We start from the raw sequence: 72,089 nt of genomic DNA, 5'->3' as shown, positions 1-72,089 counted from the left end.
AACAACAACAAACAACTTGGCAGTTTAATTTCCCCAAAACACGTATTTGGTCAGCCTGAGTCGGTTATATCACCAGTCCAGGGTTGAATGGGAGGTTGCTGTGGCAGTCAAGCAGACCTTCCAGATGGCATCCACAGCATATGTAGCATGACCTTCTGCAGCACGGGTACACGGGGGCACCGAGTCACTGTGCAAACAGCAGGCAGGGTCCTCAGATGTGTGTGGCCCCCCGGGACACAGCAGCAGAATGAGATGCCCATCACTCTGTGGCTCTGCAGATGCTCTTCACAACTGCCAGGCTTTCAGCTTCATTAGTCCTAGATCAGATACATACAGAGGAGTGTAGCCTGAGGCTATCACTGCAGCCTCCCTGCGATGCGGGAACACACACACACACAGACACACACACACACACACACACACATACACTGACACACACGCAGACACAGCCACATTTGGAATCGTTTCTAAAAGGAGCCAATTTCATCAGTGGAAAGACGTGATGGCGAGGGATTTCTTTTTTTTTTTTGGTGTTTTGAACATGTGCAGAGGAGGGGAGATAAAATCCTTGTGACATGAAGGAGTCAGTGGATGAGTATGAATAAAGAAATCTTTTAACAAACTCAGGGAGGAAATTTGTTTCGAATATGACCAAATTATGATGGAAACCGGAGATTTGGGGATGTCACTCATGCTGTTAGGGGGAGCTCCTCAAAACAAAATCTTAGGAAGGCTTTTTTTTTCCCCAATAAAACGACTGACAAGAAGCTTCTGGAGACAGTGGCAAATAAACAGAAACGACTGGGATCAAGAGGTCCTACTCCGATTCATTATCCTCTTTACTGTGAAGCCAACTTGATTGATAAAGAGCAGCATTCCCCCTCGGTGAAATAAGAACACTTCCCCGAGAGTGGTAGGACTTTTATTCATCACCAGCGCAGACATTCCCCACCATGCAATATGTAATTAGTGTGTAATCCCCTGCCTTTTTAAAATGAGACCAAAAAATGATGATGCGGAACCATAATGAGATATTAATTCAGAAACACTGCAGATAGGCATTTATTTTCTTTTTTTCCCTTCCCCACCTTAATAAAGCAATGCTGTATAAGTTATTACAAAGCTTTAATGTAGATGTGGTTATTACAGCAATTTGTATGGGCGACCAGTGTTTCATTTCCGCTTCTGTCTGTCTTTTTCTCATTAAAACCTCAATCCCTATCTGTCAGTTGTCTGTTTGTTTGGAATAACTTGTTGGTGTGAGAGACATGAAGACGATAGTCCAGGAGGGAGCAGATATTGCACGCATTTCTTGCCAAAAATGCACATTCGCATCCAGTCGAGCGCCCTGAATGTTGTCATGTGTGTCCAATCTCGAGCACTTGGCTCAATCATGTAAAATATGTCCCAGGTGCCAGAAGCAGGTGGTCCACAATTTTACCCCCCCAATGGCCGCCCCCCAGCTACCAATGCTGTCCCACCCCTCCGAGGTTGTGAATGTATGTGCCCTTTCAGTGTGTGCATCTGTCTGCTGCTTTTCAGGCTGAATATCTGAACGATAAAGAAATTACTGCAGTGAGTTCCCTCTTTAGATTGAAGGGGTTTGGGCAGTTACAAATGAAAAATGGGTGCAGAGCACAGAAGAGCAAATGTGATTAATATGAAGAACTGTATTTGAATAATTGTATTTAAATATTTGGCCAATCTATCAAAAAGCCAGAGACGATTTATCTTAGCTGGAATTCTGCTCAGGAATTGAGCTTGACAGTCATCACTTTTAATGTGAAACGCAATATTTAACCAAATGGCCTCAAGCACGGCATTCATGCTATTAAATTATTACACACACTACATTGTTTCTTATTGAAAAGCTCATATTATTTTCATCGTTTGTCAAAATGCCAACTCAAAATTAGGAGACTGTGCATATTTGGCTATTTTAATCCCACTGCTCAAGTTTTTCTGGTGATGTTTTCTTTTTAACAGACATCTAAAAGAAAAGGGTTTAGTTAGTTCAACAAAAGCACAGCTTTGCCTTACTACATTGTTTTGGTGTTTGCGTGTGCTGAAACGTATTTGTCACCAGCACCGTTTCATATCTCACATTAGAAGGGGGAAAGGTACTCTCAGATTGCATTTTTGGCACTATGTCAAGAGTGTAATTGAGCATGTGTGTTTGTGTGCACGCGTGTTGGAGTGCATGTGTGTGTGTGCTTTGAGGTTGTGTGTGTATGGACAGAAGGGGGGGGGGGGGTCATCCTGTTGCCTGGTAACAAGCCTCAGATTGACAAAGGAAGAGCAATTTAGGACTACTTTCCCCAGAAATCAATACAACAGGCCTGATGTGATGATGTGAGATTAGCCAAGGGAGAAAAGCCAATGTATTTGGCCGGGGTTACTTCATAACCAAGAGAAGAGGGTATGGAGGAGATTGCATCTGAAACATTGAATATAAAGATATAAGGTCTGGGTACCTAGCTTCTGAAATCTCGCTAAAATGAGACTTCTTGAGCCCTTGTCTCCCTCAGGTAATGAGAACTTTAGCAAAGTGAACACTCATGGGGAGAGAAAAATCTGATTTTAGCTTTCTTGTTTAATACCGTCTGTCAGACTGTCGCTAATATTGCCCTGGGCGAGGGGATACAGTGCAAGGCTGTAATATTGGAAAAGATTGGAGTAAGAAAGGAATGGAAGTTGAATGAAACTTCAGGACAGCTGTAGACATGTAGACTCTCTCTATGCATAAAACATATTCACTGCCTCCTGCGGAAGCTGGGAGGTTCAAAATCACTTAACTTGGGGAAAAAAAGTTATGCTGAAAATACAACACTGTCCTGTTGGATAAAGACACTTTAACTTCATTGTTTTTTAACTGAAATTAGCTGACATAACACTGACATATCATCAGCTACTATAGTTGTTGTGTTGAACACGTTAGCAAGCAGTGAGCTTAGTTTCCCTTTGGATTTGTGCTTCAGGCCACCAGCGGAACGGAAAGTCCAACTTTCACTCTTCTTTTAGCTCTGTTTTGGTCTCAACCAAGTCCTGAGGGACATATACGGGTTTTTAGCTGCGAAATGCTGCACTATGTTGACCAGTAGGCTGCTACCTTTGTCTGCAGGTCGTACGGTGCTGGGCAGTGAGCTCATCACAGCATTTTAGACTAAAGCTGCATGCTGTGGCTGCAAACAAGGCTGTTGAGACAGAACCAAAACTGTGAAGTTCCCAAGTTTTACACCTAGCCCTTGACCCAGTACTAATAGAAAAACAATATACATATAAAAACAATGAGCAGTTTGAGTCATGTCTGTTCTGTTGATTTGTAAGTGATATTAAATTAATAGATATTCAGACAGTGGAAGAAACAGGAAGCCTTATTTGCAGAGGTTTAGGGACTATGCCTATCTGTAGAGCCAGCAAAGCAGGAGGCCAATCGACAGCCTGAGAATGAGCCAGGCAGAGAGTGGAGTAACCCAAAGATAGCGCCCTTTTGTTGACCACCCTAGAAGTTAGCTCCACGCAGGGTTTCACAGATATACAGTGGAAGCTGTGCAAACAGCTTGTCCAAAGACATCCAGGTTAGGTGAACTAGAAACTCTAAATGGCCTGAAGGTGTGAATTTGTTTGCCCATCTATGTCTGAGATGTGAGAGACTAGCAGTTCTGGGACAGTCTCAGTGAGGCAGCTGTGACCCTGAACAGAATATGTGGTCATGGATGGAAGGACAAATCATGCACATTTTTTGTAAAAAGTATTGAAAAATCTTGTGATGGAACCAGTGATTTGAATTCTGTTAGACCCACAAACTGTAATGCTGTAATACATGCAGGTCAGGAGGGGCACATTTTGCTAACAGGCAAAGAACAAGGGGCCAATGCCACCAAAGGCATAAAAGTGCTATTGTGTGAAAAAGTTATTTGTGTGAAGTGATCTTTATTGATTTATCCTCAGAAGACAAATATTACTGCTAATTGGCCCCTAGCAGGTGCTAATTTTGAACCCTGGCTACACTTCACCTGTCGAGTAGATATGTGGAGGACTAAGCCGGGCCTGGAAAGTAAAGAGACTGTGAAGAAGGGCACGAACAGAGGCACACACACTGACCAGAAAGGGAGAACAGATAAGCGGGTAGAGGGAAGAAGAGAGTTACACACAATGACTAATCTGGACGACGGGAAAAAGGGATGAAGGATTAGAAACATTCACACAGGCTGCTCTGCCACTATAGTCCAATGTAACCGGACCCCTGTAAGGCTGGACAGTGGAAGCTCTTGATGGGCAGGAATGTGGATCCGGAGCACAGAGAGCAGATTGATGGAGACCGAGAACGGGGAGGAATGTATCGACTCCCGGGCCGGTGGGAACAGAACGGCAGGAGAGGATCACCGTGACCTGTGCTGACACCTCTGTCATCACACCTTCTCCGTCTCAGGCCAGGGAAGAGAGGGGGTAATAGGGAGAAGGAGGGACTGGAGGATGGGGAGAAGGAGAGAGAGGGGGTGAAGGTGAAGGGGGGTGGGTCTCCTCAGCCTGACAGCAGGAGGCAGAATGTGTCCAGATCCCAGAGGCGAAGCATGTTGTGTGTGCAGACTAACCCTGCAGGGAATCTATACTAACCTGAGATAGAGAAGGAGGGATAGGAGCAGCCAATAAACACACACAAACAAACACTATTTGCCTTCACGGAGCGTGATGCAAAATCTAATTTCTTTCAGATTAAAAACATGACCAGATGTGTTAAAAACTGACCTTCAAAGACCTCAGTCTCAGGCTACATTTTATCTGTGCAGTGCAAACAGAATGTGAATAATGGGCAAGGTGAGCCATTACTTCAAAAGACTGTCACATCAGCTAGTCAGCAGCAGCGTTCGGTATCCGCCAGATTCACAATCAGCACCCATATCAAGCCCATAATCAATTCATTGATCAGCACCTGGAATGAAGTCGGGCAGAAACAGAGTCACCCTGGAGAGATGAACTCCATAGTCTTTCTGCTTGTCTTCCCTACACAATGATGAGGCAATCAGCCCTAATAAGCTCTTCTCTCTCTCCCTCTCCCTGTCTGTCTCTGTCTCTCTCCAACATTGCCCGTCATTTACCAATGTCTGCATCATTAGTCTGCCTGGACCGGCCCTTCTGGACTGATGTCTCTGTGTCAGGACCTGCCGCATTAGACCGCCGCTCAGGTGCCATAATTCACCTCAGTATGGGCAAAGGGTCAATGGAGAGATGAGGCCTGCTGGCCATTAGCTACTCAGGGAAAGACAGTGAGGTTGTGTCAGGGTCAGCGAGGGTCATCGTTGTTAAGCAGAGTACTGCAAGAGGGAAGGAAGGTGGGAAACAGTGTTGGTATTAAAATGAAAGGAATGGAACAAGGAATAAAAGTGTGAATAGGTTCATTATGAGGCTTGAACTGGTTGTGTGGAAGGATGAGAGGGGGTTGAGCTCAGTTGACTTTGGTGCTATGAGTTGTGGAAATAGTGAAGTATTGTTACCATTGTGCAAGGCAATTATATGGCATGAGCTGGTAGCATTTTAACTGTTGTTGAATAAAATGCAACTGAATGAAATGAGTTAATCCAATAGTTTGATTATTTTTATCAAATCCAAAACTGTTAACCTGCTGGTGGCATGAAAGAGGATTCAACCTCTGGGAACCAAAAAGTGATAGTAATCCACAATCTGGATCACAGTGGTGGATTGACTGACCAGCCAACAGTCTGTGGTTGGTCATTGCCAAATTAAATGTCCAGTGTGTAGAATTTAGTGGCATCTAGTGGCAAGGTTCAGATTGCAACCAACTGAACACCCCTCGCCTCACGATCCCCAACAGCGGCCGCTACAAAGTGAAAAAAACAAAAGGTCCTCTCTAGAGCCAGTGTTTGGTTTGTCCGTTCTGGGCTACTGTAGAAACGTGGCGGTGCAACAACATACATATTTGCTGCTCAACTCTAGTGAGCATTAGGGGCCAATCATGGAGCCTCCTAAACAGTTCTGTTAAGTATGTGGGGGCAATGTGACGCATGAGTCCCATTTACATCTCCTATCAACATGTGATTTGGATCTAGATACATTATCTCACCTATGAGTCTTTGGATATTAAAATACACTCTTGTTATCTCACTTGTGTCAGAATCTTGATCTGATCTGAGACGGGGCTGGCGGACTTATACGATACACATGGCGTGTCCCAGGTCAAGGCAAGCAACGTCACAAACAGACATCATTCATTTCCTCTGTAAATCCCTTCTGTGAGGGAGGACTTGTAGCCCATGCCACTACTTTTGCCGGGCTTGTTTAAGCTGGCTGAGATCACTGAATGACCACTTACAATAACAGTCCAATCACAGTGCATTAACATGTATTTTCATTACTCAGATAGCATAGCCAGCTACAGCTCACATGTTAATGCCAGGTATAAATGGGCTCATGCGTTAGACAGGTACTATAATTCTTATAATGGTGTCTCAGAGACGGTTTTGTTGCAAACCGCAGCTGCTCTGTTATCGCTCATTAAATCTGGAAAAACTCATGTAAGACTCATGTACGTATGAGATAAATAACACAAAACATGCTCTTCTACTGTACTCTGTTTACTGTCAGTGACATCATTCATTAGCTGCTGTCTGGAAATTTTATCTATCTTCATACGGTAGATCTTTCATGCTAAAAAAAAACTTGCCCATTGAAGAATCGAGTGACTCAGTCTTGGCTGGCAATTGCTGCGACTCAAATATCTGTTAACAGACTGCTTCCTGGCAGAGTTACATCAGCTCTGGCACCAGCCAGGCACACAGAGAGAGACATTAGTCAGCACTATTCTCTCTCTGGCTACAGCTACTGCAGTGCATCCGGTGGTGGGTTCACAGATCAGCTGATAACTCATAGTTAGTGTCATTTATTGTAATCTGGGTCACTTACAGAATCATATTTGAGGCTGAGGCAGCCATGTTATCTATTGCCAAGTTTGGATATAGAATCTATGCTCCTTCGTCTGTTACTGTAGAAAGTGGATGTAATAGCAGGGCTGTGTGTGGATGCACGTTCAGTGAGGCATGCTTTGTTTTATCAGCCCCGGTGCATGCATGCGTGTGCTTTTGTACATTTGTGTTTACAAACCTAACACATGCGAACCTCATTGAACGTCATTCCTGTGACATGACGGCTGCACAGACACACAGTCTTATGCAGGCAGGGCCTCTTTCTTGATAGAGCCCATTATTCTGTGGCAAATTACTTAATGCCGGCATTGAAGGCGAGGTGACAAGGAGAATGCAAGGAATGAATCCTCTGCTTGTAATCTGAGGCGGGATGTGTCACGCTCTGGAGTGTTATCACCGACACAGCATGGGATGAATTCCGCCATTTTCTCTCCACAGGGCCATGACAGAGCTCTCCTTTCTGGCGGGCCCCGAGGGGGAGGAAGAAGGAAAGAGAGCCCGGAGAAGAGAGCACAAAGAGGGAGGAACGGATTGACTAGGAGCTGTTGATAAACTTTGAGAATAGTTCTCTGTTGGAAATGGCTCAGCGGCCCCTCCGTGAAAGAAAGAAGAAGAAAAAGTAAGAAGAAAGAAAGAGCAGGCTGAGGGAGAGGAACTGAAGGGTTTCCTTTGCTTAATCAGAAGCAGCTGAGTGAAGGGCGACAGTTTGGGAACAAGTGCTGTTTCACTCTTTGGGCTGCGTTTCAAATTACGCTCAAAATCTATACGACCAAAGCAAAAGCCTGTATGGATCGACAAGGCTCAATACTGTTTGCCTGCATAAACATAATGCCTGCACATTCTTGCATACAGCAGCGTTTCGTTTTGCCTGCAGTAACACGGGCAATCATTTTCGTGAGGTCCACTCAAACATTCAGAAACCTGTCAGGGCCGCACCTCCTGAAATGAGTCATCAAAAAGGTTGCCTTCAATCACACACAATTTGCTGTTCTGATCCTTCACAAGAACCTGACAGGCCCTAATAACTCAACTTCACAAAGTAATGCTTAAATAATTACTTATCCTAATTATGATGGCTGAGGAGTGTTATGCATTCTTTCTCGATAGCAATTCTCTAATTAGCATATTTTCATTATCTTGGCAAATTAATAATTTAGAGGGTCTGTAATAGACATGAATTATTAGACTATGGTACAGTGATGGATTTAAAGGGGCACTACACTCAATTTGTGCCTCAATCCCTCCCAGGGTGACATGAATAATTAGTACAAAAGTGCCCCTCCTGTGAGTCTTCTCGAGTGTGCGGAAGTTAATATTGCTGCACTGAATGACCAACATCTTGATGAGTACTTGCCTCTTCACATTATATTCTCTTTATCTTTTTATTTTCTTTAACACAGGTTAGCCTACTCGCACTCATGCGTTTCCATTTATTCATAGATTTGAGGTAGGAAGGCAAAGAATCATTAAAAGCACTGAATGGTAGATCTATATCTGTATGTCTGCATTATTTAATCTATCTTAAAACAATCTAATTTGTCTTGTTGTTTTCTTATATTTCTTAAACTATCATAATAATCATAGTTTTTCAGGGGCTGCAGAAGATAAATCTGAAAACATGTCGTGATCTCTTCTCCCCCTCTCTCTCTCTCTGTCCCTCCAGGTGTCACTTTAGATCTCTCTTTCTCTTTTTCTGATTGTCACTTTCACTCTCCGACTCTACTTTCGCAGCCATTTCTTTCTGGTCCAGTTCTAAACAGACTCTGTCAGGGTAAGATGAAAATAAAATGATTTATGTTGTCCCCCTCCCCACTTGTTCAAAGTAATGAGATTCCATATTTCAACTGGCTTGACAGATGGATTGAAAATTAAAAGCCTTAGATAAGTAATGCCTTTTTGATGTTGGACTGTGAATAACTCACACGCGCTGATTGATTTCAAAACTCTTGTGACAAAGTGCACATGCTGTACAGGGGACAACATGCCCATACCACTATATGTCACACATTAGTTAATGTGGAGGGTCCGTCTCAGAGACGGCGCTTTCGAGGAAGCCTTATTCTCATTCGCTGCAGTACATTAGAATAGCATGGGGTCGATATTTACAGGAGCAACTGTTGCCAAACCAAGAGGAGAAGCAATGCATTATGTAGGAGTAGGCGTTCCATCTTGAAAAAGACAGTAGTGCAGCATTAGTTGGAAATCCATGGTCGGTACTGTATTTCCCATCCTTAAAGTGCATGCAGTTGGATTTAAGAGCTTTTACTGCAGTGTGACAGCTTTACAAATGAAGTACAAAACATCAGCAACATCTTCCCGAGTTCAACAATTCAATTTTCCTGAACTTTCATTCCTCTGTGAGTCCCTTTCTCTCTTTACATCTCCTCTGCTGTCATTGGTACAGATTCAATAACGGAAATCAATGGGAGATAATGGCTTTAACTCACTTACTTTACATTTACCTCAATGGCGTTCTTCATGAAAGGAGTTAGAGCCCCTATCATTTCATGCATTTAGTGCGCAATATTCATCTGAGCTGTGGGCATTATATCATTCCTGCATATGACCTTTGCTTGGGCGTAATTCCTCTGTTGTTCTCCACAGAAGCCGCCGCTGCTACGCTTTCATCACATCAGCACCTGCAGTCAATTTGTGAGAACAGACAGCTGTCTATTGCCCTGGAGGAGACGGAGTGAGAATATCGAACCGGCTCATTCCACCAAGAGACAACACCACCAACATAACAGTGATTCATCAGAAAAAGTGCTGGACGAGCAGAGTCTTCACTCCACTTTGTATTTTTCATCAAACGTTTCAGCCGCAAAAAGTAATGCCCTATATGAGGCGGAGGTGCGCACGTATCTGAATGAATGGTATTAATGGTAATCCATGCTGTCACCTGCTGCTGAAAGACAGAATTTTAAAGCATGTGACCGAGTGATTGATTATGCCAATGTGTTTTCTGGAGGTCATATTGATTTGGGCTGTAAGAGGTAAACTCCTATTTTTACTGTCTGACCAAACTGACACTCTACTGACACGGCGCCTCACATTTAAACCGACAGAGAACAAATGCAAACTTTTGCCAGAAAAGACAATTTCTACAGAGCTGCGCATTCCTTTGACAAGTCAGGTTACAGGTCGGAGAGGTACTTCCCACTTATGAATTCAAGTTTAGCCATTTTTTCCTACTTTACTTTCCTACTTGAAAGAAATGGCGAGCTGAAAAAGCCAGTTAGCGGGTATGACTGATGTCAGAGCAGCCAGCCTCATTAGGACCACAGGTGTGTAATGCCATCACCCTCCTCTCTTGTTCCCCCCTGATGTTCCCTGGCTTATTTTCTGTTGTGAGAGAGGCATCTTGGCTGCAGCGGAGAGCTAAGAAACATTCTCCAAAAAGAAAAAGGCACACAAAAAAGGATTTACAGAGTCAACAAGGCTGGATAAGTTCTGTGTGTGCCTCCCCCCAAAATGAGACAGTTTCACAAATAATCCATCGCACAAACAAATACATACAAATGAATAAATAAAGACGGATTCCAGGAGCTGCCTGCCATGCTTATCTCTTCCTTGTGTCTCTGAGAAGCAGTGGGCACTCTCATTAGGCACAGGGACGACATCTAGTTATTCATTACCCGCTCCATACAAAACCCTGCTATTAAAACTCTAAAAGCCATTAGAGAAATCCATAATGAACCCCACCAGCAGCAGGTGCACGGGGGGGCTGGCTCTCGAAGATGACACAAACAGCACTGCTACATGACAGTTTGGGACTCTGTTGCCCATTAGCATCAGCACCGCCGCCGCCGCTCCCTGCCGCCGCCACTACCATTCTGGTGTATTTTCATGCGGGGTGGTTTTAAGTAGCTGTTTGCTGGCTTTTCGAGGCAAGTTTCAGTCCAGCTCGCTTCATTTGACGTGCAGCGCGAGTCCGTGAGGTGCTGGTTGCTGGCTTGGCATGGACGTGTTAGTCAAACATGGTGTGACAGTATTGACTGCGGCCTGTTTACTGAAAGGAGTTCAGAACAGGATCAGCTAAACATACATTATGGTAGATCGATACTGGCTGAAGAACTGAGCAACGAGCTTGATATTAGTCTGGCTTCACTACCAGCCGGCACTTGGCCACTTAAGACTTCCCTTGCTACAGCTTTTTCCCATCTCTGCACGGACCAATAACTGCTGGAGGGGAGTTATTCTTCTGCGGTACCACAGATTGATCTGGTGTGAATCTGGTCTGAGGCTAAATAAGCAAACATATCGAGACTAGCCAGTAAAAAGGAAAAAAAAGAAAGAAGGAAAGCAGGAAAGAGGGAAAGAAATCAGCAAATGCAAAACAGAGCAGGAGGGAGAGAGAGAGAGAGAAATGTGTATTTGGTCTCCTGGGTCCCGGCTCCCCATCATTATAACCTTAGTCATACTTCATACTTCCTTCCCTTTTATCTTTGACACACTCCATCTGTTTCTCATCATGTGAAACCCCAATATAAATACAGTACCAGGCCTGTGCAGTGCACAGGCCACTTTGTGTTGAAGATACAGCCCTAGCACATGTTTTTTCCAAGGTGCACTTCTAATAATATATTATTTTAGAAGGTTTCAATCTTAAAATACATTTTAAAGCAAGTAATCCCCAACGATTATAGTACAAATCAGAAAAAAATGAGAAAGCTGTCACAGTAGAGGTGCATTTAGTTCATGCAATCCACACTACCTGTAAACAAACTGAGTGACAGACAGACACCACAGGTAACTCCCTAGCCTGCAACCCTTCCATGTCAGAACACAATGGTCATATTGACCTCCAGGGAGAGCATGGTTCAAGACCGGCTGACCCCTAAATTCCCCATCAAACACAAAAGCAAAACAAGTGCGTTCACGCGGGGGTCACAGTTTACACTGAGAAGCGCCCTGCCTTTAGCCCGCTCAACCTGCAAGGTGTGTGGGTGGATGGAGGACCGATCCGTGGGGAGAGGGGTCTAGAAATGAAGTATGTCCTGGGTGGCTGTGATTGCCCCACCACAGTGAACCTCATCTGTACCTCATCCCTTCTTGCAGGGTATGCAACCATGAAGTCAATCAGCACGACACCAGGGCATCAATCACTCAAGCTCCCTTTGGGGTGACCTGCTTGCTCCCAGAAAGAATACAGAGTTAAAAAAAACAAAAAAAAAACACATATTTCAGAAAAAGGGCATTGGAGGTTTGTTCTAGCCCATTTCTAGCATAGCCTGCACGATGCAAGTAATCACGGCATTACATTTATCACTTTAGTGAACATTTTTAATCCCCGCATTGCAGCGTATTCTTTGATTTAAATGATTTTGAAGAAAGAGTAACAACGAATACGTTCTGTTCAGATCCTCATATCTTGCAATTTCACATTGTGCTGAAGGAAAGAAAATCAGTTTTTCCCCTCTCGATTATCTCGCATGCAGTTTTGCATCCTCCTCCAAACAAATCTCCTGCTCCAAAGGGCCCTGGCCCCATTAATAATTCCCTCTCTAATCTCCCCCTTCCATCTGATCAGGTCTTTTCTTCACAGCCCCTCTCCATTTCTCACCTGCCCAGAAACTCCATCAACACCTCCTCCTCTCCCTCTGTGCAGGGTTCACCGCTTTTGATGTCCCGTTGTTAGCTTAAAATGAGCTTTAACAACTGTATAATCTGAAATAACATTGCCTTAGCCAATTCCTGGAAGGAGAGGAAGAGAAGAAGAGGAGACGAAGGAGAAGAAAGAGCATGTTCCGAGCTAATGGATGTTCCCTGGATGTGTAATGTAATAATTTTTGGTGAAAAGGAGCAGGAGAGCATATGAGGAAGAAAAAAAAGATGAAATGGATGGATGAGTAGGGGAATAGATGAATAGAGGTTAGGGTGAGAGGCGGCGAGTGAAAGAGTGAGAAAGGAGAGAGTGGAAAGCAGATGGAGCCAGAGAGAGGTTGGGCTGATTCAATCTATTCGCTGGGCCTGCGGTCGCTCCTCTCAGACCACTCTAACAGGCGATTTGGCAGACTGATCAAAATTATAATCTCATACCCCTCTCACATCGCATTGGCAGATGGCACGCATGTGGTCGCTCTCCCGAGCTCTCCCTGCCAATGATGCCGCTGAATATGCGATACAAACAGAGGATCTCTTGACGGGAACTTGACTCCGAGGCCGCGGCACAACTTCATTTTCGCCCTGCATGTATCACTCGCGCAGTCTTCGCGGCATGAAAGCGCCGGCGTTGAAATATTCTATATCTGAATTGTTGATGTACCAAGAGTTTAAACGTATCTCTGTGAGCTTGCATGCTTGGCTGGAAGTTCCTCTGATGTTTAATTCATAATCATTATGCAACTCAGCGCTGGCCTAGCCTTTGCTCGACCTCAGTAATCTTTGAGGATTTCATTATTAGAGTTAGCAATCTCCGATACTGCAGAGCAAAAAGGACCATGCTCTAATTCACTCTACCATGACTCATCATTACACGCTGGAGCTTCAGCAAGTAGCTGCACCACCTCCTCGCTGTCCTCATCGCAACTAATTCCCATTTCCTTCTTCCCTTTACCTAGCATTAAGTAGCTGCCCCCCCCTCCCTCTCCCCCTTCAAACCCCTGGTGTTGGATGTCACTAACAGCACTTACTGGTCCTGCAATATAGCGAAGAAGCCTGCAGCTGCCTGGCCGCCAGTCCCTGGTGTGGTCAGAGTAGGAGGCCTATTGTGGCCAAGCCATTGATCGAGAGGAGTAATGGATCTGGCTTAGGCTGATAATGCATGATGTAATTGTCAGAGGAGTTTAATTATATGCTTATTACATGAGGCACTGAGTATTCACGCTCCCTCCCCATTTACTGCACACTCTCCGTGAAGGCCATATGGAAAAAAAAAATTCACATGTGTCATTAAAGAGGAAGATTGAAGGTCTTAAGTGGTGCTGTTGCTATCTTCCATAGCCTCCATTTGAGGCGTTTGCCAAAGATTGCATTGTTAACCTTTAATAATAATAATAGTAGTAATAAAAACACTGCTTTATAGCCATTATAACCCAGGATGTTTGTGGTTTCGAGAGTCCTGATGCCATATACACAGGTATTTCCAGTTTAACCACTGACATTGAGAGGAGTGTGAGGGTCCCAGTTAATCTAAAATTTCTATCATGGCACGCAGCCCTTCTATCCCTCCATCCCCTCATCCCTCCAGGCCACGCTGAACCGTAATGGTGGCCTCATCGCATGTCTGAGTGCATACGCTACACTGAGCAATGCTTTTCAATTACCTGCGCTGCAGCCCTAGATGAAAATACATAGCACATATTTCTGAGGCAAAATGCTTAGGTCAGACGCACTGAGAAATAAAATATACCTTATGTCATTTAATTTGACAGTTGTCCTTTCCCAGCTATTGAATAGAGGTCGTCACATGTACAGCTGTGGGAGGCTGGCTGTGTACAGTGTGGATGTCTGCAGTCGGTGTGTTTATGAATCAAGCTGTTCATGCTGGGATTTAGCTTTGAAAAAGAATAACAGTATGCATCCATACACAACCTCCCCAGCTCCATTATTCACCTCAGCGGGGAAAAAAAACAACACAGCCCTTATCACCTCATCATCACCTGTGCGAGAAAACCACAGGGTTTAGGTTTCTGTATCCTCCGCAAGTAACACATGAAGATTGTAACCTAATCATTAGCGGCAAGAACCTGAATGTTTACAACTTCCTAACCCTGTCAGTGCATATGGTGGATGGCGTAGAGCACACAGAGGAGTTGAATGCACTTAGTTGTTAATAGGTGACATGACTTTTGAGGCTAGTGAGACACACAAGAGGCGCTAACTAGCTTGGCAGGCAGAAATGAATTCAAAACTGTGAACAGTGGATACAGATTCATGCAGCAGCAGGGAGGAGAAAGAGAGCGCGTTGAAAGAGAAACAAAATTAATCAGATTTAAAAGACCGAACTACAATGTTAATTGTCCACGCAGTCTCTGAGCGATTGTGCAACATGCTAGATCAACAGCAATCCCCACAGGCCATATTTATTTGAAATCCCTCATCGGACAACAGCTTACTTCACTGTTTACAGCCTCATCTGATATTACCCCCACTAATTCATAATGTGTGAGACACAAATGTGTCAGCATGAGTTGCGCCCGGCAACGATCAGGCCAGTTTTACGTGGGGTTCAAACCGCCAAATCCCCATATTAATCATGTTTTTTTTGGGGAGAGGGGAGGAGGGGAGGGGAGGGGTTGGAAATCTCCTGGTGTCCGCCCATGTCGGAGGCTGCATTAATGAGCTTCAAGTAGGGAACAGAGGCTAAGGCTGGGTCTGTAATGGTGTCCGCCTGGAATAGACGGGGTTGTGTTTGTGTATATGTGTGTGTGTGTGTGCAAGTGAGAGAGGTGGGGGGGGGGGGGGGAGTTAGAATGCATGGGGTTGTTTGTTAGGGGTGAAAAAGGACACCTCTGATCTCTCACACACAAATCATAGAGAAGATCACTGGCTCTGACTGCTGCAGTCCGCTCTATGCATGTGCCTCCCCACACAACATCCAGCTGGGCTGGCACCGCTGTTTATAAAGCTGGCAGATAACCAGCCAGGCAGATATGCATTTTCTGTGTTTCTGATATGGAATCACATAAACTCTGAAAAAAATACACATTCGCCTGATTGCACATACAAACTTTGGAAAACACAGATGGGAAACACAGCGAGGTATCTGGACCGAAACATAACATCCAGTCGCCTTGTGAACATTAGTTTGGAGGTTACACTCCAGCCCTATTTGCAGCATTTAGCAATTAGGTGGAAATGCTCAGATCAAATATGGAACAACAAACACTAGCAGTTATCTTTTTATAATCTCATGTATGGAAATGAGTGTTTGATTTTCTCCTCATGCAAATGAGATTTTCAATTAACTAAAAAAAAAATCTGGGGCTTGGCAGAGCGTTGCACGCTTGTCTATTGTGTCCTCCCCACACAGAAATAAATTATGAATACCTAAATAGCATTTCACATTTGAGATAATTATGGTGCTGGGAGAGAGAGAGAGGGAGAGAAAGGGAGCATCTTTTAACATGCAAATAAAATACACCACTTTGTTTTCTCTTGCTAAGATCAATCATAATTGGGCAGGTACACACAATCACAGGGGTAATTTGATGACCCATTTCGTTTTTGGATCACGCACCCCAAATCTCTCTGCTCCTCTCCCATGTGTGCTGCTCTGTGTGTACTCCGCATTCACCGACTTCAGTAGAAGAATAAAAAGTCTGATTATCAAAGGCTCTCCATGCTGACGGCACGGCACAAAGCCGCATTTCATTTTATTTTCCTGTTCACTACTTCAATAAGATATCCCCAACTTTTTTTTCCTCTTCTTTTGAAAACAATGGTATGCCAATTCACATTTCAGGCTTGCTGGCTCCATTTGGAAGTCTGTCTCCTTTTCAAATGGCAGAGAAGTAATTGAATGGAGTTGCCCTCTGATCTCTGATCTCTAATCTTTCTGAAATCCTTATCACAGCGTCTGAGTTCAAAAGATAAGGGGTTATGCTGCAGAGCAGCTCCTTATGCACCGTTAATGAACGTTCCGACGGCGAATTGGTGAATGAGGCACAAGACGAGTCATTAACAGCAAATGGCGTACACACACGGAGAACAAATGTACAGTGCATTATATATATACACAGAGAATACTCTCACATACACACCAAGACCCACCCACCACCCACTGACACACAAACAGTTCATATTCCATGATTGCCAAGCCAATTAGGCTCTCCAAGGCCTGACATACACATTATAGAGTCGTGTCTTTGTCCTCCCTTAGGGCTGGTGGGCTGTGAGCGTTGGCCTTATGTAAGTTGTCTCCCATGCCTTCTTCACACTCCCTGTGGGCTTTGTGAACAGTACAGAGTCTCTGTCTCTAATGTAATCTTGTGCACTCTGGGGGAAAAAGGCCAAAGCTCTCTAAAAGAGAAAGGCAGAGGAGACAGGGGGAGGTCATTCAAAGTCATGTCTGGAACGGGATCTGCGACCAAAAGCTCACAAAGAGGCGGACGGTCGTAACATTCTGTATGTCACCTCGGAGTACAGCGCACGCCTGTCAACACATGTTTGCACGCGCTTGTGCACACATCAAGTACAGGGCGAAAACGCGTCGGGAGAGGGCGTTCCTGTGGTTTTTGAAAGTGCTAAAAGCAAATTCGCCAGAGGACGGAAGACGTGCAGAAGTCGGTTTGTTTTTACCGTACAGTAGTACAGTCACTGACCACTTCAGTGAGTCAAACACTCAGAGATATGAGATGTGGATACACTGCGCGCTGCAAAACGAGAGTGCTGAGATTGATGTGAACACCTTTGAGGGCTGCTGGGTGTGTTTACCAGCAGATTTCTACTGTAGCAGGGGCTAATTCTGCAAGCCTCCACACACTCACAAGTATCAATCTTCTGTGACCTGGCCTAGAGCTGCGTCCTCCCAGAGGAAGCAACTCTCTCCTTCTTCCTCCCTCTCCTCCCATCTCACTCCTTCTCCTTCCCTTATCCCTTTCTCTCACAGCCCCTCTTTATTTCCTCCGCCTCCTCTGTTTTCCCCATTTCCTTCAACTCACTTTCCTTCTCCTGCATCCCCCCCTCCCTCATCCTCTCCCCTTCGCCACCATCTCTCTTCCTCTATCTGACCTCATCCCTCCACTAAATCTCTCTCCTGTCAAGTGATGCACCAGGAACGCGGAAGTTGTGAACTTGTGAGGAGTGAGATCAATAAAGCAAGGACAGGCTGAACGATCTACCCAGAGACAATGCGTTTTGCGCCGGGGATGGGCACCGCGGGCCATAAATCCTGCCATCCACGCCGTCTGCTGGGCAAAGACCGTCGGCCGTCATCATCATCGCCCTCGTCATCTGGAGGGAGCAAAGGAGTCACCGTAAACAGTTACGTCAGCCGTCCCATCACTGCCAGCGCAGCAGATAAATCCATATTAGCGGGAGTGATGAAGGAGACTTTGATGCACGTTCATAACTGAGCCGCGTCAATGAAATATGAGCGGGCTGTGTCGTATATGTCATGACAACATACTGTAGATGGGTTTTCATATGAGGGAGGTACATACACTGGCAGGGATGAGCTTACTATAAGCTGTTGATGATAAGTGTGATTGGCGACTGAGCCGGAGCATAATCTGCAACCTCGGAGAACTTGAACGCATCTTTGACCTTTTATATGACTCTCTGTAATGATCCATGTTATTGTAGATGCATGCTGATCTGCTGACAGATGACAGATATGTAAATCAAAATCACAACATACAAAAAACACAGGCAAAACACGCGCAGGGCCTCGTGTGTCCCTTGAAAAACATTCACAGACGCTAACCGCAGCAACTTTTTTTGGGGGGGAAAGCAAGTGTGTTTGGGTGTGTGTGTGTGCATCGGTTAAGAGAACCCTCACAAAATATTTTATTTATATTCCATACATAAATAGCAGGCTGTTTGGTCCCGTCCCAGCAGTCTTCATATTTCCTGGTGACATTATCAGCTGTCTCCATCGTGTGCAGAGCGGGAAATAAATTGCATTTTTGCCGTTGGTTCTGTGGCTGCAGACGGCAGGAGGAGCATTATAATATAAAACATGAATAAACAAAATCACTCATGAGCAAATGTGCAGGAGCATGGGGAGGTAATCTCCTTTAGGCATGGTCCTTGAAATTAACTCAAAGAATCTGCACATGAAACGTGTTAAGAAGATTAATCAAATATTTCTCCTCCCCTCCACTCACCCCCCTTTCCTCAACTCCTGCTTCCATTCAAAGTTTTTTTTCTTCTCTTCTCTTTTTTTTATTTTTTTTTATTCAAACATTATGGTAATTACTTATTATTGTGCTTACTTGGGGAAGATTGCTTGGCCACAGGTGAATCGGAGTGAAGCAAAGGATAACGGTATATGTGTGAAATTGTCATATCATCTATTTTCTAATGTGGCTTAGGCTGAGCATGAGTGTGCCGAACGTGAGACATGTGCACAGGAGCAGCGGGCCTGAATAAGCCACAGGGAGTGAACTAGGCAGATAATACTTTTAAAGTAAAGTGTTTTGAGTAGTTTTCTTATGTCAAGTGCTGGATCAACCTCATTGCGTATCCCATAATGCATCTGTGTCCCAGTGGTGGAATTTGCTAGATAAACATCATTCCCTGTAACTCGCACCTCCTGACGGTCATACATCAATTACACCGTATGATGCGAGCTACGTACGGGAGCTACAGTTAAAGAATACAGGATCGGATGCCACTCATACGTCCTTCATCTAAAATGGCTGTCAGACATAAGCGCAGGTAAATCACTCATCTGTCCATGTAATCATGCAAATTTGCATTATCCCTCATGTCCCACGCAGCTCTTGTCACTCATTTATGCATGTTTTCTTCGTACCTCATCGCCCACATCATGTTGGACTGTTTAAAACACACAATAGGTGTTTTTTTGCTGCAGTATCTGGGGAATATTAGATCTCGACGACTGGGGGGATTGCCACTGCAGTTGATGCAGACGTTCATGATCCCCAGAGGATGAGTCCTACTGACATTTGCGACTTTTCAACTAGCGCCACCCACAGGTCAGAATTTCCACTTGTCTAACACTGCAGTTAATTACATACCACTTCAGTTAATGGCAGACTCTCAACCGCTCTCTGCAGTACTTTGAGATTAATGCTGCCGTAACATTTTTTATCCATCTGGTGTGTAATGAGTATTATAATCTCACGGGGATGTTAGCATGGTATATACAACACTTCTGCTTTTGCTATTCATTTGATCATTTAAAATAGAGGAAAAAGATCATGTCCATATTATATTATCTCAGCATAATGTGGGGAAACATCTCTGAAGTCTGGCCTGTATTATTCAACAATTATTATAATTATTCTGATACAAGTATGCATTCGACTTTAAAAGTTAATCAAACTATGTCAAAATCAAATATGAAACATGAAACAAACACAAAAATAAAAACGCTGGTCATGAAATTCATATTTGACTGCATAATTGAAGGCTGACCTATACTTCAAGCGGAGAAGTACTCTATAACCGCTAGCTAAAAGCATTACAGCTATAAATAAAAGTATGAAAATCCATCAGGAAAGAGCAGCCAGTGTGACAAAACAAGCCTCTGTGGCCTTCAGTTTCATACACAATCCAGGCAGAGTGACAGAATTTTGAGAGGCAAAGTCACACTCAGACCTTGGAATATGTTATGCTATGGTTTCAGCAGAGAGTATGGATATTGGTATGGATATAGGGGAAAGGGAAGGAGGGGGTCCTGTCCCCAGTGACCAGGCTGTGTGCATGGCTGATCAGTCTGTGGCCTGGTCTGGTCCGCGATGACTGATGAGTTGGCAGTGGACCTTGGAGGTTTGGGTGATAGCCTTTCAGTGTGTGATTCACGGGGAGCGCCCTGTGCGCTGACATCCTCTCGCGCTGTGATTGAGTTCACAATCCTGTGCCATTCCTCCCAAGTATATATGGTTCCCAAATAAATAAATGGCAGAATCATGAGATCCCAACTGCAATACAGCGGCTGTAACAGTCTCCACCACGGTGCAGACAAGATTATCTGTTATAGTTTTCTCTATTTTATTTTATTGCCTGCTGATACTTCTGCATTCTTACAAATGTAGCTGGGTTACTTTGATCTTATCAACAATGAGGTAGATGACCTGTCGATCCAGTGGCCAGTTAGCTTAGCTTAGCATAAAGACTGGAAAAGAGAAACAGCTAGCCTTGCTTTTTCCAAATGTCAAAAAAATCAGCCCCTTTAAAGCTCATCAACTATTATACTGTAATCTCTTTAAGCAATTCAAAAGCTGAAATATAAGTATAAAGCAAAAAACATCACATAAAAATTCTATGTTAAGCTAACTCGGTTTTGCTGGTTGCTCTGCAATCTCACATCAACAACATCCAGGAAGTGACTGTTCTGACAGCACATAAACCTCTGTGTAACCACAAATTGTCATTTCGATACACGTTGTTGTTCTGTACAGATTAAACAAACGAGATATAACGTGTTAACTAGGGAGCTTTGGAGGCTTCCAGAGCTGAGCTACCTTTTTTGTTCTGCTCTACTTTGAGTCTTTATGTTAAGCTAAGCTAACCATCTCCAGGCCGTAGCCTCAAATTTAAAGGGCAGATATGTGAGTGGTTTGGATCTTCTCATATAGCTCTGTGGAACTACACTGTTCCTTCAAAGTCATCTGTTGCACTGATTGTAAAAACTCGCCCTTGCTTATCAAATGTCAAGTTTTGCCTTTGAGCGGTTTGTCCTCTCTGACTCCTTCACTAGTGACCTAAACATGGCTGATGTCAGCATCCTTGTTATCTGGCTTATCGTCATCGTCTCCTTCCGCCACCTTCTCTGCTCCCTCTATTGTATTAATAATAATCGGCAAACTCCTTAAATCACACAGGCTCCTCAAAGGGTCGAGTGTCTCCTTCTGTCCTCGCGCACAAACCTCTGGCAGAGCATTTGATATCACGTAAAAGAGGATTTGCACGAATAACTCCATAATCTCCAACAGCCAGTAACGGGGTGACGTAATTGTTTCTGTTAGTGAATAACGAGGCAATATGGAGGTGAGTCATTCCTCAGTGAGAATGGGGTCTTAGCCAAAGTCTTTAAGCAGATAAGCCTGTTTGGGCTAATGAATGGGCAGATTCTGAGATGTCATCTGAGATTTCTCTTCCACATGTAAATAGCAACAGGACATACTGAGGAAGGGCACTCAAGTGTACCTGCATAAAACCATTAGAGCCAATAAAGGAATTAGAGAATATACAGTTTTACAGTTCATACTATGTTAAATCTTGTTAAGATCCACTGGCAACCATATTATAAACATATGAAGGACATAAAAACTGCCTTTGATGTCGACAATAAAGGCCTGCTTGAGCATCCAGTCGCCGTCGTACTAATATCAAAGCATGACTATCAGCACAGCAACATTTGTTTTTCGCCACCGCACCCTTATTAAGGGTGAAATTAGCTGTGCTTGAAATGAGTGAGCGCTGCGCACTGAGCTCCTCATACGTCGTGGACAGAGATAGGGATCAGGGGGAGAGCAGGATGCACCGTCTGTCCAGACCTCAGATGTTCAATGTGAGAGCTGCTCGTCTTATCAGTCCCCCTGAAATGGCCCTCTAATTGGGGACATGCTTCTATGAAATGTGTATAAATTGACGGTAATTGCTTTTGTATGCATGGAAATGCAAATTTTCCTCCATAATGGCTATCAAGAGAAACATACAAACTAGTTCAGTGGGTTCCTGTATCATGGACGAGAGAACAATAAATAAATGCAGGCCACGCGCGCAGCCCTAATGTAAAGCAAATGCAAATTTGAAATGGAACTACTATATCTCGTCCTTTTGAGTGCTCCTATGGTAATTACTGAGCAAAACGTACGCGACTGTGGCCTCCACATCTCATGTCTTCTCACCAGAGAATGGAACGCGGACACGAAACGCGGCATCGGAACACTTTTCTGAGGCAGTGCACCCACTTGAGATGCTGACTGCTTGTGATAACTCCTGGGTTCAACGTCCCATAGGCAGAGCTTTGGCTTAATCCATTCTCCATACAGATTTCTCCCACGGAAGCTGCTTTATCCCATTATCACAGGCATTATACAAATGTATACCGCTGTAATCCACACACTTAGAGCCCGACGCTTTTGGAAACAGCCATGTTGACGATGACAAACAGCTTCTGATACAGTATAGCACGAACAGACTCACTCTGGGACAAGTCAGTGCAAGGACTGGAGGTAGGCTACGTTCACAACTCTGTTCAAATCAAAGTTTGTTTGTTTGTGTGTGTCCATGCGTTGGTGCAAATGAGCATTCTGAGCAAGCTATTTTCTGAGGGAGATGTTGCGGATAGAAAGCTTGGTCTTGGCTGTATGGGGGTGTTTAACATATCCAAGGTCTCCAGCAGAGACATATAGAGACACAAGCGGGTCACGGGGGATGCTGATAGCTCTGTGAACTCAGCAGGTGGTTGAGCGCAAGACGAGATAACTAGATGTTCTCGATGACAACAGTGGTGGAGCTGGTCTGTCTCTAATGTACTATATTTGCCTAATAACACAGCAGGCAGCAGAGGTCTGGGTGTGATGAGGAAGAACCCCCCCTATCGCAAACACAGAGGAAGACATGCCCCATATACCCTCAGGGGCATGTGACCCATGAAGGACAAAGGATAAAAAGATAAGAGTGCCTGTATAAGAGAGAAAGAAAGAAAGAAAAGTAAATAATATCTTTCTCAGCTGCTCTTAATTGTGAAAACCGGTGCATGCCAGACAGGCTTTTTTGGTCTGGCATCGTCTTGCAGACATTATCGTTAAGGTGAAGCTTGCCAACTGATGGTTTGAGATTTATGCTTCACTGGCTTGCGTGGTGCTGGGGGAGACATCATCCACCGGCAGATGTGCACAGCTCACCACTCTCTGCCACCTCTGTAATTGACATCTGCATGTAAGAGAATGGCAGCGGCACCAGTCTGTGCCATGTTTCTAGGAAATAAGGCAGAGAATAAGCAGAGCACATCCTGAGAGGTTTGCGTCAACTGTCTCTCTAACGCCTGTGAGTGCTCCGGCATTAATGGAACATATTATGCCGCAAATTATGGAATCATATACAGCAGCTGTTGATCCAATTTGGATGTGGTGCTACAGCTAAAACAAGTCCCTCCAGGGAAGAGTGTCTAGTTTTGGTTTATATGGCGAGATCCGGATGTCTTCAGCTGGCGTCCGTGGTGCACTCCATGACTTTATGCAAAAATCCTCTATTACTTACTAGAAAGGATAAAGACATGCCTCTGAGGATGGAAGTGCAGAACTAACTACAATGGAATGATCAATACAACAATGCAATCTGCAGAGGCCTATGAACAAGCCATTACATTCCAGTGATTAAATCCATACAAGTGCATCCTGTTATTGGTTCAAATCTCGGGCTATTGGATTCATTCACTCGTAACAAACTGTCACAGATTGGCTGATGATTTAATTTTTCTTTTTTGCAATAAATTGTAATTTCCCACAGTTTTAAGTCCTCCGTTTTCTTAAATGCATGTACCAAAGTCTCCACAGAAACACATTATTACAAAACTCCTGGTGCTATACACTTTAAAAGCATTTGCAGAAAACATGATGCTTTTTTTTTCCATATCTTGAATTATTGCACATACACTGGACAAAATTAACTTCTACCTTCAACTGGGATTAAGTACAGCCACCGTAACTAATCAGATTTCTATGACGGGGAGAATTCATCGAGATTTACTATGGGCTCCCCTCCATTTGGGGTTAATGAGTGTCTTCCACAGCCTCCTCATAGCTATTTCATACCTCGGGGATTTGAATAATTCCCATTGATAGTTTCAAAATCTCAAATAAGACAGGATTAATCAAAAGCAGAGAAAGTAAAGCTGATGAGGGTGAAGCGGCGCATGAGGATGAGGATGTCAAATCAGGAGGAAGGTGACTGGTTAGACACAGTGGGCAACACGTTCACATTATTTTAATGGCTGGTGGGGGTCTGTGACTGAAACAGTCTGAGTGGCTTCACACGAGCGAATGATGATATTTAGAGCTCAAAGTGTGCTTCCCCACTTTGATCAAAGGACATTTCTACACACTGGAGCTGTCATTTTTAATAAAAAGTGAAGATAGCCCTCGGTATCACACCTTTTCTTTTTTTTCTTTCGGCCAAGAAAGGTTCAAATATGGGCTATTCATTATGGCAGTGCTTAATTGGCAATTGGCTGTCCTGTGCTGTTACCTCTTTTCTGAGCAGGAGGAAAAAGGAGTGATTTGTCTGGCAGGTCAGATTCAGTACGAAGAAAAGCTTCTAGTTTGTATGAAAGGCACATTTTCAGTCAAATATAAAGACAAGCGGAAACAAACAAAACAAACGTCAGAGTCGAGTGGTTATCATATTAAAAGAAGAGGGGCACAGTTGTATCTGCAAGCATTTCGCTTGTACTGAGGTCCACGTGTTTCAGACTCTTCCACTGTTGTCGATCTTCCCTCATCCATTCATTCATCTCACACGAGCCAATTCCATTATTCGCAGCAGGGCTGTTGAAAAGCATGTATGAACTCGAGCGCTTGCGGGGTGGTAGCCCTGTGTGGTATGGGCATTGGTATTTAAGTTCCCTGGGATAAATCATTTACGTCAATTCAGTTACTGATGAGGCATGAATACATACGGTGAATTCTGTTCAGACGTGATTTATTTTAATTGTCACACTGGGACCTGCTATTACACTGCTGCAGAATGGGTCACTGCATTAGAAAATTAAAGCAGAGGCTCTAATTTGAAATCTATTTGTAAATTCTGGCCGGTGGGATAAAGATGTGCTGAGTGCATGTAAATGCTCTCCCAGAGTGGCCTGAACTTCCCCTAAACTGGCGAACAGTCACCTGGGTGCGTCACTCCCTCCCAGGCGCACGCCGCCACTGTGCTCAGTCTGAGGGAACTCAAATTAAGCTGCAGCAAAGGCACACGTCTTACATGAATGAGCATACGTTTGCGGCGTCTGGGGTGCGGCGCAGGGTGTGAGGTCAGCAAGTGTGTGGCATGCCGGAGGCTACTTATGTTCTGGATTTCATGAGCCCCATTTCCATGGATCATTTAATACCTTCTCTCATCCACTTTTGGGGATATATCAGTGGAAACTGCGGCAAGCGGCTGCAGTTGGCAGTGATCCTTACACAACTTGAGATTTCTGCAATTAAAGTTGCCAAAATACTGTGTATTTAACCCCAATATCAAAAACAGTTACTTTGTCCTGTGACAGCACTGTTACAGTTAATGTCAAGAACAGTTATTATCCAAACTGCTGTCAGTGTGGAGTTAAAGCGCATGTCTAACCATCCAGCTGTGGAGTTTGAGGCTGCTCCCAAAAGGCGTGCTCCCTGATGGCATGTCATATCCACTGGCAGCCGGGCCAGGACCCCCAAAACTCTGTCTGACAGGTTAGAGTGCACAGAGTAGCGTAAAAACTGCTCTTTCACATGGCCTTTTGTCTTTTGTTGTCATCAGTGTCTTCCCTGCTTTGATGCCTCATACAGTTTGGGAATGCATTGTTCCAGACTCACTGTACTTGCTTTAAGGGAGAAACAGAGGTCACGGTTCTGTTTAGACTGTGTGGAAAATATGACGTTTCTTTTCCCGGCCTTGTTTGGCATCTTTTGACAACATCACTGTGGAAACTAATGATGAAAGAGCAGGTTTTAATCTGAATGCGGCCCAGTGGCAGTAATATATCCAAGACACTCCGCTCAGGTTTAGTATGCAGAGGTGTGTAGGAGAGATATTACATTATGATTACAGAATAAATCACAACACCGTTAAAGATCCAGCACACTGAAAGAGCCCAAGTAAGCATATATATATATTTGACATTGAAATAAATACTGAACCAAATATTGCTCACCTCACCAGAGTGGTTTTAGGAACTCTCAGCAGCTTTGCTTTGTCTAACCCTATTGCTAGATAAGAATATTGATAATGGCCGAATCTGAATCAGTTTTTCAATTATAGCTTTCTACTATCTGTGCATAGCAACCACTGTATGGTTGATGTCGGGGAAATACACTATTATTAACATATGGTTTGGTTTGGACAACCAAATCTCTTCGTTAAGGTGCAATGGGTGATTGCAGAGGCCCCTCTCCAGCATGTGGCATATTCTACATGTCCATCATCTTCCCTGGCTTGCACACCCTTTCATGGGGACTAGGCATAAATCTGGAGGTGAGAAATCGCACAATACCAAACTGTACATTTTACCTAATTTTTAAACAGTAATGTTCTGTTGTGAGCACTGTGCTTGTGCTGCAGAACCCTGAGTTTGTACCAACACACTTTGCTCTCAGACTTTTCTCTTTTCCCATTGACATTGAGCATTGTACCCAACTCTGAAAGCAGGGTTTTGATTTACTCGAATTTTACTTTTCCATGGAAAAATAAAAGAAATGATGTGCTGTGAGCAATGCATGCAGCAATGCTACCCTCAGATGCAGCACAGTTTAACTCTAAATTATAAGCAAAATGCACTTAAAGTGTGAAAAATAAAAGTCAACAGTGATTTGCGATTATATACAGTGTGATGTTTTGGGATTGATTTCACTGCTGCATTGACGTGTATGTTGCATCTTACTGCTGTAGTTGTTCAGGATGGAGTTAGCTCCTTCATTTATTGTCAGGAAGTGAAATCTACAGCAATGCATCAAAGTGTTGCACAAATGCACAAAGTTTTCAGCTTTGTGACAATGTAGTTTCCAGCTAATCCAAGAAGGAGAATTTACTAAATCCATGAAGGAACAATTAATCCTTCACTTAAAAGAAAAAAAAATCACACACCAAATCACCAGATTGGGAGATACAAGTTTTTCGCTGCAATCTGAAAAGCAACTAAAGCTGTAAGACAAATGCAATGGAGTAAAAACTGCAATATTTGCCTTGGAGAAGTCTAATGTGATGCAAATACTCATGTAAAGTACAAGTACCTCAAATTTCTACTTAAATACAGTACTTGAGTAAATGTACATTCCACCGCTGTTCATGCAGTAACTTTTAGAAAATTCATAAAAACAATAACCAGCCTCATTGAAAAGCGTGTTTTATGTGCATAGTGAAAGATTGATCATTTCCATCACAGTACCTGCACAGTTCCTCTATTCTGTGACGACTTTGAATATCATTTTTTAAATAGACCTATGTATTCCCTCTCTTCCAAAGCAGAAATCACTTGCCTCCAAATGGGCTTTTTTTTGATAATGATCAATCATGAGCAGAGTGAGCGGTGGGTCTGAAATAATGAGATCCTATTTCCCTTTCATTCTACCTTTTCCTTCCAATACTAAAGTCAAGTTTAAGTAGAGAGAGAGGATGATAGATTAGTTGAGAGGGTCTCTGACAAGAGGGGGGAGAAGGAGATGAAGAGAAAAGAAACCAAGGAACAGCAGCTGTTCCATCAAGCTCGGATAAAAGTGCTGCGTAACGTGCCCCCCTTTGTGAAACGCCGTGGTACCTCTAGATCCCCCATCGACATCTCGGCAAGCAAAGGAGGAAGTACAAATGAGATCATGACAATTGGAAAAATTCCCTAGAATGTCATTCAAATCTAAAAATAAAAAGCGAGGTAAATCAATTATCCAGTTTGTGGCCTACAAAACAGACTGTATGAGAGCGCACAGAGCTCAAGAAACACAGCGCTGAAGTAAGCATGTCAGGGCTTCTGAGGAATAGTCGGAATGATGGGCATGCGAGTGTGTGGAAATCTCTCAATTGACATTCCATCACGTCTGCTATGTCCCCTCATAAACTCATAAATCAGAGAACAGAATGTCATCATTTACATATACAAACATGCATCTGCTGTTGATGCTTTAGTTGCTTCGTGTCAAACATTGTATCTTCCCATCAAACCTCTCCAACGTCTGATGACTTTAGTGGGGTAAGCGACTGTCCACGGGGAGAGCCCGTCTAAATAATGCAAGTCTTGTTTTCCATCGTTTATATTTTGTGACAAGCTATGTTGTGGTCAGGACAACTGAGCTGGAAAAGGCAGAGCTAGCCTCCCTGTGCATTAGCTGACTTTAAACGACTTAAAGGATTAGTGCACCTTTTTGGAAATATGCTTACTCTCTTTCTGGTGGAGCTTTACGCTATAGCTAGCAGCTAATTAGCTTAGCTTAACACAAAGTCAGGAAGCAGGGGGGAAACAGTTAACCTAGCTCTGTCCAAAGGTAACAAAATCCAAATGTAAGCTCACGAATTAACACATTATATCTTTTTGCTTAATCCATTCAAAAACTAAATGTAAAAAAACAACAAAAAGCTGCTTTCAGGGATTTATGTGCTGGACTATTTCTTGGTCTTGGCACAGTCACTTCCTGGAGTCTCTGCTGTTTAATTAGTGAGCTAGGCTAGGCTAGCTGTTTCCCCCTGTTCCCAGCATTTGTGTTAGGCTAAGCTAACCAATCGTTGGTTGTAGCCTTCTGTTTACCCTACAGATATGAGAGTGGTATTAATTTTCTCACCAAAATGTTTTTCAGAAGGCGAAAAAATGAATAAACAAAAATAAATGATTCCCTGACTATTGCTTTAAAAGTTGGAGAAAGAGCTTTGTTTGCACATGTGTGCCGAGCTTGTGGTCTCTACTCTAATGCCAAATCTTGAGCAAATGGCTGCAGTAAAAACTGTATATTTCAAAAATTCTGTATCGATTCACATTCCCAACTGCGACGTCTGCTTTGACGAGGCCCGTCATCACCATGTCGTCCAACAGCTGTGCACATTAGCGCTACTCAAGCTGACGGCGCTAAAACTACTGTATAGTATAAAGCATGAGCTGGTTGTGTGATAATCTTTGTCTCAGGGGTCACAGTCAGCGGCAGCCTGTGTGAATGTATGGGGACATTTTCTCTTTGAGAGTTACAATCACTACCACAGAACCTCTTACTCCACAATATTTGTTCATGGTGAATTTATAGACTCGCGTTTTGTTTTGAGCGTTGTCTCCAAATGCAAAAAAGCAAAACAAAACAAAATCATAATGCCTCTTATGAAACAAGCATTGAGAATTCATATGTCTGCCTCCTGCTTTTTATTGGAATGAAAAATATTGCTCCAACACCCGCTGCTTGGGCTGGAAATAAGGTTTGAATCATGCGAATGAATGTGTTTTGGTTTTCTATGCTGCAGTAGCTCCCACTTATTCTCCACATTTCAAACCTTGTGATTGGTTCTCAGACAGTGCATAATACAGATGTGATATCTAGGTCGCGGATGTCCCAATGCGGAAGCCTTGTTGCCTGCATGATAATCAGTAATCCACTTTGCTCTGGTTCTGGCCTGGCCAGTGACCCCTGCTGACCTGCTTGGAATTGATTTTGCGCTTGAACCCAAAGCAGGCGCAAATTAAGCCAAGACATCAGCAGAATGCGAGGAAGAGGAGCAGAGGAGGAGAAAACAGAAGAGAAGGGAGGCAACAGAAGAGCATTTTGGGTCTACTGAAAGAAGGTATTTAGCCATGGGAAAGATAGATGGTTACAATGACTTACTTTGATGGAACATCTGTAAGAAAGCAGGCAAAATGACGAGGGCCTTGTGAAAAGCTTAATAGCCTAATTTCCTGCCCAGCCCGGCAGAAATATCTGTCTGACACTGACAGCTGATGAAAATGCACCAGGATTTGATTTTCTCCCAAGTGGAGAACAAGTTAAGGCCTATCTCTCGCTCTGCGAAGTCCCTCCGGCAATAGTCTGTCTGTGCGTCTGTAAGAGAAAGGCAGACATTCTGGCCGTGTCTGCTTCCTCCTCAGGGCTAATGACAAATTTAGTGATAATCGTCATGTTTTAATTGATGTTTCTGCACCACTGACTCAAACCACCGGTGGATTGCATCAGGGGGATGAGAGATATGAGTAGCTCTGTATCTGCGTGGCCCACAGTTCCCTTTATTGCACCATCCGATCTGTCCAACGCTCAAGGCTTTAATGCGCGGTGCAGGCAGCCCACCTCTGGGACAGGGCAACCTGCTCGCACTCGCTGCACGAGGTGGATGGTACATGCTGTCCCGTCTCCACGCTGCCACTGTTGGCCTGGGTAGAAAGCAGCACTATATGTACAGCGAGCTGCTTGATTGCCCGGCGGCCCCCCAGCGTGCCGCGCTACAGAGAGGACTAATGTATTTATAACCCCTCTCATATGTGCACTGGGAACAAATTAGAGACAAATGAGGCAGGATTCCTCTGCTCGCCCCGGAAAGCCATGAAATTAGGGCAGCATCGTTTACAACTAGCACCAGATCACAGCAGCAAACTAATGCAAAGTTAAATATGCTTCTAGAAGTGTCTATGCAGTATATTGTGCAGCATGTTGCGGTCTAAGAGCTGTGCCATCACAAGATGAAGGCTTTAAACTCAAGCCTTAACACGGAAACACTCTGTTTCCTTGCTCTTCTTTAACGAAGGCAAGCTTTTGATGTGCCAGTCACTGAATACACAGGAATATTTAAGTTGCACAAGGTAGGTTTAATGTTTAATCATCAACAACTGTGGGCTGCAGTAGAGAAAATGTGGCTAAGGTGGCCTCAGACATGGAGTTAGCTAGCTTGGGCTAACAGCTGTTAGCTTACTGCTTAGGCATTTGCAAGAAAGACCCCTCCAGAATCCATGTTCAGTCTGAGTGCATGTTTACAGTCGCGTATATTCTGTCCGTTAGCTCAGACGACAGTTTGGTGTTTTGGAGTTTTCCACTCACCTTTTGTTGACTTGTCTGCTTCCTGTAATTCTGCCCCCTGTTAGCGTTCCTCTGCTGCACTTTCACATGTTTTTCTGAAATATTAAAACATGCTCGATTAATGTTTTGTTAGCATTTAATGATAAAACAACATGTATCCACTGTCGTTAGCTGCGTTTCCATCAAGGTGTTTACATGCACATTCTGAAAAATTGCATTCGAAAAGCTTGGTGGAAATAGAAAAGTTTTACATAGCTCACATGACATGATCAGCCGTTTCCACTACAAAACCCAAAGAAGAAGAAGTTTCTGCTGTCTTCTTCTTCCAGGATATTCCCATGACACGTGAAAACATGGGTGGTAGTGTCAAAAATAAGTATGTGAAAACATGGCCAACACACGCTGATATGAAAGAACTATTACAATTTGGCCAAATGAAACTAATTCCTGAAGACCGTTTGTATCAGATTTTCTTCTTCTTCTCTGTTTATTATAGAAATGGGTACTGTAGCTTATACCGCCACCTCCTGATGAAACGAAGCTTTGCATAGCCTAGTTTATTCACTCCAAAAAAGTTTATGGAAACGTGCCTGATTTGAATTTTCTTAGTGTTTTCTTTTTGTTGCTCAGCAACAAACAACATTTGAAAATTTTGTTAAAATTCACCTGACAATAGAAAAACAACGCACAAACAAACGGCTATTGATTGTCAAAGTGTTGTGTTTGCAGTAGCTGTCTAAAAAATACTCCACTGAAAGTGATATTATGTCCTCGCTCTTTGACAATATAGGTTTGGTATAACAGATTCAACTCCATCATCACTTTCAATTCATAAAAACACACCTGGACACACGTAGATGGAGATACTTTGGCTACTCTGCAGATCCATTTTTATAGGGGGGATTGGGATGTAGTGGCTTTTTGATAAAACTTTTGTTGCACTGAAAAAAAAAACTCTCTCCAAAGTGACAGGGAATGTCACATTTTCAATAGTTCACTTCCAGACACAGTGTCTGCTCAGCAACAAACAACAAACTCTCTATATATGTAAATCAGATCAATAGGATATCCATACAAACGGCCTGCAGCTGTGTGTTGCCATCAAGCAGCTCACCTAATGTAATAAGGAACATCAATAGTTGATTTTCAAACCTAGTGGTGCAGAGAAAGAAAACGAGGATGATGAGATTAGCGCAGCTTGGCTCCAACGTCGAGCTCTATTTTACAAACAGTCACAATTAACACAGGCTGTCATTATGCAGGGGACAATGAGATGAGTCGGGGAGAACAGATTAATAACTTCACCGCGTGAGTCAAACTCTGGTGCACCACGAAGACATACTCATATTTGTTTCTCGCAGTCAACACTGACATTTGGACGTTTGGATACGATAATTAATCATGATAAGATGAACGCTCACATGCTTAGACAGAAGGTGGTGTGCATCTATTGTATGTTGCTCTTCAGACAGGTGTAATAATGCAGTTTGACAATCGCCTGCACTATACGACAACGCAGCATTAGCAGGTGTGCTCTGCGGCAGAAATGCCTCCATTAACGGTACATCCTAGGCTACGCTCCCTGAGGTGGATTAAGCCTGGTCTTAACTAATTATGTTTTTACCGAGAACAGACATGGTTTTCATAGAATTAGTCATTTCAGTTGAGGAAGAATCACATTAACATTCATGCACACTGTATTTGAGGTAATGCCTTTTAGTTCTCATGTAATGTTTTTTTTTTTTTTCAATTAATGTAATTCACTGTTTGCTTCCCTCCACAAGTGTTCATTTTGATTTAGTCTTAGTCATTTGCTGTAAGTTTATTAGTTTTAGTCACGTTTTGAGCTTATTCAGTTAAAAAAAAAAAAGTCATTTTGTTGAGACAAAATTCTGTGGCATTTTAATCTCATTTTCATCAGCCAATATTAATTTGTATGTCTTCAAACCTACGGGCTAAGATCTTGCTATCTTTTGCATATGCAGTTACCATGGATACAGGCATCATTCTCGTCCATCTTGGAAATTAGGTGGGAAAGCACTGGTTACTTGCTTTAACCAGACAGCAGTGAATGACGCATACACAGTGTGAAACCATTGAAAAACAAGCATTTTGTTGTCTCTTCTCAACCAGTCGACTCTTTTTTTTCATACAAACAAGGTCTTGGTTGAAAGACTTGAAAGTTCAGGAGTTACATAAACCTTAGAGTGCAAAGTGATTTTCATTACTTTTAATAAACACAGAACATGGTAGCTGTAAAGTAACGACAAAGTAAAATGAGTTAATGAGAAAAGGTTAGTTTTCATAACCCTGATGTTCAGCATGCGAAGCACCTTTGTCTGAACACTGTACTCTCCGTGTTCAGTACACTGGCCATGCTGTTTTTAGGCATGATATGTGAACCTGCCATCTCTGTATCAAAAACAAAAAAAGGCTCACACACATTTAACACAAATGATATGTCTGCCTCTCCTTTCATAATTATGTTTCACGTCCATGCCTTGCTCCAGCTATCCCACACTTTCAGACAAAGCCAGAGGAGTATCGGACTGGATACTCATAATCCTGACTTCCTGCACAGCCAGAGGCTGTTTTACGACAGGAGGGTGTCTGAGGGAGATGAAGCTCTCAGGCCCTCTCTCACACTCGCTCTCGCTTACATTGGATTAGTCAGTGCATGGTGAATCAGCCGTTTGTCACTGACACAGTAACAGCCTACTGGTGGCTTTTATAGGCACCAGGTGAACCAATAAAAAAGCTCAGCTTTGGTATCCTCAGGCCAACAGAACGGCAATTCATCTACAAACGGCAAGTGCATGAAAAAAACTCTGTTAAACATCATACCTGAGGGTCTTTTTGTATCTTATTTCATAAGTCTTCCGACACTCCCACTCCAGCCAATTACACACATTAAGAATTATTCTGAGAGGGAAACATGCATAGAGACGTAAAAGAGGAGTCCAGCAGCAGAGACAGAGAATGAACTTGGTTTAAAGGCAAATATGTGTTTACAGGGCTGTGAGTTAGTGACCTAGCAGGTTACAGAAGCATTGTCTGCTCTAATTGTGTTTGGTAATGTGTTTTCTGAAGCGCAGTTATTGCTATTCATGGTATTCAAGCAGGAGCACATGGCTCTTCCTGCCCATGGACTCATAATTGAGAAGCCTGAGGAAGATTATCGCGGTGAGGAAGAAATAAAACAGGCCTGGAAAGAAAAAGACAGTTTTGGTAAAAAGGATGAAGCAACAGCCAGAAAAAATGAGGGAGGGGAGAGCGGGGCAGCGAGAGACAAAATATGTTTGGAAAGTGTTCAACCACATGTCTCCAATTCATAATTAACTTTTTAGAACCTACACAAAGCTACGGGAGTGGGGCTCGTGCCAGCGGAGCTATTCCTTTTCACTGGCAGATGTGACTCTGCTGTGTTTTATTATGTTTATTTACATGTTTTCTCAGTGCCAACCGTACATGAGGTAGTTTGAGGAAACACATGTTGCCAGAGGGCCAACACACACACACACACACACACACACATACACACACCCACACACCCACACACACACACGTCTGCAGGAGAAATACAGCAGTCCTTTTGCAGAACTGAATGGATGGTAGATGAGCTGCAGCCCTCTTGTACAGGAAAATAAAGCTGTTTCTTCCTGAAAACAATATTTGTCTTATTCAGTTTTTTTTTTTTTTTTTTGCCTTGCACGTTTGAATGCAGCACTAAAAGAGCAGAGTGTTATTAAGCAATCTATTTCCGCATTAATTGCTACACCTTAGGCAGCCGTCAGGTAAGTTGGGTATGTGACTAATAAAACGCTAATTGTGCAAATTAGATGTTGTGGATCTCTCACTGAGTCAGGCAATCATCACCCACCACTGTATATGGTTAGTAACTCATTGTTTAGGGCAGCTGGTTAATGATGTTGACTCATTAAGGGTTTGAACACATCACTCGCTGCTTTGTGAGGAGGGGGTGGTGAGTCATGAACCAACAGTGGCAAACAGTGGCTCTGAGACACGTTCAGCATTGATACTGATGTTGTGTCTTATTTTTAACAACAAAAGGAGAAACTGAATGACGTTTGAAGGCCAGTTATATCTTTCCTGTCCTGAGGTCTCGGTTCTAATCACTGACCAGTGGATGTTGAGTGGCGGCACATGGCCCTCGTTAATCCTTTCCCTTTCTTTGCAATAAATTATGCATCAGAAAAAGCTTTTTCCACCTCAATGGATGTGTCCCTTAATCCCTGGCTCCTAAAACCTGTTTAATCTGAACTAAGTCATTAAAACAGTAAAGGGATATCACAAAGGACTTTCAAGCCAATTGGCTTAACGGTAACGTGATTAGATCATTGATCTCTCGGCAAAGCCTTGGGCTTCCAGGTGCGAAATGACTATTTAATGAAATCAGAGAAATCTCGTTACTAGAAAATTACTGATCAAAGTTAAGACCAGGTGACTGGGGTGGCATTGGTATCCATGTATCTGGGCAAAGGTATTTATTCTCCAGATCCCCTCTTGACATTACCAAGAATGCATGGGGCTGGAATGAGAGATCGTGTTCTTAATCCCCTACCAGCCACTATCCATACCTCTATGCATCTTTAACAGGAATTGCTGCGTTAAGCTTTGATAGTGATCACCGTTGTGCAACACCCCCCCACCACCACCACCCCACGCACAAAAAGAAAGTGGTAATATCATTGTAGCCTGATTAATGTGAGTGCCATCTTGCAGATCCCCTTCAATTGTGTTTTTTGTCCTGTAGTCTACTGATTCAGGATCACGTCTTTGACGATATCATCACGACGTTTCCGCTAATACCTAAAATACACCTTGCTGGCCTTGTAGTTATCGAGCGTCAGTGAACTCTGAACATCTCTGGAAGCTCACTTAGACATTCAGATGGCGAAGAACGAGCACGCCGCTTTAAACACATCTCCAATTTATGCATGCCACCGCCTCACCTGATGTGTCAGAACACCTGACATCACTCGGAGGATTATAATGGTCCTCGCCGATTCCGAGAAATAAATAATTACATCGCAGAAGACCTCTTTTCTAATTAATGAGAAGAGATGAAATATCACTTAATTTCAAATTTAATTACAAGCCATAACATTTCCTTCATTGGACTGCCTGCTAATGCTGTGCAGTTTCCTGCTGCTGATGAATGCGCTGTGTATTAAAAACATGAATATTTACAATTCCCTGGCCCGTACGTGAAATTTCCCATGATCGAAACATTCTGTAGGAGGTGAAAAATGCCAGGAGAGCCACAAACACACACACACACACATGCAACCATGGTCAGGGATATACACAGAGCAGACCACCATCAGGACTACACAAGATAAAAAGGTTAATAAACACTTGGTAATGAAAATTAATGACACAAATCATACACAGGCCCAGACACACTTTTCCCTGTTTAATTGCAATGGCTGAGACGCACTCATTTTAATTACCTATATTACAGCATTGATGTCCTTCAGTGTCAGGCTCCAAAGTTCTCCCTGTGCATATCACTACAGATGAGCGTTTAAGGCCATTATCATAACCATGACAAAGGTATTGACTTCTACCCTCAGATGAGTTTTGCTTATGCAATAAGAATTGCCATTAATTGGGGTAATGAGGCTTGCATACTGACTTTCACCACCACTTTTGGTCTCAATCATATAGTGATGATTTTGCATAAAAGGGATTGGCTGGAGTCCCAGCTGAGGTCATTAGTAATGTATGGTTGTCATTTAGCTCTACTTTAAATGGAGAACATTTTAAACAGCTTACCAGGTTCTTTATAAACCTGGGGAAAAAAAGCTTAGATGACACGAATATTTATAAGTCTGAATGACGTTGACATCTTCTTTGATGGAGCACAGTCCCAAAAATGCACTCTGCGGCATGTAAATGCTTCACTTTATTAAACAGCACAAACTGACACGTGCACCTTATTCAGCAAGGCTACCAGATGTCAATCAGCGATCAATATAACTGAGAAATGTGCTTTAAAATGAATTAGCAACCCCGCACACACCCATACACACATTGAAAACAGATTAATTTGGTCCGAGTTGGAATCCCACAAAGGCTGAAACTAAATTGTTTACCAACGACTGTCTGGGATCATCTCCAGGGAGTGAGTGAAAATTACAACAACTTGCTGATTTAGCACTATGCTACAAAATAATGATAAAAAAAAAAGAATTACAGGAGGCCTGCTGCTGGCTACATTTTGATGATGGATTCTGAATAATGCAAATATGATAAATTAGCCAACACGTAGCATTTTGTTAATTAATTATAATTAATCATGTTGAAGTTTTCAGAGGTGTAGTCAGGGGTAATGTAGTCTGTTTGATGTATTGCCCATAAGAAGCCCAGCGTGTGGATCAACCCCTGTCTCTGGGCAGAAGCTTAGACTCATCTCCAGAACTGTGGCTTGTGTTTGTTTGTGTGTGTGTGTGTGTGTGTCTCGCTGAATGTGTCCTCCTCATTCTGCTCCACAGATGGGATTTCATTTTAATTGACAGTTACCGAGATCCATTCGTCAAGATGACAAGCTTCAGGAGGGGGACTGCTGAGACGCACCCTGAATGTACTCAGCGAGGTGTAGAGGTGGAAGCGTTTTCGTTTGAGTGTGTTTCCGTCGGTCCGTTCATGTGCCGGTCTGTATGTCTTCCTCAGGTTTTTCTGACGGGCTCCAGATAGGTCAATCATGCCATCAAACTGCAGCATTGTGCGTTTGCTGGGAGCGTGTGCGTGCGCGCTTGTTTGCGAGCACGGGGCCGATCCATTGATCTCAAGCTTTCCGTGTGAAGTCTGGCCTTTGTCTGCCAGATCTACCTCTCCTGCCGTCTTTCTATTTGCTGTCATTCCCTGACACATGGCTCTGACACATCCTGAGTGTTGCACCGGTGGGAAAATAACACATATCTCTGACCTCTTGAACTCTTTCTTCTCCGAAAGCCCTAGAGAAAGAATGCTTTAGCTGCCCACGCCTCTTTAAATGTCTACCGAGGGACACGGCTATTGAGACAAGGGGGTAGGAGAGACATTTCAAGACAGGTATAGATCTTCAGCCGGTGTCAGGTGTGGGTATCGAGCAAAGCAGCCAAGGATTTATAGCATGCACACTTCATGTACTGTGCATGGACTGCAGAGAGGCCAGAGTAATGGGCAGTGTTGTCAGCAGTTCTCTGCATGGCTTTTTCCTATGAGCTCTGTTCAGTGTTAAATCACAGACTGTATACAAAGCTGGTCAATTCTTTTCCGGGCCACTGCATTCAGTGTTTACTGTACCATGCTTAAGATCCCCAAACAAATTGACATGCGGAACACCTTTATTATATGTACAAGCCAGGGTCAAGAAACTGAGTTAAATGGAAATGCTTAGTTAACATAAATAGCCTCAGATGATGGGCTGTCACATGTCATATCAGACCCTCATGAGGCCCGCTCAGTATTCTGCGCACACAGTAGGCGACAAATAGCCCTAAACACCCCCGCGCCAGGCGATACGAAAGCTGAAAGGGTGTTTGTGTGGGTGGGTGGGTGGCTGGGGGGAGTTCTGATCTGAACAGTCACATAATGTTGTCTTTGGATCGGCCAAAGGAAGCGATGTCACAGATCATTCATGGAGCCGGTGTTGTATGCATTAAGGAGGAAGGGGAGGGGATTGGTGGAGGCCTCGCCACAGCAACAGAGGACAGCCTATGGAAAATGCCCCAGCTACCTAGCCAAGACGGTGATGTCATCAGAGTGGAGCACGTATTTCCACACGCCGTCTCCTGTGCTGCGTGTGTGTGTGTGTGTCTCCTCCAGTGCATGTGTTTCTAGTGGGAGGTAAAATGAGCACACACACATGCACGCACGCCTCCTACATGCTGCATCACCTTCAGGCCGTCCTCAGCTGTACCACAGGGATGTTACCTCTTGAATGATTCCCTCATGTATATTGAATGAGCTGCACAACAAGCTCATGTTCATGGGTGATTTATCTTGCGCAGGTGTGATAGTGTCAATATATTGATTAATCAAGCTGTGATTGAGGGCCATATGCTCTACTGATGATTAATATTGATAACTATGTGCCACCCCGCACTTGACAATACAGATTTAATCACACACACATACATACGTGCTGCAAAATACAAGGTTGATTGTGTGTGTGTGTGTTTAAGAATGTCTTACCATGTGTAACTGGTGACCTGAGGGATTACAGCCCCCCCCAAAGCTCCCACTCACATTGTGCACCAGCAGTGGTGTATTGTATCACTGTGGGCAGCATCTTAAAGAAGTTTGAAAATGTGTGCAGCTTGCTCTTTATTCCCTGCTTTCTAATCCTTTTTGGCCTCACAATGGTGCTTTACTCAACAATAGTAAAGGCAGTGAAAAGGGACAACTGCAAGCGTGGCCTCAGCGTCTGAGCGCTGATTTCATGCGTATGGAGAAAACACAGAGAGTGTGTGTGCTCATGTGCACATGTGCCTCTGTGTGCCCGTGCATGCGCGGCAGTAAGGACGTGCCAGTCAGTGTGCACGAGGCCATTAGACTGTCCCCTGCTCCCTCCGCTCATAAGAGAAAAGTATGTAAGTTGTGGTGGTCAGAGTGCTGGCAACGTGTTAATCTAGTTAGAGGGAGTGTTTGAATAGCAGCATGCATGACGGGTTTGTGTTTAACAATATATCTCTTTAAGTCTCTGGTCCCTGTGTTGTCACAGCTGCTGAGACTTGGCATGAGACGGGCGACAAAAGGGAGAAGTAGGCATCAGTGCATTGGCAAGTAGGGCGTGAAAGAAAGAAAAAAACATTTGGTTATCCACGAGCTGTTTTTGAATTCATCCACTTTGAGGGGTGTTTTTAAGGAGGATCGAAAAGCCTAAAAAGCACCAGCTTATCAGGATATAAAGGTCAAAATCTTGAACGAAACAAATTTATTCGCCTTACTTTTGACTTAATGAGACGTTAACGTGACGCTTCAAAGTGGAAAACTTGTTAAAACTGTAAATCTGACACCACTTTAAAGCAGGATCAGCTCCTCATTAGGAAGACCAAGTCATGCTAAGGTATGTGAGTCGGCTCTGAGCATCCAGCGGCAGTGACACAGTTCTTTTTTCCTTTTTTTCACCAGCACTTGGCCACGGACAGAGACCGGTGGCTGAGCTGATTTGTTGCGCTGCATTACGCTGACAGATCGACTGATTGTTGACAAACAGCTCAGCTCAATGCCAGCGCCGCCACGGTCATCTCCACTCCACTCCCGCCTGACTGTTCGCCGTTGTGCTGTGATTTGCTGGAGCTCCCCCGGATGACAACCATGCTTCATCCCTCACTTTCATTGCACCATAAAAGGGTCCTCTGCGGTGCTGGATGCTGCTGTTTACTTGTTAGTCTTTGTCATCATTACGGTGTCACAGACAGGATAACCAGAGGTGAGGGCGGAGACTGTGTAACCGTAGCCGGGGCAGGAGTCACCTAGGTCCACAGGAATCAGATCATCTGCCCATTCATCTTCATACGCCTGAATCCCAAACGGCAACACAGCGCTTGGTAACCCAGAGGGGAAGGACACAGACCAGTGCCCAGAATAACATACATCTGACAAAGCTAAATCTTCATTGAGAGGCAGCTATGAGGCTAAAATCTGTTTTTGCTACACAACAAAGTGACTCTAGCCAATAAAAGAGACTGTTCTGTCTGGATTTGTGTTTGCGGTAAAACTGGGAGTAATTCAGAAAGATATAAAAAGATTTAAACTGAATAAGCTCTCTAAGTTACAAGCAGTCTTTGATCCAGAAAATGATTTGTATGCTCTGTGATCACACGGCAAACACCACGGGGTGTTTTTGGGGATTTGCAAGTTTCCAAGTGTCTGCGTATATTGTGCCTATCTGTTTGTATGCGCGTGTATTTAAAGCCCTCGACAGATTTTCTCTGCTCCGCACCTGAAATAGAAGCTTCACCTGTGCGTGAACCCGAGCTGGTTTTTGGGGTTGTTTGGGCTGCTGACAAACAGCGTCTCACATATTTCCCCTGACTGTGAGGAGGAGAGGATCGTTAGGTCCTGCAGCAGTCTGCTCTGCTACTGGGATAACAAGGGGGCTCTGATCTCATCGTGCCGCGGCGCTCTTTGCCGGGAAGGAACAGGATGATGTAATGCTGTCTGCGCGGCACCAACACGCACTCATCGGATGCACTATGGAAGAGGGAGGCTGGAACCAATGCAATAACAACACCCTCCACTGTGATTTTATGAGGCATCATCAGTTTTATCATAAGCATGATTACTGAGACACTCATCATCATACTCTATCGCTATATATACATACAGCAGACGTTTCTATATATCCATGCATCTCACTTAATTGGAGCTAAATTTGGAATTTTGTTTTATCACACTCAACAACACAGAATATGTTGAAATTAGGGTGCAAGTTTGTGCAGCATCGTGTCATTTTCACATTGTCACAAAGAGCTATGACAGCGATGCAGCACAGCGGCAAAATGTGTTGTGAAAATGCAGAGCGCGCTCACCTGATATTCAGAGCATGCAAAGCCATCGGAAGTTAAGAATGATGTGTTGGACAGTTTAATGGCAAGTCACATCTTCCATCCAGTTCACCTTCTACTGAAATGTATAAATTGCCAAATTAATTGATTGCTTTTTACAGCAGACTACAAAAGAGCCCATCCATTTGCATTACCTTCATCTTTCCCCTTGCCACAGCACCAGACAGTCACCTCCAGAGAATCATACGACTCCAGTCCTGTATAATACTGGGGTGAGAATATTATGCTGTGGATTTTATGCTTGGTAATTAAAGAGATCACTGTTTTATGTCCTAGGCAGGGATGGACCTTCCCTGATTCACAACCCTACACACTAAAGTGGAATAGCCTTGTTCCTACTCTTGACTCCTCTAGTTTAATTGCCCTTTGTGTCCGGCTTATTTCTTTTCTAACTACCCTAATATATGATCCATTGAGAGCAGCATTCTTCTTCGAGATATTAAAGGGCTATTGATGCACTGAAGCAAAGCATCGCACCTGTCAAAGTGTGATGATGAGTGAGACTGCATCACCTGCCTCTGCCCTCTTACCTCACCTCCTCCCTACATGCACTTGGCACGGCGTAGCAACGTGACTGAACTTAGCGCCTGCAGCTACGGCCCGGCCCCTGTCCCGTCCGGCCCTCCTTTCCTGTACGAGTGCCTCCGAGGTGAAGCATGTGTCAGGGGCCTGAGACGAAGCCAGAGAGCGGGAGATGAGTCAGATGAACACTTGTCAGGTGATGTCATCTCCAGTGAGCGCTGATGACCGGCCCCAGCTGTTTCGGTGCAGTGAGGCACACTCTGCAGCACCTGTCTGAAGGCGTTTTAGCTCACACAACTGCAGCACAGAACAGGCCCGCTACTCACGGGGCTTTCATAACTCCCTGGTGATGAAGTCAACGGAGGTCAAACGGGGCAGACGGTACATCTCCAACAGAGCGCGCTTCCACACAGCCAGCGTGGCGGAGAACATGTTGTAGCAGATGGAGATTATCATTGTTTGTTGGCAAAAAGTGTTGATCATTTGTATGTTTGTATGACACAGATATTACCAAAAGTGTCACAGGTGCTGGGGCTCTCTTGGTAATGCAACCATGAGTATTCTTCATGACATCACACCTGACACAGACACTTATGGGTCATCCGCATGACGCAAAGATGGAGTCACACAGTGTAACATCCACTTGCATTCACAAAACAACGCGGCCACAGCTGATTGTAATAAAATCCCAGACTTTGAATGGAAATGCGGAAACACGCGGCGGAAAAAAGAAAATTTATTGATGATGGAATCAGCTGGAGTGAACTACACACACTTCCTCACACGCTTGCATGCACAAGCACACACGCACACACACACAGCTCAGTACAATATAGTGTAACAAGGCAGCCGATCCTCTCTCATAGTAAATCAAGAACTGTTTCACTGTAATAGCTGTACTTTGTAATAGCCATCGCAGTGGAATAACTCTGATTTAATCTAGCCAGCAATCAATATCTTTTGACTGCTATGATTGATGAGTATTAAGTAGGACTATTAACAGAGTGAAAAAAAAAGTGTCCAAGTCTGAATCCCACTGCCTGCCGCTCAGTCAAAGCACTAATGTGAAAGGGAATAATTTGTCAGCTAATTCACAAATAGGCTTAGAACTGTGGACATATTTTCTTAATGAATATGTGAATTACTTGTGCATTGATTTCTATTGTGTGGGAAAATGGGAAATGTATAAAGAACTGTCTGCACAGGCGCCTGCAGACACACTTCATTGACGTTTCACTTGGAGACTGCGAGAAATATTGCATATGCTGAAACCAGCAGATTGTGTATTTAAGGCCTCTGGTGAATCAAGGTCACGGCAGTGACCCTTTTAGTAGCAAACTGTCATACATTTAGCAGAGCAGGGGATCATTTCAAACTGTCCTCCATCACATTATGACAGATCTTAATTGACTACCGATACAACTTTGCTGAGTTGACAGAAAAATCGGATTTTAATCTAATCACTGCAATATACCTGATTGGCTCCAAGCTACACTCCGGCGTATTAAAACATTTGCATTGCAGAAATGGGTCAGTGAGCTTGCGAACAGCTAAATCCTACACACTGTATATCAGGTTCCCAAATGAATTCATTATGGCTTTTATATCACATTATAGACACTCCCTGAGTAAAATGTGTCTTGGTGTACACATTTAATGAATGCTAATCGATAGGGTTTCGTCATTTTACAACGTTCTTGAAGTTAGCCTCCATCACTTTAGGGTTTATTGAAATTATGTCCCCGCTGCTGGAAAACCATCTTTCATACACTTTATAATGCAAACATTTGCACACTGAGACAAGTTTGAAAGTTTAAAGCGTTGAACTTCAGTTACCCTCTCAATATGCTTTCCTCCAGCACTTTCTCTACAATGTGCCTCTTTTTCGTTCTCGCTTTTCCTACCACGCCAAGACAGTTCTTAGTCAGTCAGTGCTCCCCGGTTTATCACTGATCCACATCATTAAGAGGTGCCCCATGGATCCCTGTCTAAACTGCACGTCGACTAGCTGCCGCTAGCTCCCTGGATAAAAAGCCCAAGGCTGAGCAGACTGACATTCCCCTGCACAAAGGTAAATGATGGCACAGAGGATGGTGGTCCAGAGTCCCCTCAGTGGTCTTGGGGGAGAAGACAGAGAAGGAGAATGATGATAGATTGCATGGGGAGTGGGCTGAGCGGACAGATCAGGCCTCTCGTACCCAAAGAGCACCATCTGCTGTCAGTTCGGGTGACTCATTCAACTGCGCTGACATGTGCATGTAAAGGAGCACGCTGAGAACACATCAGACTGCCGTCAGGCGCAGCGATGATGGGCTGAATATGAGAGAGAGGAGCAGACAGAGGAGGGTGTGGGGGTGGAGGACTGTGGAAAAGAGACAGGTGGGGTTCTGGAAGCACCATCTCTTTTATCTTCACAGAACAATTTTGCATTCATCCAGACAAAACACCTCCAATTTTTTCTTAATAATAAATGTTTGCTTCATTTTTTAGCCGTTTTCTGACTTTGTTTTTTTTTTTTTTTTTTTTTTTGCTGCATGCTGTTTTGGTTCATTTGTCTCACCAGAACAATTTCAAAGAAAAATGCAAACAGAGAAGGGCACTGTGAAAAAATGTCTTTGATACAACTGACATTCTTCTACATGAAAGCAAAATGAAGCCGTTATAATGCACTGTAACATTAATATCCACCGTGAGTTTTGAGTCTGAGCTCTTAACATTTCCCCTTGTGTAAAAGAATACTCTGCACACATCCTTCCCAAGCAGTGTGTGCTTGCCTATACTGGCAATATTTCATCTGCAGAACCCCATGTGTACTACTAGAGTGAAATAACAGGATAGCTGAGGGGCGAGAAGCCAGTCTAGTGCCGGTATCAAATGGCCGTGTCTGGCCCTCTTAAAACAATGAGCTGTTTATGGTCAATTTTAACAAGCTAAAGTACTTCTGACTGCTGCCTTCAGCTGAAAAGCCATACGGCTTGGAGCATCCGAGGGGAAAGAATAGCACAAGATGGCTTGGTGTCAATGGAAAGGCCCCCAAGCACATAAAACACATAATGCTGCCTGTTGGACATCTCTTTTTAAATATATGGGAATGACTATTGAGTGACACTGTAGTACCAATCTTCTCATTTCTCTTAACTCTTTCTTAAAAAAAACAGTCCACCCAAGCATTGCCTTTTTTATATCTTAATAAAAAAAAACCCCTGAATTTTCCTGGAGGGGCCACAATTAAATATTTCTGGGATGAGGTGTCAGTTCAGGATCAACATCAGGGTCTAGTCATCTCCGATTTCATTTCAAGGGTCCATGGGAGCCTAATTGTCAATACATACCAGCTGCACTGACACCTGTGACACTGCACTGGTTTGCCTTGGACTCCCAGTCTCTCCCTCTGCCCAATGGAGAGAGGCACGAGCAGGACGGTCTCCGGGAGTGACGGGGCATGCCAATACTAAAAAGGTCGCAATTTATGAAAGGCCATGACATCAAAGCCCTGATCAATGGCTTTCACAGGCCTCAAACACAGCGCGGGGATTGATTCTATAGGTGATATTGTTACTGGAGATCTGCAGTCATGCTGGAAGTGTCAACAGGGGACGCATGCTCAAGTTCAAAGCAGGCAATTCTATAGGATTTGCGTCAGTCAGACTAGGTGGTTGGACAGTGATTGGAGACCCCGCTGACCCCACGGGGTGATGCACGCTTGTCAGTGTGAGACAGGTTTAAAGTGCAGACTACAGGGGGAATATTATATTATGGTGAGTAGCCGCCTTGCTGGCCGGTAGCAATCAAACAGCCTCTCTCGGCTAAAACCATTTTATTACGAGATGGATGGATGAATGGGATTCTTATGAGATGGCCCAGACAGGTCTACCCAAGGGGAGGTGGGTTACATTAGTGTATATCAATGCCGGGGGAGGAGGTATTACTGTGTAAACCCCCACATACACACTGTTATGCACATAAGAACACTCTTCTGAGCCTGAGAGGAACTTAAACGCACAATGGGTGACATTTCTGCATTTCTGACCGATGTTATATATTTTGTTGCACATTATCCCAAATGCTTCCAACAATGTTCAAACCCGGAGAAATCTGCCATTTTATTCAGGGTAATACTTCTGCCCGAGCCACGTCAGATAGATTTCCATCTGCAGTGGTGGTTGCCTAACAATGAAGATAGTAACTGCCATCATCCCACACTACATTCGACATCGTCAAACTAGATCGTTTGTTTTCATCGTTTTCGTTAGTGGCAGAAATTACACACTGTGGACCTAAGAAGCCTGGGATCACTTCCAGAACTATTACTCATAATATACTGACAACAGAAATTATATATATATATATATATATATATATATATATATATATATATATATATATATATATATATATATAAAGTAGCTGTTTGTCTTTTGCCTTATAGATGTTTTCTGAGCTTGACCTGGATAACAAATGCAGAAAGGCTGTTAAAAATTAACTATATGGATTCCTGTTGGAGGATTTCTTTGCCAAAACCGAATGTCACACACTAATATACAGTACATTTCAGTAAAGTATGTATGCACACACACACAAGTGCAAACTCGAATGCACAAGCCACACACCATACACAGCCACCACTACCTCCCTTTGGTGATCTGCAGATGTTGTTAGACCAGTGTCACTGTCTTTACAAAAACAGTGACAGAAACACTAAAACAATGTCTGGAATGGACAGGAAGACTCCAGGGCATCATGAATAAATGATAATACTCCAAAAGCCAGCACTCCTTTGTATTGTGTTGTATTTGTCGATGCTGGCAGAAGCACAGGGATGAGGGTGCAGGGCCGGCTATAGCGAGCAAATAAATAAATAAGTAACATGTTCAAAAAAGTGCAAGTAGTTGTTAAGGCTGTGTGACGTTCAGGCGCTGTCCAGTGTTGCATTACCACAGCTCTGTACATTTAGGTCTGTTATTCTTTCTCTTAGGACTCACTTTGTTTTTTTCCACTCAGTCTCCGTCTCCTCAGATTTACTTTATTATTTAACAGCATTTGGCGCATAAATCAAAAGAATGGACGGTGTTAAGTTTGAAAATAAAACAATACATTTGATAACCCCGACAGCTAGCGCTCTCACCCATCAGCAAGACAGGAAATCTTTCATTTTTGATAAATTACAGTGTGATTATAAATAAATAAACAAGACTGATGATGTGAAATAAATCCAATTTACCATGCAGAAGATAATCAATACATTAACCTGGAATCCCATGCTAAAGCACCTTTAGTCGACAGTACAGTATATGTGCTTGTTGACTTTAATTGCAACAGTGGTGGATGCAGAAGCCGTGGGCAGACAATTGATAGTAGCCATTAGCAAATGATTAGGTGGACAGAGATGAACTCTCCCACATTGATTTGGCTGGCTTACATTTCCGACTTTTGCAGGAGAATAAATAAACTCACTAGCAAATCTATAATGCATGACTTTATGTTCGTAATTTCCAGCGGAGAGGCTCCTTGGCTCCCCGCTTCCCATCGTGTACACAGAGAGGCTGGCAGCTCGCTGAAATCGGGCGTCCACAGCGTCTGTTTTCTGCCAAATCATAACTGTTTATTCAGCCAAACGCAGCATTATAAAATGTAGCGCTGTGAAGACTTATAATGAGACTGAGATCGTTGAGTGAAACCACAGGCTTCCCTTCGCACTGCTTTCTAGACATGGCGAAGCCTCCGACATATCAAAGACGTTCTTTATCATTTCCAATTATTGAGAAATATTGTCATTTGAGCCATCTGAACCACCAAGTCTAATTTGTTTACTTCAAGTGCCTCGGAAGCCTCTTTAATGTTTGAAATGAGATCCGTTCCCTGTGGGTTGTCTGCTGCCCTGAAAACAAATGACAGATTGCACAGGAGAAGTCCTAACTTTTCAACAATAACAGACACATAGTACTCTTTTCTTCACATGGAGACGCGGTGCACTGCCAAGCGCTTTACCTCACCGTCTCAACACGGTTGCTTTTCTCCAAGCCCGGCGTTTGTTTTGACCACATAAGGTCCCAATCAAAACGGGGCTGTTCTGCTGAAAAGTTGAGCGTTGGATGTTGAAGGTGACGGAGTTACTGTGCTCGTATGTTCACCTTCACATTTCCAACGGTAAACTCTCCAGTGAGCTGTGCTTGGGCTGTTTGTCCATGTTCTGGGGCACATGGGCAGGCAGTAATCAAATAGAAGGGAACTGAGCGTATGGTGTCCTCAAACCTAATTTGGCTGCTTGCAGCTCTGACCCCTTGACCTCTGACATTCCAACCCGACCGGCAAGGGTACCGAATCATTTATTTACTTTGTCAAGACATAAGCCAGGCGAGGGGATTTCAGCCTTATGGTAAGAATCCTTGGAACTCAAAACACAAATAAAAGCCAGATTAAAATGTAAACAGCGAAGGCCATCTATCAGATGACCTCGCAGTAAGAGTCTGCCGCTTTTGAGTAATAATCAGTATTGATCCGCAAGAAACATCTTCACACATTAAACCAGTCATTTTGCTGATTCCCATTGAGCCTGATCAATTGGATCAATTATTTAGACAATAACTTGCGGTGGCAGCAAATACTTGTCAATGTGAATCATTCAGCTGCAGAGAAGACGGAGCCCGTGGGGGCTAATATACATATCAATACCCGAGCCATTGCTTTTTGCATGTTCACAAAGAATCTGTTGTGTTCAACAACTGGCATTAATCGAGGATCATTCTCGGGTCAGAGGTGAAAAGGAGAGGACAGAAACCTGAGACAGCACTTATGACAAAAAAGCAGCAGGCTTCTCTCTCTCTCTCTCTCTCTTCGTCTTTATAGCTTCTTTGCTCATTTCTAACCATGTCTCTGGAGGATTATGCAACGGTGGCTTGCCACATATCTTTTTCCAGGGCTATACTTGTGTAGCTCCACTTACCCTTTACACAAACTCTCAAGGCACACCCAACATTAAAAACTAGTTTTTGGAGTTAACAGTGCCTCCGTACAAGCTATTTATCTCCAGCTCCTCTTGTTCTCATGCTGAGCTCTCACTGCGCTTTCAACAGTCTGCTTGCAGCAAATCCACATGTGCTGCTCGACTGGATTCCCCCTCCTCTCCCTCCAGCCCTCTCCTAAAATAGACCCATCGCTGGGCCTCTGAATGTTTGGCTGTTTCCTTCCTCCCATCTTGTCCACGCCTGTTAGAGGGTTACAGCTGCTCTCTTGCTGACCACAGTTTCCATTGCTCATCACTGTTTAACTCCCAGACCCCTTCTGGAGTCCATTACCAAGGCTAACTTTCCCAGATTTATCACCACTATGACCTGCAGCAGCCAAAACAACAGCAGCGTGAATGCGCTAAATGCTGAATGGGCTGTTCTGACTGTATACAGGCTCAATGAAACCCCAAAGCTGCAAATAAACGAGGCCTTGCTTTATTAAAGGTATATTTCAAGGATGCGTTACGTGCAAGCTGCCCGAGTCTAGACTGTGCTGTCCGTGTATGATGCAGATGTTCTGAGAAAGAACGAGCTGCAGCGAAGATGTCTTTGATTGAGACTCCAAGTGAGTGGATGGGATCGCTGCCATTCATTTCTTTTTAACTCCATCCATGGTTATTCCAAGTTATTGCCGGTTCATCCATTTCCATGTGCATTTAAGAGCCATGCTGTTTGAAACTCACAACAAATGGAAAGAAAGCATGTTCCCAACTTAACCCCAAACACACCCCGTTTCAGCTTGAAGTTCACAGAGAGCCTCGCGTTTGTCAGTCGCAACCCTTAAAGGTTATTGAACCGACAAGAATTCAAACCATACTGCCAAATTGCAAAGGGCTCATCAGCACTTTTAGTGTTTTGTGTTGGCTCAAGTTTTAGTATTCACAGCACAAAAACAAATCTAACCTCTATGAGTAATGCATACTGGATGAGGCGCCGCTGATGGTCAATAGATTTGCCACCCGGACCTGCACCACTGTCTCTGTTTGTTTCCATTACAAACCAATTCTTATCATGCATAATGCATTTCCAAAATCACTCTGTCATTAATTCATCAAAAAGTGAAAGAGAGAGGTGAGAGTAGCGAGAGAGAGAGAGAGAGAGAGAGAGAGAGAGGGGGAAGCAGGAACAGATTCATGCTGCTAGATTATGCATCCCTGAACAAGCTTACGGGAGAGACAATGAGTCCTGAGATGCGACGCTACAGTATTTTTGTTTCACATGATAGGCTTATTAATCACAGTAATGAATCATGAGACGGCTTGCAGAACAGTGGAATCAGGGGTAAACAAATGCAGATGATAACGAAAAGATAAGGCCCTCTCAGACTAAATGCAAGGGGGGGAGACAGAGGGAAGAAGAAGAAGGAAAACAGCGTTGGATGAACTGGGCTGACTTCCTGTCACATGCTGAAAATCCAGCCTCTCAATTTGCATCTCTTTGTTTGCGCCATCTTTATCGCCTTGTTTACTTGTTTGTTTGTTTGTTCACTTATTCATTTGATGACTTGCTTTATAATATGGTAAAAACCTAGTTGTGCATCTAAGTAATTACACTGTAATTGATGAGCTAATAGACGTGTAAATTATGCAGTAGTGTGTCTGCAGCAGAGTAGAAAGAGTGGAGTGTGGTGTATAATTACAAACTCCAGCTGCCGCGCTCCTGTACAGGAGTCATAAATTAACAACACAAAATCTGAATAACTAAGATCGAGCGAGCGAGTTTGCATTGTGCTGCATGGCAGCGCTATTCCATGTAGTTCCTATATGGTCTTTTGCAAACAGACCACTCAACTTTACAAGGTACAGAACCATGTGGTCCAGCGTAGTTTAGTGGATAAAGCATGTGGTTGTCATAGGTTAGGAGTTCAATTCCCAGTGGGGTCACAAAAATGCACTCACATTACTGTAAGGTCGTTTAGGTAAAGCCATCTGCAAACAGTATGTAGGCTTATTTTACTGCTTTACCTAATGCACTAGCATGGTGTTTGGATCTCTTTTTTTAATAGTGTTCAAGCACAAATGATGCCTGATGGACCTGACCTGTATATCTGTGGGGATTTAAACACTACTGACGTTTAATGATCTGCTTTCATATGTTACTATTAGATACTTCTTATTCACTTTTGCAGAGTAATTCAGGATCGGCTTGAGACATGTTTAAAGAGGTCACAGAATTATTGAAGCAATTCATCCTGTTCCTGCACACAACCCCCCCACCCCAGCGAGACGTTCATTTGCAACCTTGCTCTCAAAGAGAAGGGCCAGGCTGCACGGTTTGTATTTACAATGCTAAAAGCCCAAACCTGTTGGCAGCACTGAAAGAGAGAGGCGCGATTATACCCGTGGCATCAGAGGAGTCATCTGTACAGGCTGACAGCTTGTAGAGCTCTCAAGCTATCTGTTACTCGTACTGTCCCGGTCCTCCTCTGTGCTCCTGTACGTAATTACAGTGGTTAATCTTCTGCTTCTCCCCTGTCTCCTGCCCACTCTCTGCCTTCCTTATTAGCCCTCCCTTGCCCACCTGAGATTTTTGTCTTCTTCCTCTCCAATTTTTCCTCTCATGGTAGCAGCGTAGTCCAATCAGAGTTGCCATTGTTTATTGTGATAAGTTGGGATAATGAACAAATGACCTGCCACCTGGAGCACTTAGAGCCTGGTGTTAAACTCGGGTTATAAAAACCTCTTCCAGCTCTATTGATTTACTGGCAACATTTGATTGTACCCACGGGGCAGGGGGCCTGCAAGACTGCACAGAGCTCTTACTGTTTTACAGTCCTTATTACACCAAACAAATAAATCTCCTGACCATTAATTCACTGCCTGTGCCCTCACTCTCCAGACTGATAGGCCAAAAATCTGAACAGATTCAGGCTGCTTGGCAGACTCAGCCAGATAACTAGGTAGTTAGAAGCAATGTCTCTTTTCTGCGTGCCCCGCTCCATATTGGATTAGCAGACCGCAGACAACTTCGAGTGTTCTCGGAAGATTTTATGATCGCTCAGGACAAATACATGAGGAAATGATTTGAGTTGGGCTATCCTGTTTTCGCAAACAACGGTCATTATTTCAATATCCTGTGAGGCTCTTTTATGATGCCCCTGCGGTGCTTTTTTGGCTCCTTCTCCCCTATATAGGGAACAGGGACGCAGCACCTCATAGTTAACAAAAGTCAACTGCAGGGAGAGTCAGAGCAGTCTGATTTTTACGACTGAAGGCAATTGTAAACACTCAGGGGGTCCGACAAATGGAACTGAGAAGAGTGTTGCACTGGTCCCAGACCAAAGGCCAAATCAGCGATACATTCAGCCTGGATGGTAATTCGAGAATGAGGCAATCGTCTTGTAAAACATTAATAAAGGGCTGTCCAATAAAATCCGCTCCACCAATTAATGATTTTAACCTCAGTGTTTGTTGAAATACGCAGGATTGATGAAGATCTTGCCTCATCTCCTCTGAAAAAAACAATGAAATAAAGCCGTGGACTGTAATGCTGCTGTAAAATGGGTGATGTTAATTATTTATGGGAATAGACACATTTGTGCACCTTCAGACCCTTTCACCCTCCCTCCCTCTTTAACACACACGCACGCACACACACAGGTCATACCCCAACACAAGCCCTGGAGTTTACAGTGCTGTGCCAGAATGATGAAAAAACTGCAACATTAGAAGATGAAAGATTCCCTGATTAGTCCGTGCCAACATGTTTACCATAGTTTGAATCACTACCATACCCACTGATTGTAGACTTATGTAATGTAGGTTCAAATACACTTTCCATCCTGCCCACTGGTTTCCCTGTGGAAACTGACGCATAATTGTCAACATATGTGCACGCATATGCGTACACGCAGCATGCACAGTCAAATGGAGAATCCTCAGAGTGATGTCACCTTCAAATGAAAGACGAAAAGCTGCCAAAACCATGCTAAACTCAGCGACTGGCTCAGATTAAACAGCTTGGTTAGTGCACGCAAACACACTTGGACAAACACACTCACGCACATACACAAATACACATGCATGCATTCACCCCAACGCACAACACAGGGCGCATTTCTATGGAAGCAGTGCCATTCGCTTCTGATTTCTTCATCATCCAACAGAGACCTGTGCTGCAGGAATGAGATGCCTGCTTATCATGCAGGACTCACCGGCCACATCATGAAGGTGGCTTTGAACACTTAAGCTCTACCGGATATTCACAGGCTTCAGTACCTGGAAGGTATGGGAGATGTTGGCTCACAGATACCTCTGACTCCAACTGAAGGATAAATCCTTTTCCCTTGTGGCCAAACATGGCGTGTAAATATTCATACACATCCGCGAACATAGTTATGATCAGTCAACGCTCAAAGATTTAAAGAGACAGCAGATTTAGTGACAGCGTAATCCATCCAAACCTTTCAGAAAACTCAGATCAGATCAAAAGCGCCAAAAGTAGGCCCCTTCATGCACTACACACCACCTGGGATTGCTGCCATTATGATGTGCTTAGTCAGGGCGCTCTAGTCTCTGGATAAAAGACAAGACCACCAGACAGCTAACCAGCTAATCTGCCGAATATTCTGGTAATCTGACAGGCCGTGTTGAATAATGAATATGTACATTATCACAGAGGGAGGTATCACGGGGGACGCAGCGGATCACTCTCTACGTGGTAGGTGGACATGGCGTGCCTGTTATCAGCGTGATTTCTAATGAGGCAATTCACAGGTGAGTGTACATTTAGCGGGCCACGAGTGTGTGTGTGCGTGTGTGCGTGTATGTAATTATGACAAAGGTGAAGCTATCTTGATTAAGAACATACTGTGCTTTTGAATTTAGCAGTGCTAATTCTTTCAAACACAGTAAGCTAACAAGTTCAGGGCTCGTACAGTGAGAGTTTTTTTAAAAAAAGGTAACCTCTAATCCATGTGTATGCTTGTGTCGGTGCATATGTTCGGGCCATTAATGTAGCTCCGAATCCGCCAACTGTCTAATCACCAATCTAGAACAATATGACCCATGAATGATAAATGAAAGCATCCATGCTGCCATGACAAAAGACCTCGTCTTGTCAGCTGTAACAGCAGTAAATGACTTTCCACTCTCAGATGGTTGTCCCAGTGATTTACACCAGCACTTTCCGGGGCAGAGAGTTAAAGTAAATGCACGTTTGATTGTTTATTTATTGATTATTGGGGATCTTTTGCTGAGCTCAGTTTGACAACACGCCATTTTGCGGTCCTGGTTTCAACTGACAGCCTTTTGTAAACTTCACACCCAACATCAGGCAACATCCAGGACCTATTTTCATGTATTTCTTTTTATCCTGGTGCTCCTTCCCCCCTTATTGGCCCCCATTCCATTCCATTTCCTTCTGGGAGTAAGGCCCTGCTTTACCTTTCAACCACGACACGCTACCTGTCACAGCGCAGAACACACACAGACATCCCTGAGCGTGGTGCAAGAGGCATGTGACATCTGTTCTCTCTCCGGTGGGCTCCTCATGTCCTCGACCTCATCCACGTCGTTTCTGAGCACCTGGGAGGGAGGAGGGGAGGCTGTATGACAAGGGGACATAGTAAAGAAAAAGGGGATGAAAGGGGTTTTGTGTGCGTGTGTGTGTGTGCGTGCGTGTTTGCTAGGGGGAGGTGGGTGGTGTTGTAGGCAGTAAGCAGTCAACCACAACATCAGTCAAGACTGCCACCACCCTTCCTCCCACCATCACTAACTTTTCCCTCAATGACCTTGACCTGAGTTTGGTGCTTTCTGACAGCACAGGTCCTTGTTGACACCAGCTGTGCCTATAGTGTGCCAGATGCGCAGAAAGTAGGCTACAGTGAGGTTGAAAAATCAAAGAGTGGAGTGACATAACACTATACTGCACACGCACATTGAAGAATAGCAGTGCAGCGCAGTGACCTCAGCGCCTCAGATCGGCTGATACGTAGCAAAACGGACGGCTTCGCAGACCTGAGACTAGAGGCTGCCGGCTTGAGAAGCAGGGGTCTGAAAAGCCAAGCTAGAAACATCAGAGCAGCGAAAGCACACTCCCAAACAGCCGCCGTGGTTGTGCCCTTGAGCAACGCAACTGCTCGAGTCACACCGCTTAGCAGCAAGCAGTAACCATTACAATTCACTGGCGAAGCCAGTGCAGAATTGCCTTAAGATGCAGTTCCAGTAATGACTGGTAGGTTCTGGCTCCAAGAGGAAGTCAACAGGAAAGCCTCCTGGAAACATGAAGTCAATAAATTAGGGTCTCAAATGCTATTTTACCCTCTTATGATGTTTTGCGGGGACCTCAGAAAACCAAAACAATGAGCTGAAAGACCTGAGGGAGTCAGTAATAATTATATGTGAGCTTGTCACAACCCCTCTCACATTACACAGACATTTGATCACTTGTTATGATAATATATTGAATTTAGCTGCTTTAACGCACACACACTCACACACACATGCAATAGTGTTTCTGTCATTTTTGGTGACATTACATAGACTTACATTCATTTTCTGAAGACTTAGCCTAATCATAACCAGAACCACTGCTTGCCTAACCCTAACCCTAAGTCTAACCTTAATCCAAGTCCTCACCCTAACATTTAATGATTTACATTATGGAGACTGTGTGAACAGATTTATGTCCCCACAACATGTGTAATGCACGCCCAAGCATGCACGCACACATGCATGCTCATATATATGATATAATAGATTTGTGCTAACCTATATATGTATAAATCTAATATATTCTCCTTTATTCCATATGTCAAATTTCCACGGTGTGAGAAGTGTAGCTGCCTGAAGCGGAGAATGTGTCTGTTTAGCACATTGACTCAGCAGGGTCATGGGTTCGTTGGCTCAGGCTCAGCTCCCTAACAGCCTTTTCAAATCATTAAGTAATGAAGTGGGTGCCATTCAAATATAAATGCATCCACAAGCCAGGATCCTTTCATGTTTCAAACCATAAATACTCTTGGATTTTCCTCAGAGCCAATATACCTATCAAAGCAATTTCCAACATCTGTTATCCCCACTAAAAAAAGTGCAGGACACTGGGCCAATTTCTGTAGCTGTGCACCAAAGTGTTTTATAATGCATGGGATACAAGGCAGTTGTGCCTACTTTTTCTTAATTCGCTAATTGATTATTGCCTAATCTGTCAAAGATCCTGGCTCGGAGCCCGTGTGACAAAGCTCACCATGGCTGTGCTTGGAGAAGCTAAAAACACGCAAACACAAGCATGCATGCACACAGAGACACGCAAACACGCAGTGAGATAAGCAAACCACCAGATGTAAGTCTCTTGATACTTGCTGATTATTTCGAGTGCAGCCACCACTGACCTTGGCACACATAGCCACGGCAAGCTCCTTGCCTCTCCATCCATCTCTCTCTCGCTGGAGTGGCCCCTGGCCTGCAGCTTATTGGGGGGCCTGGAGCCAGCTTCCCATCTCAGACAGGCCCTAATCTGGGAGGCAAATGATAAGGCTGCGGTTTACAGGAGGGGCTTTGCACACTCACCAAAATTTGCATTTAAAGGCCCTCAAGTAATCTTTAGGCTTATTTAAATCTCAGCAAGACACTAGCAGGAGAGATGGAGGGGGGGAAATTCTGCAGATCCACCTCCAGTGCTTCTTTCCCATGGTAGGCCAAATCCTCGCCATAAATGAGCGAGGATGTGGATTGCTTTGCCGTTCTCACAGCAGCCCCTCTCTGTATTATCAATGGCATTTAATTGACTAAGAATTATTTTTTTTCTCTCTGCATCCAAACAAAACTGCCTCATGGGACAAAAGCTTCAACCATCACTGTAACGCGGTTTGTGGGGAAAAAAAAAAAAAAGGTCATTTTTGCCAGAAAAGATACACAGCTAAACGCTTAGCTGTGCTAGAATGGAGTTTTTTTTGCTTATTTCCTTGTTTGTATGTCTGGTTGTTTTACATGAGTAGGTTTGACTATGTGTTTTTATTTTTTACGCACTCTTTGTTCATGTGATTATAATAAATATGAAAGACACATTTGCATGTGTTTTAAGCTCCCGCAAAAGGATTGCTGCCGCACGGCCACCAAAGCAAGGCACGCAGGTTCCTCCTTTGTTCGTATTATTTTAAAGCCTCCCTCACACTTAGTATTGCTCTTCTGTTATGTTTCTATCTGCAGTCAGAATTATTCATTACGACGAAAAGCCAAAAATGGAAAACGCAGTGATGAAAACCAAACAGGCGCTGGCACACCCGTGGAATATATTCCGTCCCAGTTTTTTGTCTAAGTGTGTGCATATTTACCAGCGGCTGCAGCCACTGTATAGTGGGTACTGTACTGCTGTCAGCACATTCGCTGGCTTACTGGCGTCACGTCCTGCAGTGTGTATACCGTAACAGCACAATGCTTCTGCTCAGCCAACTCGAGTCAGCGTCAGGGGGGTTATTTTCAGTGTGGGACTGTATGGTGCATCCTACACATCCAGAAGGGATTTGAAAGATTAATCCTCACCTTTCCAACTGAATGTATGTAATTTGGTTTGACAAACACCAGCCCTACAGGGACGTTTTCTTCATTAATACTTGACAATGTGCCTTGCGTCTCAGGCCTGAGGAGATGTAGCGGTGTGACGGACGAGAGCATTAAAGTGACCCAGATTCAATCTTTCTTTCTTTACTTGCAAGCTTTTAACACTGAGCGTAGCACCTGTGATACAAGATTCATTTGAGGGGGCAACAAAGATGGGGTGTTAACCGCCACTACAACAGGCCACACAGACGAGACACGATCTGATAATCCTCTCAGACTGTAATACACGCTAAAATATTCACGTGGGCCAAAAAGTGTCCAGAAGTCCATAAAAAAATCTGTGTGACAACCTTATGTGCCAATATTAGCTGACAGTGTGCGACGCAAGTGACTGAAGCGAATATAGTTTTTATGCTTGTTCACTTTCATGCTAACGTAACAACCAGCCAAGAGATAGACCTGACCCTCAAAGCACAGCATGTCGATTTTACATGTTTTTGTACAGATTAAACTTAAAACAGAGACATAACTTGTTAGTAACTGAGGTTTTGAGGTACTGGTAGGAACTTCTTGCTTTTTACCTCCGGAGAGAGCCATGCTAGCTGTTTCCACTAACCTAAGCTAGCTAGCTTCTGGCTGTACCCGCACATTTCCCGGACAGATATGGCTGTATAGTATCGATCTTCTTACCCAAGGCTTATGATAAGGTGTCTTCTCTCCATCACAGAGCAAAATAAACTACAAAGGGAAATGAAAACAATAAAAACAGTGTAGTCTATATTTCAAACCAACAATAAGTCTGTGTGTGTGGAAAGGCTAAACCTGATATCATTTTTAATATTCTGACTGATTTTCTCTTTTGCATAACCCCGCTCGCAGCCTGAAGACAGGTCAAATCAAGCTCATGCATATAAAAGCCGTTGCCCTGGGCAAAGATTTAACCAGCCCGGATGAGTCCCAAGGCTCGGTGTAGTGAACAAAAAACACCCTTGCTGCCAAACCAGCTCTGAGAAATACGAGGAGACGCGAGAAAAGAGATCTGGACGGGAGCCCCCACCCCTCCGTTGCCGAAACTATCCGTTAGCTTGGCTTCCCAGTCACACTGCGGAGACCCTGCTCACTCTTCCATGCCACGGCCACTTCCTGCTGGCTCTAAACAATGCAGACTCCATTTGGGCCGCCGTAATGGCTGACTGCTTGACATAACCCTTGTCAGTGAGAGCTGAGATAGGTGACACTTGACAGATGTGTAATTGCTGGAAGAGCTCACTGACAGGTGGATGAGCTTAAAGACACCTGATATGCTTCTGAGGCTGTTGATGCCGGGGATTACACCTTTAAGCAGCGCCGGCTTCCCTGAGTGTTGCTGCTTGCCTTCCTCGTGCTTCAAGCCAGAACAACAAAAACTGTTTGGGTAATTTATTCAAAGTGAAATTGGTTTGATTTGTCTGAGCCAAGATATGAGCCAAGCGTGACAGTGAGAAAGGTCAAGTCTCCTGCAATAACCCTCATTTAATACATCCAGATGTATATTCTCTGCGAGGTAACGTATGGTTTCGACATCATCTGAGGGGGCTTGTAAAGCCTGTGCTGAGGCGTGATAGCTTTCCCTCTCAGGTCAGCCCAGGTGAGGTGGTACCAGAAGCCGGAGATAACACTCCACCCCTATAAAAGACAGGAAGTGAGATAAACATTCACTCCTTGATTAGGAGCCGGGGTGTGGGTTGCCATGTGGGAGGTGGTGCAGTCATAGGGGTGGAACAGTGAGCTGTGGATGGGGATATGTGTGTGTGTGTGGGGGTGGGTGTGTGTGGGTGGGTGGAGGGTTGTGTTTTATGTGTGGGACTGTAATGCAAATCAATGATCTCCTTCAGTGCAGAGCAGAACAGCACAATGCCTGCACACCTGTCCATCATTCAACATCTCCTGTTCCACCTCTTGAAGCTGGGTGAAAGAAAAAAAAAAAAAGAAATCGCTTTAGCTCACAGTCAAGGGGTTGAAAGCAGGGGAGGGGAGTGAAGGAGGTGTGCTTAGAGGCCCAGACATTCACTTTTCTTCTGCCTTGCCGAGGAGACCATGTTATTAGAACTGCAGTTACTAAATTGGGAGGAGGGAGACCGATGCTTTTGGATGTGACCTCAATTGCACTGGCGCACTATCTCCACCAAAGTCTCATTTCACCAAGAAAGACAGGGGAAGAGAAAAGAGAAATTGACAATATCTTTTGTACCATCATGCATAGACGGCGTATAGAGATTTAGTGATGATATGGGGGTTGGGGGGGCGGGTGGCTCTAGCTGCAAAGCAGAAGCTCAGCTCAGTTCATTGGGGGTATTTTCACTTATAATTGGGGTAGCTTTCATCTTGTCTGCCAAAAGGCGTAGAAGCGAAGAAGAGCACCAAGAGGGAGCTATCACTTCCCCTATTTCCTGGCCCCAGACAAAGGCATCCAGGCAGGCAGCCCGCTGAAGATGATGTATTTCTGATCAAAGAGCCTGGAGTTGTCAGCAGCCCGGCCTAGCGCAGCAACCTGATTGCTCCTGGATAGATTTGTCCCTTTGATCAGAGCAGACTCTGACTGCAGGCACTGTTTATGCAAAGAAAAAGACGGCAGAGCGAAATCTACCCGGCGTTATGTGGAAACAGGCGTTGGCTGGGGGAAGGACTTTAGCTCGGGGATATGTTGGTTCACGCAATAATACAATATGATATCTGTTATAATTACCGCTAATGAGATAACATTGCAAAAAGCCTTTTCTGCAACTTGTTGCTGTGATGCGTTTTGTGCTGACAGCAAAAAAAACCTTACTTGCATGTTGCCCTTGATTAGCTGATAAAACTCTGCCTCTAATTACAACTACCTACATCAGATATAAGAGTGAGATAATGGAATGTACTTGGTATTTTAACAAAATGATCAGTTAGTTCTATGCAAACATCTTACACATAATGCAAACAACCACTGGCTATGAATTTATGCGGACTTGAAAAGGCACATAATTTTGTCATAATATATTGATGTAAATTCTCATGGCTGGAGTTAAGACTACTTCTTTAAATGTGCTGCAGAGAAATATTAATGCCATCAGTCTGTAGGATTGTACCTACAAATCCCACTGTGACCTCAGCCGTGTTTTGTCTGAAGAGAACAGTGTTCTTGTGCCCGGTTACATGAGCTCCAACCCTAAAATGTCAAACACACTTGACTTTAAAACACTCGAGTACACTTACGGTGGGGTATTAGATTTGCTCGCGTCCTGTAGAAAATGAATGGGGGCAATCTTAGCATGGCGTCGCCTTCGGTGTGTCTTTATCATGAGGCTGCAACTTAAGAAGTCCACGGGGGCCTTCCCAGTTCACTGCATACTGTCCTGACAACATTTTTTTAAGCCAAGGACTCACATAGAATAAATTTAAGTGCTGAATTCATTGTTGAAAGTATGAAAACACACCTGTTTACATCCCTTTAATGCTATCTTCACAATATCTACATAAATACATATTTAATTGCCGCTGTCAAAATATTTCTTGAAGTCAACGTAACATTTATCTTGTTTTCCTCCTCCTCACTCTGCATGCTGGATAAGTTCAGGTCATAGCTTTCAGGGACATCAGCCTTTGCTGTTTTTCTGTCTTTTCTGTCATGTTGAACATTAAAAAGGTACAGCTCAGCACGCCTCCTGCCGAGAGACGTCAAAGTCAAGGTTAATTTATGGATGCAAAATACCTCATCCCTAGCTTAGAATTTCTTTTATTCGTTTTTTTTCTTTCTTTATTTTGTTCTGTTGGTGACAGGTGCTATTTAAAGGGGTTTCAGGCACACGCGTACACACAGTTTAAGTCGGTGGAAAGAGGGCTGAGTGGTTATGTAAGCTGTGATTAACATATCTGACGGCTGCATTTGGGTCAAACAGTGATGGGTAATTCAGGTCATTTCTGACAGCTGATGAAAACAGAAATCATCGTGGCGGGCGGTGGGCGTAATTACGTATTTATGAGTGCAAGAGGACCTTGGGGGTAGCAAGCAGAAGAGATGAGCACATACAGAGAAGTGCCTGAGTGCTGCCTTGCTACTGTAATGACAGCTCATTTCCCTGTGTGGATGTTTTTCTCAGCTCGGCGCCAAGCTGTTGTTAGTCCCACCAGTTTACTGTACCTGCCAGCCCGGCCTTTCATGGACAATACAGGAGGGTTAAGTGTTGTATTATTAAGGGAAGAATTCTCTGCTGAGACCCGGCCAAGGAAAAGGAAAGCGTGTAGGTCTTACCCAAAGGGCCCTCCGTGGCAGCTTGTTTGTGTTGTGAGAAACACTGCTGGGGTTTAGGCACATTTAAAGATGCATTTGATGTTGAATTACTGTATATGGGCTTTATGCATACATACATACATACATACAGCAACCTCTTGCACTGTATGGATCTGTTCCTTAATGCTTTATCTTATTGTTCTGTATGCACCATGCTTGGCAAAAAATACACATTTATATTTAAAAACCCTCAGTAAATGTTGTATGTTTGTACAAAGGAAATTTGCATTTATATCCTTAACTTCTGTGTAGTACTCAAATCCTAAATACAATAGACAGTGAACTGAAAAGGGAGGCTGGATGAAGCCGGATGCAAATAACGCCGGAGTTAAATCAAAGCCACCTTCAAATCAAACCCCCACCAACGCTCTCTCCTTTCTCTGTCAATCCACTGTGACATTTGTGATATGGGCAACACTTTCAATCTATGGCTGCCTACTCCATTGGCCATGTAAAGTTTAATGAGCACCTTTTGTGGAGTGATATGAATAATGTATACATTACGGAGCTTTAAAGCGCCTATGGTGCATCTGTCTCCAGGATGGACGGAAGCTGGGGAGAAGAAGGACCGGTGAAAATTAAAAAGCCTGAGGGTAAAGGAGGAGAGAGATAGAAAAAGCAAAAAGTTGAAGGCAGTCACATTAATTTGAATGCGTCAATGTGCCACTTCCAATGCAAAATAGAAGTCATCAGCACGAGAGGAGCACCACCACCCCGCCCGACCCCTCTGTCTCTCGTCTGTTGCTCATCTGTGTCAACCTGCTCCTAACGCCAGGAGCTGAACATGCAGCGACACGGAGGGGAGGGAGAATGTTTTCTTGGAAATTCTGGAGAGCACAGCAGTTGATGGGAGGAAAACACAAGTCAGTATAAAGCAGACAATTCTGTTCCTGCACTCCTGCAGATAGCATTGATCTGTGATGTGAAGGGAGATGGAGATGCACTGGATGAACTAAAACTGAGTGATTGTAATGGAAAAGTGTTAAAAAGACTCCAGCAGCGCACTTTAAACGCAAAACATAATAAAAGCAGAGGAACGGATGTGCTTCAAAGTTTATTGTAACAGGCAGGAAAATTATTGGGGTTGATCCAATTCCAAGAGCAGCATAAAAGATGCAACCGATGCAGCCTGAAGCGCTCGATCGGGTATCGGCAAGTTCGTGGGTCTATACACTGATCCGACATCACGCAATTTATTAGCCCCCAAATGGGACCCTGCTACTTCCCAGCAGCTTCCCACACACCTGTTTGCGAATTAACAGACTTTGTACTGCACAAGTAGCCAAACAGGGAGCAGCTTACTGCAAACTTACATTTATCCTTTTGCATGTATGTTGTGTTAGGTGAAATACGTCAGGTCCCAAGTGCCAAAACAAATCAACTTTAAAGTAGTTTCGCCCGAGTAAAACAGCCTGTTTCCTTCTCCCGGAAATCAATTCTTCTTCGCTGCTCTAAAACAGCGGCCTGCACATCAGGCTGAGCCGTGCTGCTGCTAACAGCTGCAGTTTCAGAGGGGCGAAGAAGAATCGATGAGCGTAAGGTCAGCTAGAGCTAGCAAAATGTCAGCAATTTGGCAATATTTTACACTGGAAAATCCCACCAGTAAAACAGCACTGTGTACAGTATGCAAGGCCTTAAACGTTTTTAATTTTTACAATGTTGTGGCTACAATTTAACATTCATTTTAAAGGAACTGTTATCTGTTCCGAGCTTTACTGATTGTGTTCATGCTGTTCAAAGGATTAACCTGAGTCAGGTCATATACCAATGATAGCAATCATATCACATCCATACAGGGTTAGTAGTATAACAGTATAGCTGTTATATACACGCACTGGTATCAGATCAGTACTCAGCATCGGCTGATATGCAAAGTTCAGGTATCAGAATCAGTATAGGGAAGTTGTTCAAAGTATTATTTAAAATAAATTCAAAACCAGTGTTTAGGAATTGCCTCTCGTTAAAAAAGAATCTTCTCCATGGCGAGGATAAAAGCAGGCTCATTGTTACATGCACTCGATACTAATATTTTCCTCAGAACATACTCTGAAAGCCTTAATGAAAGAGAAGCACCGAGCCTTTAACCTCTAAGAGCATTACAGAGATAGCTCTTCCTCTCCACCTCGCTCCATCCTCTGCTCTTCCAGACCACTCCGTCACAAACCCCTCGGCCGAGAGCTCGCTGACGAAATTAGAAATCTCCTGCACGACGGCTGCTGCTCCACCCGCCCCCAAACCCCAATTCAAAAGATTGGTGGGCCTCTATCTTCTTAGAGATCCGCTCCCTGTTGAATAAGCAATGGAGCGTTCCCACTTCACTTGTCCACGCCAGGCTAGCCCGAGCGACCCTTCCCTGCCTTACCCTTTCTACCCCCTGTCATCCCCTCCCCTAACCCCTGTTTCCATCTCCATGGATTGACCCCCCTCCCCTGCCCCCAATCCCGTTGGCCTCCCCCCCTCAGCCCTCGCCCTCAACCAACATGGACACACAATAGAAGGCTCCGGCTTAGTGGCCTTGTGATGGATGCATTTTCATAGGCCAATCTCTGTTATCTTGGAGAAACAGGTCTCAGCCTCCATTCTCTCAGGGCTTTACAGTTCTCTCTCTGCCACTCACCCCGCCCACCCCTTTCCTTCATTTTTTTTCACCTCCTGCCTCCATCCCTCCGTCCTCCTCCACCATTTTCCGAAGGTCACTCATTAATACTCCTGAGCATTGATGCTGACCCCGTGACCCTGAGCTTGAAAGCCCGGCTCTCCCATATTGAGCATCCAAGCCCTTGTCCCAGCATTCTCACCCAGGCATGAGTGCGGAGGCCTGGACCCCCAGCCCCCCCAAGGTCAAGGACTGGCTGACATCAGGCCCCTAAACAATGGGAGGCCCTTCCTCTCCGCATCCCCATGGACACCCCCCGGGTTGTCCCTCTTTAGATTGATTGGCTATGCAGCACCATCTCCAAGTCAATCAATTTCATTCATTTAATGCAGATGAGTCAAACTTGAGAATTTATCCACGGATTTCAATTTCTCCCAGAAAATAGAAAATCTTAGGTATAATGGTTTTGTCAATCTCAATTCAAGTGCAAACGAGTATTCTCTTTTATTGCAGCTCTTATCAAATGCTGCACTTCATTATCTTTAAATTTACACTTAAAGAAAATTAGACGGCACTCAATTCTGCAGTCTGTTTAATGAATTTACCTCATTTCTGCTCCGGTGTTATCTATTTATTTATTTGTAAATGATTGAAAGTATGGAAGGTGCAAATTATATGCAAAGCTTGTGACAGACAACCTCACTTACATATCAGGTTATTTACAGGGTAGTGCAGCGATACATTTCTCTACAGTGTGCGGCAGGAAGATATCTATCAAAAAGCAAAACTTCTCGCCTTTATCTCACATTGTAGCAGCCTTGATTCACCCCCAAATAGGAATTGTGGTGTTAAAAATCCCCCTACAATAAGCTCCTTCATTTTCTGCTCACTCTGCAGTTTGCAGCCTCCTCATTTCCCAGCCGAGGAGTTTCACTGGGCCTTGATGTATCATATATCTCTCTGTTTTTCCTGCGTGGCTCTTTTTGGGCCTAAGGTCAGAGGGTGAAATAAAGCAGACCCCATTTTGAAGCTGACAGGGTCTCCAAAGCCTGAACCCGAGGGCAGTCCCCCCAGCCCCGGCCTGACAGAGGCCGCGTCCGACAAAGGTGCAGTTTGTTACTAGCTTCTGAGGAAAAAAAAAAGAAACACAACAGGGAGGGTTATTTGGTGTTCCTTTGACCCCTTAAGCCCTCTGAGATGAAAAGGCTTTCAATTTTTACCAGACGAGGAAGACCACTTCAGCACAGAACGCCAGTGCGGGCTTCAAAGCTCAGCAGAAATTTTAATCAGAGACAAATTACTGTATATTGTGTGATGTGCTGTGTTCCATCGGCGCGGTCTGAGAGGGCAAAGGGGCAGAAAAAGCGCAGCGTTACACATATGAGAAATGGCGTGGTATCCTTGCAGGCAAGCGAGTGAAGCTCGCATGGTCACTGTCCTTTTAAATCATGAAAATCCACTGCTAGATTATGTCAGAGCAGTTAGCGGTGAAAGGTAGTGGAGGTAAAAGCCTGATGGGCCTGCATGTATCTGCCATCTTAAATCATGCAAGCCGAAGGCAAATATCAATACCACAATGCTGCTTAAAACAGCATTCTGTCTAATAAAAACATATCTATCATTTACAACACAAGGGTAAGAGAAGAAGCCCATGAGTGCACCGTGCCTTATGCCATTTACTAAACATTTTATCAAATCTTCCAAAGCCTGCTTAATATTTAAAGCCTCGGTCATGCAGCCTAATGGTGCAGGGCAGGAATAAGCTATTCAGGGGTCAATTGTTTTATTAAGATTAATGAGGGGGAGCAAGAGGGTACGTCATATCTGTACTGCTTTCCCTCTTTCTCTGAGCGCCAGTGAGGCATATTAAAAGGAGTGAGTAAGGTTTGCCACTTAGCTTATCTGCGTAAGTGGCTTATGGATGTATTTGTCCAGGACATTCAAGGTAAATTTTTTCATCAATTCATTTTTCATCAAGTGATGAACTTACTTCCCCCACTGAATAAATCAAGGAATGCTTCAATTCTCTGCTACGCCACACCACCGGTGAAGTGCGTTAGATTCTCATAAAGGCGTATTCTGCAGCATTTTATATGGTATACTGTAGATTCACGTATGGCGTGCAGGTTTTCCTCTCAGCTGGATGGACGTCACATTTTTAGGTTTTTAAATTGTTGCTCCAGGATTAAAAATAAGGCTTATTTTCATTCATTCCTGACAAGTTTATTATCTACACCATAAATAAATACTAAAAAGGTGTGATTGCACCAGACATCATTTGTTTCATGCAACTGTCCATTTGTCTCCTCAATCAGATAAGAGAGACCTGTTCACACCATAGAAACACATTTGCATACTCTGGAAAAAAAGCACTGAATAGCAGCCATCTTTAATCAACCCAGCGGCTCAAACTCCCATGACTCTGATGGACGGGTGCATCTTTTGTCCAAAAAAAAAAAAAAAAATGCCCAATCTCATGCATCAGGAAAAGGAGCAGATGGAAGCGGAGAGTGGGCGGCGACAACTGAGAGGTGGTAGGCGTTCGCCTCTGTCAGCCTTAACCCCCAAACTGCGCTGATGTCATTGTTGTAATTGCTTTGACACTTTGAAGTCGGCGCTAATCCTGTTTGGACAGTGACTTAAACTGTATGGAGAGAGGGGACACACTGGTTACCCACCAGTACATCTGTCCCCACTGGCCGGGACAACATCTGTTTGTGCCGCGTGCGGCTGCAGTGTAAATGGAAGGCCAGGACTTATTATAGCACAAGTTTAAACAGACCTATTGGAAAAAGACGGATTTGTCTCCCTGCGGTGAAAATCCTCTTTAAACGTTATGCGATTCAAATCCCCGCTTCAGCCCACAAGAAGAGAAGTGTTTAAAAAAAAGGAGCGTTTTTAAAGTGCGGTGTCTCTTTTGCTCACTGATCTAATACGAAGTGACGCTGAAAATGTTTTCGGTTGAAGCAGAATGACAGGACTTGTTGTGGGAACAGTTTTAATGTGTCTGCTAACACATGTAGAGATTATAGTAGGGTTGCAGGAAAAAAAAAAAAAAAAAAAAACAAACAGGGCCAGCGCTGCTGTGGGAGCATTTACATGATGATCTAGAGCTGTCATGTGTAGTACTGTAATTAATTAATTTTCAAGCCGCGGCAACAACCAAAAATAGATTAGGAGAGGAAATTTGATTCATGCTGCAGGAATCGGTTTGAGCTACAGCACATATTGGTTGGATCGCAGCCTTGGAAAACAAAGATGTCACATGACAGCAGGTCCACAGGGGTCATTTCATTTCCACTGGACTGCCTTTTTTTTCCTTTAGGCAGAGCATAATGTGAACAATGTTTTAGAGGGCCATCTTCAACCGCCATCTTCACAACATGCAAGCCTTTCATGTGTCTGTCTCTCTCTCCCCGCCTCGGCCCTTCCATCCTCTCCAGCACGCCTGCATGCACCCTGACACGTTGACAAGCTGGGAGCGAGTCAATGTTGTGGTTGACCTGGAAGGCCGGGCCAGAGAGGTTTGGTTCGCAAAGTGAGAGGCAGACAACAAAGTGCAGTGAACTAAAGTGCCCCAAGCCAACCTTTTAGCCGTGGACAACATCTGCAAGCCGTTGGGGTTGGAAGACAGAGAGGGTGGAAGTGGGCTCAGGCCTTCCAGACCACAACAACTGTGCAACAGGGCAGTTCACGTTGGACCCGGTTACCTGACACTGAGCTATGTTGTAGATAAAGACCCCTATTGTTTCACTTACCCATCTACAAGTGTCACAAAACACATTTTTTCATGTATTTTCTAAGCATTTTGATCTCTGGTAAGTGTTTGATGAGCGACAGGAAACATGACAGTAAACCATTAGAAAGGCGTCTCAGAGGGGAAGAGAAACACACAGGTGGTTGTCCTGCTTATTGCATGCCATCAGAGATTTCACCATCACTGTGGATGTCTTCAAACTCAAATGTTTGTTCCATTTCTGCTTCTTTTCCTCCTGACTTCAACTCAATACTGCCAGCTATAGTAAACACACATCAGTCTGGCTCCTGATTGGTTCACGCTCTGCTCTGCAGGAGTCCTGATGTAATTAGGGTCGCTACGACCACTAACAGCTGCCGATGCCTACTGTTTGCTGTGGAAGAAAGCTAAAGAATGCTACACATTATCCTCGAAATTGGTCAAATATTTGCTCAAATGCAACGTGTTTACCTACACGATGTGACACATCCCCACTTGCAAAGCGGACAGGAAGTTGCTACTGATGTCTTTATCCATAGACAGTGTGGACACTTTTCATTCAGACTATTTCTTTGGGAGAAAACAGTTGTTAAACATATTTTCTTGCTAATTTTACATCAAAATGTTCATTCTAAGACTCAGCACGGTCCATGTCCACAGCACCTGTCCTGGCTGCTGTTTACACATTTAGAAACATGAGCGAGGAAAACAATAAACTCAACCGCGGGCTTGGGATAGTATGTAAATGATCAATATCTCTAATTGCAGAGAGGAATGATTGCCATGATTATGTTGACTCTCTAACGAGTCCACCTGTTGGCATCACGCAGAAAACAATTTTCCACTTGGGGAAACATAGCGTATGTAAACTCTCATAAAATGTAAAACCGGTGGAAGGTCTGCCGTGCTCTGGCAGCTGCAGCCGAAAATTATGCAGAATCCGGCGCTAACTTTAACACCAATCTGACAAAGCAGCGCCTCTCCTCCAAAGAAACCGTGTTTGAATTCACAAAAAGGAAAGTTAAACAGTGAAGCCTGGAGAGCCCGTTTCTATTATGAATTTAGTGAAATGTGAAACTCAAGCTTAAAATGACAGCCGAACTGAGGCAACTGATGTTGCACTTATTAGACATGTTTGGAGAACTGCTGGGAATATTAAAAACCTGTGAAGTCTGATACTTGGTTTATAAAGTCTGTGGAGGATCAGTTCCAGGAAAACTAAATATACAGTATTATGCGCCGAGTGCAACCCCACTGCTCACTTCAAAGGCTTGTCCTGAAATTCAGGAGGACAGTTATTGATCCAATCCCTCGATGAATTGGGAATTGATAACTGGACACTTCGGAATGCACTTTTATGTCTTCTCGCTTTGAAGCTCTCCACTCGCCGTCTTTTTGACGAGATGTTATTCTACGCAAGCGCCTGTTAAATGTTTGAAACCCACACTCCGCCTCGGTTTCGCCAGCATTTCCAAGCCTCGTCTCCGCCGCTCGTTCTCACGAGGCATTTCGGGAATCCTCGTCCCGAATGTAAATGTAAATTAGCGTTGGGCGCGACAAAGGGCACCTTTCTTTCATTCCAGATGAAGCTGAACAGGTTCCAGGGCAGGTCAGGTGTAGTGAAAGGAGAACCCTGGCCTCTGCCGTCTCCTCCCTTTATTGTCCCACACTCCCTGCCAAACCATCATTCTCTATATCCCACTGGGGCCTCTCTAACCCTCAACATCTGTCCCACTTTACCACTCTGATGGTAGAGAGCCGGCTAGTGTGACGGGCACACTGCGGCAGTGTGCGGCGCTCAGAAACTGCTTCCAGACATCTCAAAGTGCTGTCATCTGTAATTTGGTGCATTTACCCGTTCAATTTATTTGTCTGCAATTTACTACAACTAATCACAGGTGTGTTTGCACTGTCTCTGGGAGAATATTTGTGTGGATAAAACACGCATCAAACTAAAGGCAGCATTGAAACATTTTTAATTACGAAAGCTGTTTTCAATCCATCTTGTCCTGGGCGAGCATTTATTGTGACTGTCATTGCGAAACACTGCTTTCGGTCTTAAGATGACGCAGTGTTCACAGCTGGAAGTCAACTTAAATGGCCTTTGCACAGTTGAGCAAATCAAGCGTAAGGGGACGTAAAGGGAAACTCCCTCAGTCAACGGGCAACACCACGGTGCCATCAGAGAGATCATAAACTCATGTAAGTCAAAAACAGGATGCTATATATTTTGTGAAGGGTGTTTTGGGGCAGCTAGAACATTATAATTGCATGCCAGTTTTCCCTTTGGGAGAAAATACCTCTCCCCATATGTGGCAGTGATGAAGTATAGGCTTCTCCTGTCTGGTGAGAAAGGTATATCTGCCCTCTAACTAGACAAGGGGGAGCAGAGTAGAGAGAGAGACAGAGATATATAAAGACTGCTAGAGACAGAAAGGAAAAGAGAAAGTGAGGGAGAACGAGAGGGGATCCAACGCACACGTCTGTACAGTTCCTGGGTCTGCGGTGATTGCATGAGGGACAGGAGGGAGCTCCATTTAAACTGGAGCTGCAGAATAAAAAGCAGCTTTGGTTTGTCAGTTTTCTGACTAGCGTCGTGAACCGGGAGATGCCCATGGCTGCTCGTTCTACTTCAGCGCAGTTCAATACCTGCCATCCTCACCCTTCTGCTAGTCAAAGAGAGGAACACGCACACACACACATACGCACACGCGGGGTCCCTCTGGTGTGTTTGTGTTTCTGTTTGTGAGCATTTGTTCCGAATCAGGCACCTGGCATCTTTTGGGAGAGCGGGCTCCACCAATGAGGCCCCCTGGACTGTCACATGTCTGGATGCAGACCAATACCCATCACGGAAAACTGATCAAAAGCAAAGGAAAGTACAACCCTTGAACTTCACAGTCCAATATGCATCCCTGTTGCTTATTATATTCACACACAAACACACACAGGAAGACACAGCATGCAACCATATGAATATCTCTCCGCTGATTAAATATTCCACTAAGCAATTTTTTTTTTCCTCTTGTTTTCAGTTAGAATTGAAATTCACTGCAGGTTAAATTGGACCCTCTCTCCAGACTGCTGTAATACCCCATAGTAGGTATAATCAAAGTAATTACAACAACACACAGGTGTTCCACGCTGCACGCCATTGAACACAGCACACGTCAGTGACAGTGGATGGAGTAAACATCTCTGCAAAAAATGAACAAAAAAAAACAAAAAAACACACAAATTCAAATCAAGTGTCATTACGGTCACTTTATCGACAGACAGTAAGTGCACAACCAAATGGCAGTTTTGGTTGTCTGCTGCTTAACATGGACATTTTATGCTCCGTCTGTTCACGTTGCTTTGCCTCCACTTTTCAATTATGATAATCCAAATCTGGTAGAGTGAATTATAGAGGAAAGACATGATTTTTTTAAGCTCTACAGGAGAGGAAAAAGAGAGGGAGCTACGGTATTGACAGTGCCGACGCGCTCTCTCATGTGAAAATCCCTCACTGCTTCATTTATATCCGAGATGGTTTTCCACTAAAATGGCCAAAAACACCTTTGAGCACCTGCAAAATGCTGTATATATTTTACTTGTTGCT

The sequence above is a fragment of the Chelmon rostratus genome, chromosome 15, assembly GCF_017976325.1.
Source record: "Chelmon rostratus isolate fCheRos1 chromosome 15, fCheRos1.pri, whole genome shotgun sequence".
Lineage (NCBI taxonomy): Eukaryota > Metazoa > Chordata > Actinopteri > Chaetodontiformes > Chaetodontidae > Chelmon > Chelmon rostratus.
This window is presented reverse-complemented; position numbering follows the sequence as displayed.